The sequence below is a fragment of the Zingiber officinale genome, chromosome 1B (genome assembly GCF_018446385.1).
Source record: "Zingiber officinale cultivar Zhangliang chromosome 1B, Zo_v1.1, whole genome shotgun sequence".
Classification (NCBI taxonomy): Eukaryota; Viridiplantae; Streptophyta; class Magnoliopsida; order Zingiberales; family Zingiberaceae; genus Zingiber; species Zingiber officinale.
Genome location: NC_055986.1, coordinates 145,315,012 through 145,387,100, shown reverse-complemented (window position 1 = coordinate 145,387,100; position 72,089 = coordinate 145,315,012). Strand labels below are relative to the sequence as shown.

Sequence of the window (72,089 nt, the reverse complement as noted above, 5' to 3'; positions counted from 1 at the left end):
AGCTCGCAAGACGGGATCTACTTCGCAACCAATTCACCAACCTGCGACTTAGAGAAGACGAAACAACTGCGCATATGCACTCGAGAGTCAAAGAGCTTATCACCAAACTTTTGAATCTCGGAGAAAAGGTAAGTAACCGAGATTCGCTCAGGTACGCACTAAATTCTTTTCCTAGAAATACGAAATGGACATCATTAGTAGATGTCTTTTATATTTCTAAAGATTTAGAAAAAATTACTTTAGAAGAATTATTCTCGACATTTGAAGTGCATGAATCAAGATGTGCAGGTACGAAGGAGCCCAAGCACAACGTCGCCTTCAAAACATCGAGAGACGAACCTGAGTCAGAGTCCTCTCTCGACGACGAGGAAATGATTATGATGGTAAGACATTTCAAGAAACTTTGTAAATCTAAAAATACTAACCATCCGCAGGGTAGAAAGAAAAGGACGATATGCTGCTACCACTGCAATGAAGAAGGGCACGTCAAGGACAACTGCCCCAAGCTGAGCAATAAGGACAAGGACAAAGGTAAGAAGCCTGTCCAAAAACGCAACGTCTTAAAGGCGACGTGGGACGATACGTCGTCCGAATCGGAAGTCGAGGCCTTCTCTGGACTTGCACTAATGGCAAGTCATCAAGACGACGACTGCGAGTCAAGCTCTTCCGAAATGAGCAGCGAGAGCATCAATGAAGGGGGAGCTACGTCGAAAGATAGCAGCAGTTCAAGGGGAGAGACGGACAACGAGATCGACAAGGTAAGTCAGGTACGATCTCTTTCTCCCGATAAACTATTTAAGTTTATTAAACTGTTAACTAAGGATTGCTGTAAGTTAGAAAAAGAAATAAAAAATTTAAAGGTAATACTAGCTAAATCTTGCCCTTTAGAAGAGTTTGACAAATTAAAATTAGAAAACGATAATTTAAAAATACAAATAAATAACTTGAAAAATCGTGCATGTTCATCTAATACAAATGTTAGAAAATTTAATAATCTAGATTGGTAGTTTAGATACCACAAGGGACGAATTAGGAATATTTCAAAAAGGTATATTCCTAAGAAATTTTTAATTAATCTAGTAGGCTGGAACCTATATTAGGTTCTAAAATCCTGTTTAACTTGAACTATTAATTAGATTTAGAGTTTTCAGCGAGAAAATTAGTCATTAAATTTGTTTATGATGCTTTGTCTAAGAAAGTGGTTGTTGCTCCAATAACCAAGAAAGCCTAGTGCCTCACCACTGGCTGGAAGTCGAAATATTGAAAGAAAATGTTTAATTAACTTTCTGATAAAGCATTAAGATTGAAATTTAATAATGCCTTAAAAAGTTTTTCAAACATATTTTTCTTTCAAATTTTTTTTTATACTTAGAAAAAAAATTTTACGTAAAATTTTCACTTAGAAAAATTCTCAAAAATTATTGCCTAAGTTAAAATTTCTTTTGAAATTGTTGCTTAAATTTTTTTTACCTAAAGTTTTTACTTAGAAAATTCTCAAAGATTTAAGTTTTTTTTTTTCAAAAATATTTCTTTTGCAAATTATCTAACTTAGAATTTTGTTTAACTTAGAATTTTTTTAAGAAACTTAGAAACTTTGTTGAAAATTATTACAAATTTTTAAAATCTTTGAAATAATTTTTCAAAATTTTCTAAGTCTTAACCCTTAGATTATATATTGAAACCTCATTTTTTATGTGATCAAAAGGGGAGAAGAAAACGTATAAGTCTAGGGGGAGGTTGACCAAAATTTCTCTAATTTTCTTTATCATTTTGCACTTTATTGCAATAGTAGTTATTTCTTTTTATGTCTATTTACCCTAGCTTAACTTGGGTTGTTCACATCAAAAAGGGGGAGATTGTTGGAACCCCCAAGGTTGTTTTGATGTGATCAACAAGTTAAGTTAGGTCCTGTCGTGTTTTTAACCTTGTGTCTAAGTGTGCAGGAGCTTAGGAGCAGAGGAAGTCGAGCAAAAGATGCAGCTAGCGAGAAGGACGACATGGGAGGGAGCCGACGGACTTGGTGCGTCTAAGGTACGAGGCGCTGCGGAAGAGTACGCGGGCGGACGAGAAGGAGGCACGCGGTGTTTCCGAGGGACGAGAAGTCGGAGGGGAAGGTTGCTCGAGAAGGCCGAAATTGGGTTCGAGTGAGCCTTATTTCGGTTGGCTGAAATCACCCAAGCGAGCGGAGCCGGAGCGGAAGACCCGGTCCGAGGCGAGCAACATCGGAGTTGAGTGACCGGACCAAAAGTCAACTTGGTTGACTTAGTGGTTCGGGCGCCTGGAACCATTCCAGGCGCCCGGAGTTGGATTTTGACCAGGATGGCGTCAAACGCGATCCGTTGCGAAGGTGATAAAATTTTATCCCCTCCCAGGTGCCTGGACCCTTTCCAGGCTCCCCGACCAAGGCTATAAATACAACATTGATCCAGAAGCTTCAGATCATCTCAAGCAATTAGTATTCCAACACTTGTACGCTTTCATTTGTAGTTGAGCTTCTATTTTTCTGTGCGTCATTGTTGTAAGAGATTTCTTCGTCTGAAGGAGATATTCTAGTACGTGTTTCATTTCATGGATTAATAACCTCCTTGGTTGTAACGAAGTTAAGTTTGTGAGCCTCCTTCTATTTATTTTTATACAAGTGATCTAAGTTTGAAAAAGATTTTTCTTTATTTTTACAAGACTATTTACCCTCCTTCTAACGTGCCGCTATTTCCCAACACTATATTCATCCTCTCCTTTATTTGTTAGTGATGGTAAATCATACGTGTTATCGATAGGTATCTTATCTTTGTCAAAAACTTCTTAATTAATGGTGAGAATCAGTACACTTCACATGCCAACTCCATAGGCTTCGATTTAGACTAACCATACACGTGACATTAGACTAATCAATGGAAGTCAAATAAATTTATCTACAGGTGTCATGGCTTCGATTTAGACTAAATATACATAAATTAAAACATAAGCTACCGATTTAGACTAAATATACATAAATTAAAACATAACCTACCCATGCGGCAATATTCACAGATTATAAGTTCTTGGATGAGATTATTGGGTATAGTTGAGTTGATTAATATGGGGAAGATATTATTATAATGGATAAAGAGTTGAATCTCGGTAAAGTTGAGAAAAATATCTTTCTCGTAGTGGCCAACTATAGTTTTTTGATTTACCTCCTTATATATGATCGTGTGGGAAGTCGATTCCATCTTTTTGCTACAATTGGATCATGTTATTGTATTTTTTGTTGTAATCCATGTGGAGGTAACCGATCTTATCTTATGAAAATTTTTCATTGATTATCACTAATTTTATGAATTGACTAATCTTGAAAATGATCATCTTAATCCCATAAAAATTTTCTATCAACTATCAGATAAATTAAAAAAATATTAATAAAGTCCTATCCAACTAGTCAATATTTTTGAGCTGACTACTTCTAACCTATAGGAAAAATAAAAAATCACTGTTATTGCATCTCTTACCTTTACTTTACAGATATTATCTCATTAAATTGCATATATATATATATATATATATATATATATATATATATAGTCATAAAAATATTTTAATTTTAATAATATATGCATATATATTAGACTTTTATATATAATTGAAATACTAATAAATGATTAAATTCGGTAGTTAAGTGTTATGAAAATATTAAATATACTTAACAAGTTAACAATAAAATTTGATAAGAAATTTCGAAAACGAAGGTTTGCACTGGGATTTTGAACTCTTCTACAATCTACCTGGCACTTTTTTTCTCCTTAATAAATCGGGCTCCACCGGTCACCCCAATAGTATCTCCTTTCCGAGTCCAACCAGAATATTCTTGACGAGTTTGACCTTTCCCTCAACTGCTCGCCACGCAAGAGTTTCCAGGAGCTCATCAAATTACCCAGAAGAAACTTCTCGTACAATACCCTCTGATACCTTTCGACCTTAATGTAGGTCTCAATTGAAATAGAGTTTTCTCCTAAAACAGGTACACTTATGAGGTGATTGGATATAAGGATTTACATCCGCGCAAGTCTTTCGTCTTCGTCACAACTGCACAACAAAGAAATCAAACCACCGTCGCCGCCTCCTCCTCCTCCTCCAAGTTGTCTAGGGTTCGTCTTCACTTTTCCTCTTCATCGTCTGTTTTTGTTTGCGGACGCCTCTGATGGTTGCTGCAAGCAAGCTTTGGAATGGTAGTAAGGAAATCGAGTCTCCCGTTGTAGGTGGCGATCAACGTTGGGTCCTTGCTGCAAATCGTAGTCGCATGATTGTTGAGATTTCTTCTTTTTTTTTCAACTACTTTAACCCCTTTATACCACTGCAAGGGTTGAGTAAAAGTTTGATTAAACCAAACAACTTTATCAAACTAACCGAATTTAATATTTTAATTCAATTTATTTGAATTATTTTCTTGAAAAATTAGTTAATTTAGTTAAGTTTGTTTTTAAAATTTCTTATTCAGTTAAACTGAATGGATCGAATATATCGAATTTTTGAACCGGATCAAATTTTTAGACCTTAAATTTTAGACCGAACAAATTTTTTATTAAACTAAATTAAATTTTTAGAAAAAAAATTAGTTTGTTCGGTTCAATTTGTTTAGTTTTATTGAAAATTTGGTTTGGTTTATTCAGTTTTATTGAAAATCGATTCAATTCGGTTTGTTAAAAAAAAAATCGATTCGGTTAATTCAGTTTTAACCGAAGACCCCTAATCTATCTAATGCCACTTCGATCCAAATAATTTCGATGTCTAAATGATTTGAATAATTACGATGAGTACCGAATAACTAGAAAGTTTTCTTTTTTCCTAATATTTGCCCATTTGAGAGTTTTTATCCAAACATCACTATGTGAAAATGTATAATAGACATCGGATATTATTCGAAGTAATAGATATATAATTACAGAAGTAAACGTACGTGAAATACAAAAAGTTAATTTATTACTTCGCCACAAAAGTATCCAAATCTTTCACAGGTTCAAAACTAGTTTGAAATTGAACCGATGTCGAAATAAAAAGACCTTATTACTTCATCGCTTTTGTAATAGTACCAAAGTAGTTGATCGTATATGATTTTATAGGTTACATTAATTAACAAAGTAAAATATCTATATGACTTCACAATTTTTATATTTTAGTGCAGTAAATGTTTAATTTTACTTATGCATAATTTGACTTGGTCAAAGTATTTTTTTAATTTAACATGGTTCGAAATTGAAGCTTGCATACTTTATTTTTGTCAACAGATATGAAACCTTCGGGCTATATCATATACACGTCCTCCAGCAGATTTCCATTACGGAAAGTTACTTTCACATTCATTTGTCATATTTCATAATCATGATGAGCTGATATAGCCAGGAGTATCTGAATGGATTAAACATGACTGCACGTGAGAAAGTTTCGTCATAGTCAATATCTTGCCTTTGACGATAGTCTTTCGCTTCCAACCTTGCCTTGTAGGTAATTACATTACCATCCATGTCAGTTATTTTCTTGAAAATCCACTTGTACTCTATAGGCATAATGCCCTCAGGTGGATCTACCAAATTCTAAACTTGGTGTTCAAACATGGAATCCATTTCCGACTTCATGGCTATAAGCCACTTGTCCTTTTCTGAACTATTCAGAGCCTGTTTGTAATCAGCAGATTCCTCATCCTCAATGAATAACAGGTCATTCGATTCTCTTACAAGAGATCCATATCTCTCAGGAATATTGTGTGTCCTACCTAATCTATGAGGAGGTTATGTCATAATTGGTTGTGATTTTTAACTAGGCATCTCGTTAGTGTTTATTAGAATCTCTTGAACTTTATCAAGTTCAATCATACTCTCACTTGCTTCCTGTAAGAGAAATTCTTTCTCTAGGAAGGTAGCATGGCTTGAAATAAATACCTTTTGTTCCAAGGGGTAATAGAATTGGTAACCCTTATTTTCCTTAGGGTATCCAATAAATAAACACTTATCAGACTTAGCGTCCAACTTATCTGATATATCCCTCTTCACATAAGCAGGACATCCCCATATCTTCAAATAAGATATGAGTAGTTAAGATTGCCTTCGTTGGGACTCTGTTTACCAAGTAAATAGCGGTCATGAGTGCATAACTCCAAAAGGTTTTGGAAAGATTTGCATGATCCATCAATAACCTAACCATGTCTAACAACGTTCGATTACGCCTTTCCGATACACCATTATGTTGTGGCATATATGACGGAGTCTATTGAGACAATATACTATTGTCCCTTAGATAATCTTGAAACTCTTGGCTTAAATACTCACCACCTCGATCGGATTGAAGTATCTTGATATTTTTACTAAGTTATTTCTCTACTTTATTTCTAAATTCTCTAAATTTGTCAAATGCTTCAGACTTGTGTTTCATTAGATACACATGCTCATAACGAGAGTGATCATCAATGAAAGTAATGAAGTAGCTATAACCTCCCAGTGCATGAGTTGACATTGGTCCACATATATCGGTATGTAAGTGTTGGGACCTTAGATGGCTAGAGGGGGGTGAATAGCCTCTTTGAAAAACACTAAACAACACTTTCTTCAAGAACTTGTTAGCACAGCGGAATTAGAAAACTAAAACAAGAAAACACAGCACACTAACTCAGAGATTTACGAGGTTCGGGGATAACTTGCCCCTACTCCTCGGCGTGTCCGTAAGGTGGACGAATCCTCTTGATCTTTCGGTAGATCACACCCCGGAAGCTATCCGGCTAAAGGATTCTCCTTCTCGGTGGAGTAACCTCTCCACAAAGTCTTTAACAGCAGTAAGAAATTTAAGCACAAGACTTACAGTAGTGGCTCAAGTGAAAATGATCAAGGGAAGCTCACAGCCACAATCAGCGAAGAACAATCAGCGAAGAACAAGCACACTGCTTCAATCTTCAGAGTTTTTTTTTCCACAGTTTTTCACAGCAAGAGCACAAAAAGCATTGTCCCGAGAGCCTCTCCTCTCCACCTTCATATGCCTCTCTGCTCTGTAACGGATCTCTGCTAAACCTGCAGCAAATCCCTGCAAATCCCTGCAACCGTCCACGACGTCGCCAATCACGCTTCTTCCTTGTCTGATTGTCTCAGCTCCCACCAATGGCATCCTCGTTTCCACTGGTACCTCTGAGCTTGAACCTATCAGCACAAGTCAAGCTGATTTCGACCAAACGGCTGCCAGCAGATCGCAAACGAGACGTTGCTACCAAAACTGGTTTGTCCGCAGCGAGACACAGCAAAAGCTTTTTCGTCGCCTTCTACTAATGATCCTTAATTTGAATTCACCCAACATCAAGTAATCTGTAACCTGTAACTTCGAGAAAGCTTACAGCAGATGGTTAGAAACGAAATAGGTAAAAGCAATTGCGAATCAGAAACAATAAGAGAAAGCGCATGCAAAACAAGCCATACTGTGGATCGGTCTGCAGACCGATCCATGTTTTCTGGATCATCTCTGATCGGTCTGCGGACCGATCAGGAACTAATCTGATCGGTCCCCAGACCGATCAGGCTTCGCTCTTTCCGAAAGTGCGCAGATTCTGATCGGTCTGCGGACCGATCAGGAACTAATCTGATCGGTCCCCAGACCGATCAGATGTCGCTCGTCCCGGTGCTTAAAGCCTCCTGATCGGTCTCCAGACCGATCAGTGAAATCTCAGTAGACTACTGATTGATTTCTGATCGGTCCGCAGACCGATCAGTAAAAACACAGTGGGCTACTGATCGATTTCTGATCGGTCTGCAGACCGATCAGTAAACGTTCAGTAGCCACTGATTAATTCCTGATCGGTCGGCAGACCGATCAGGTACAAAGGTTTCACTGGATCGGTCTGCAGACCGATCCAGGTGTCCAAGGTTTCACTGGATCGGTCTGCCGACCGATCCAGCTTCTTGACTCAGTCCGGGTCGAGCCCTCTCTGACCTAGTCCGGAGGAACGAGCTCCCTAGCTCTCTCCGACTTCGCATGCCAAGCTTCCTTCTTGGACTTTTCAACACCAGATGTCCGATCACCCTTGATCCATCTGGATTTTCCCTTGCCTGACTTCACTCACCAGGACTTGCACCTAGCTTCACTCACTAGGGTTTTTACCTGGCTTCACTCACCAGGATTTCCAATCTGCCTGGCTTCACTCACCAGGACTTTCCAACTGCCTAACATCCCAGTTAGGACTTTCTCAATCAGGTCAACCTAGTCAACCTAGATTAGTAATTAATCTGAGTTAAATATCTGATACAAACTTAAATCAGTGTCAACAGCATAACAACATCCAGGTCAGACTGTATCAACAATCGGTATGTAAGATCCCAAGTAACTCATCAACTCGTTCACCCTTTCCAGAAAAAGGTAACTTTGTCATCTTGCCTTTTAAACATGAATCACATGTATCAAATATATCTAATTCAAATGATTCGAGAACTACAATCTTTTACAATTCAGACATGTATTTCTTGCTTATAAGGCCAAGGCGATAATGTCATGAGTAAGAGGCTAATTGATTATCCAATCAGACGTGTTTATTGCTATTATCGATATTGAATGCATCACTAGATGTATCTAATGCGTAGATACTATTGCATAAATTTCTAGTGACATAAAGAACAACATTCAATGTTATATAACAATAATTGTTACTAAAAGTCAAATGGAAACCTTTTTTATTTAAGCAAGAAATAGAAACAATGTTCTTAATGCGGGAACAAAATAACAATTATCTAGTTCTAAGACAAGTCCACTAGGAAGTTGTAACAAGTATGTTCCGATAGCGACTGTAGTAACCTTTGCTTTATTCTCAATTCGCAGACTTGTTTCTCCCTTGACAAGTTTTCTGCTATTCCTTAACCCCTGTATGTCATTACATATATATGAGTCACACCAGTATCCAATATTCAAGTGTCTGAGAAAATAGCATTACAATTAATAACGAAAATACCTGAAGAAGATGGGGCATTGGACGCCTTATTCTTCTTCACGGACTCAACATAGATCTTGCAGTTTCTTTACCAATGTCCTATCTTGCCACAATGATGACATGAGCCTTTTGTGTCGATTCTACTGTCTTGGCTTTTTTTACTTCTCCGCTTAGCCTAATATTTTAGTTTCCTCTTAGAACCTTCCTTGGAGAAGTCTACTAACATCATAATTTTTTGTTCACCTTTAACAGAAGGTTCTATAGTCTTGAGCATATTAATCATCTTGGAAATAGTCAATTCCAAATTATTTACCCAATAGTTCATCACAAACTATGTAGAATTAAGTCAAAACTTAACTCATGATCCATTGTAAACCGAGTGATGCTAAACACTCTATGTAGTCGTTCATCTTTAGTACATATTGTACTGCGGATGAATCCTCCTGCATCATTGAGAAAAAGAGAAGCTTAGAGACCTCGAACATTTCGGATCTAGCTTGCTCATCAAATAGCTCACAAAGATGATAGACAATATCATAAGCATCCAAATGCTTATGTTGTTTCTATAGTTCAGGAGTCATAGCAGCTAGCATGATACAACTTGCAAGTACATAATTATTCTTATGTTTCTAAAGGGCCAACAATTGGTCCACAGTTGCATCATCACCAAGACTTGTGAGAAGAGGCTGATCAAGGACATAAGCTAATTTCTGACCTTTGAAAATAATTCTTAAATTTTGAAATCAGTCTAAGAAGTTCAGCCCAGTTAGTTTGTTCAAGTCTAAAATCGAACGCGGATTAACAAAAATTATAATTAAATGATTAAACTAGAAATATAAAAATGAAAATGTATGAGAGCATGATATTATTTATGTAAACAATTTACATAAAAGTTTGCTTATTTATTAAATTCAAATACCCTTATTTTTGAATTCAGGAGATGGTAGGTTTTCTCCAAGTGAATTGATATCTACTACAGATAAGAATAACATTGACTTTGACCAACAAGTCATTCATAGCTATAGCGGTAGGTAACAAGTTTACCAATTGCATATCACTTATATACAACTATCACATTATGTTAGCAACTGATTGATCTTCGCATAAATATCGGGTTGTTAACACATTAATAGAAGATGTAGGTTTTAATATTATGTAAGGGATTTTATCTCATCTACATCATGCAAATATTATATCTACATGACATTATACGCATGACATAAATTATGACATGACACATCGCATGCATGACATAAATAATGACATGACACATCGCACGCATGACACATTACATATGGTAAGATCTAATCACATCGCACGCATGACAAAATCTAATCATGTCATAATTAATGCATCTACATGATATATAATATAATATGATATTAACATGACATAAATTTATATATATTATAATTCTATTTTGGAAATACAAATATGCTATAAATCTGATTTTAATAAATCAAGTCTAATCAAATTAGGAAATCAATTTTTAAATTTAATTAACATTTCTCATCTAAAATATTTCCATCGATAAAGAATCTTTAATTATTTTAGAAATAAATTTTCAAATTAATTTCCTAACAATTTAAGAAATAAATAATTAATATTATTTAATTTATTATAGAATAATTTAAATTCGGATTTTTTTTATGATTTTTCAAATCTTTCTAAATTTGATATTTTCAAATAATTTATGAAACCGTCTAAAAATAGAATATTTTAATAAATCTAAAAAATTTCAGAAAAGATTAATTTTATAATTTAATTTAGAATATCTCAAATCTGAATTTTTTATTATTTTTGAAAATTTTCCAAATTTGATATTTCTTAATAATTTAGGAAACTTTCCAAAAAAATATTTTAATAAATCTAAAAATTCTAGAAAAATTAATTCTATAATTTAATTTAAAATATTTCAGATCTAGATTTTTTAAAATTTCAGAATATTTTCATATTTGGTATCACCTAACAAATTAGAAAATTTTATAAAAATAGAATATTTCTTAAAATTTTAAAAAATTCAGAAATGATAATTGATAAATTAACAGAATATTTCTAAATTTATTTTTCCAGAATTATATCAGAAACTTTCTAAAAATAGAATTTTCTAATAATTTAAGAAACTTCCAAAAATAGAAAAATCTTAATAATTTCAGAAAAAATTTAAAATTAATTATAACACTAATTACGAATGGTAAAATAAATTTACGATCATGTTGAAACATGATCAGACTTTGATACCAATATTGGGATATGCTCGATGCGGGTGCGTGCCAGAACACATTTCATAAACATGCGCAACGAAAAATAAAATAATAATAATTCTTAATTATTACATCACGCACACCACATGCATACAAGCCTCTTCTTTGGAAGTTACTAGCCACGAGCGAAGAAGAGGGATCAAGAGGAAGAAGAAGCAAACAAGGAAGATGTCTCTTCCTTGCTTGGTGGTCATAGCAACAAGGAGAAGGATTTCTCCTTGTTGTGGGTGGCAGCAATGAGAGGTGAGAGGGAGAGGAGGATTAGGTTTCTAAAAATTCAATCAACCAAATAATGAAACTTGTTACTAATTATCTTCCAATTACATCTATATATAATCCTCTTTAATGAGTTGGATTAGAAAGTCCAAATCCAACCCATTATCCCTTAACCAAAAATTAGCCCATTAACCCCTTGGTTTGGTTCACAACTAAACCAAGTTGGTTCATGACTAATTCATGATTAAACCAAATATGGTTCAACTCGACCATAAGCGATATAGCCCATCCGTGCTTCCATCATGACAAATATTTCCATATTTGTCTTATATATGGTCCAACCAAACATTTATCTCTTGATCTAAGAATCATATTCTTTAACTTATTTTACGTCTTTTAGAGACTCGTTAGTGCGTGCGACCCAATAGGTTCTCAATTTATTTTGGTCGTTCATAATTAACTACTTAATTATAGAATGATTATGAGTGACATTTAGTAGTACATCATGATCCCCAATTAGTCGAAAAATTATAGTTGATTTTAAAACTAATTCTAAACTCTTCAGTAGCTACAGTGAGTCGTGCCTTGTTTCTTTCACTCATTTTATACCCACTTGGTTCAGGATATGGTCTATGTATCTATCCCCACTAGACTGACTACGTCACACCTAGCCTAAGTAATACTTCCTCGTTCTATTGATTCAAATTACTCGTACATGTGTACAAGAGTCTCGTATTCGTAACATGTGATGCTTTGGCTAAAGACTTTGAGTAATAATCCTAATGAGTGGCCATAGGGTATACGTCTCCTCGTAAGGAGCGGTGAATCCTCTGTGGGTTATCCAAACATCTTTGGGTATTTCGACATATACCTAATCATTCCGGGTCCACACCTCAATGAAGTGCTTGCTTAAGATGTTAAAGTATAAGTCTATATGACCAAGATGACCTGCATACCTCAAGTCGAAGGAAACTTACACTCGAGCTGCAATAAGAGCTTCACAGACATATCCATATATATAGATAACTATATGAAGTCTTAAAGCGAGTCACTCCAATGAACTAGTTTCCATAACTAGCATCTATGTTTAACTTTCGACATCCCAATATCTCCAGCCAGTGAGAAAATAGCTGCTTGGCGAACTAACTAGTTTAACCCATGCTAGTCTTACATAATTAATGATGTCCGAATGTATCAATTCGACGACTAAGAAAATTCTAATACGTTCATAATTACACATGTAGAGATAATCACTAGTTGTAATCCAATCATAATTTCTCTTATGCTATGAATTATATTACGGGCAATCAATAAATAAGTTTAAGATAATTAAACATATAATATGCACTCAAATAGTAAATCTATATTTAGTAAAATTCTTAAGACGGTTACCTTATGACATCTCTCAAAATCTAACATGGGCCATATAAAGTAATCCAAAAGCTCAGCTTGAGATCTTATTATTGACAAGATGAAAATAGGAGAAATCTAGAGCGGCCCTGGAGCGTGAACCATCTACAGTCCTATTGGGTTGGGTAGTAAGTTCGTGACTAAATTTATATAACCTGTAAAAATATTCGTTCTATGAATGCATGATGTTTTGAATGAAAAATTATTAAGTGTTAGAGAGTCACGTGCCGATCGATCGTGTTATAAGCGAGCGAAGCCCTCGCGCTAAGTGCTAAAGACTCACATGTCGTTCGACCGTGTTATAAGAGAGTGAAGCCCTCGTGCTAAGTATCAAAGACTCACGTGCCCTTTGGCTGTGTTATAAGCGAGTGAAGCCCTCGTGCTAAGTGTCAAAGACTCACATGTCGTTCGGCTATGTTATAAGTGAGCGAAGTCCTCGCACTAAGTGTTAAAGACTCACGTGTTGTTCTGCCGTGTTATAAGCTAGCAAAGCCCTCACGCTAAGTGTCAAAGACTCACATGTCATTTAACCGTGTTATAAGCGAACGAAACCCTTGGGCTAAGTATCAAAGACTCACATGTCGATCGGCCGTGTTATAAGCAAGTGAAGCCCTTATGCTAAGTGGCAAAGACTTACGTGTTGTTTGGCCGTGTTATAGGCGAGCGAAGCCCTCGCGCTAAGTGTCAAAGACTCACATGTCATTCGGCCATATTATAAGCGAGTGAAGCCCTCGCGCTAAGTGTCAAATACTCACGTGTCGTTCGACTGTGTTATAAGTGAGCAAAGTTCTCACACTAAGTGTCAAAGACTCACGTGTCAGTCGGTCGTGTTATAAGCAAGCGAAGCCCTCACGCCAAGTGTCAAAGACTCACGTACCGAATGACCATGTTATAAGCAAGCGAAGCTTTCGCACCTATGTGTTAAAGACTCGCGCGTTGTTCAGCCGTGTTAGGAGCAAGTTCAACCTTTGTTCCATGTATCAGCAAATATAAAAAACCAAGTCCCCTACGCTAAGGATAAGTTAAAAGATCACAAGACTCTTAAACAGAGAACTCTAAAGCACTGAAAGGGAGCGCGTGGATTCATACATAGAAAATTTTTTACAAAGTGGTTGGGATGGGTACAAGGAGCTGCTAACAAACTTATAGAAAAGACTACGCAAGGTAGTCGAGCACGTCGTCCATAATTGGGTCGGAGATCTTCTCCCTTTTTATAATTTTGCTTGACAATTCGGGGGAGAGTTAGCTGCCGCCCTTCAGTTGTTGGAGGGCCCCATCGATACCGTAGTAAAAGAGGCAGAGAGTCTGGTTGATGAACATTTTGTTGAATTCCCGAGAGCGAAGGTACTTCACCCTAAAAGATTCCAGTCAATTTGGCTCCTCCTCTTTGAACTTGTTGAGTGCAACCTTGCACTCCTCCATCTTAGCCTTCAGCGTAGTCAGCTCGGTATCTTTCTCATCAATCACTCGTTTGTGCTCCCCGAGCTGGAGTTCACTCATAGCCTGCTCAGCAGTTCAGCTAACCTGCTTGTCTGCCAGCGTATCTTCTGCTTCTTTAAGCTTCTTTGCCAAAATCCGAGCCTCCTTATTTTTGATATCTAGATCTTCAATGGCTCGAAGCTTCCTGGCATTGGCAGAATTAATCTTAGACTCAAAGTGATGATCTTGCTTGGTTAGCCGATCAAGCTAGAGAGCCTAATCATGATTCTTGTTCTTCTCCACTGTGAGGGCCTGTAACGACCACCCTTCTTACTACTACTACACTCTAAGGATGACCGTTACTTAACTACTAACTCTACTTAACCGGTATGATTAAAAATCACATGAAAACCCTACCGAAAAATTTCGACAGAGTCTCCCTTGTACCGGTGACCATAAACCAAGATACAAGCATAGTATACATCAGCCACAGGCGGCTGGAACATTTATCAAACACCCATGCAGTTAAATAAATATCAAACACACAAATATCTACTTACTAAACTGAACTCATCCTACATGCAATCTAAACAGAATAATCTCAAATGACATGAACTTAAAATACAACTCAAATGTTTACAATAATTAAAATGCGGAAACTAAAATTAAAACTTCTTTCCTAGTCCCAAGGCTTCCATAGTCCTGACATCACACATCCTTCGAACACCTCCTTGTCGTCTTCCTTTCTATATCTTTTCCTTTCCTGTGTCTGCAGTAAGAGGAAGTGTAGTCTATAAGCAAAATTTGCTTAGTAAGCGCTATCTAACTCACAAAATCATGAATGTGTATGTATACGAAAAGAACTAGAAACTATATGCTCTAAAAAGAAATAAAGCATAAACATAACTGCTCATGTCAAACTAATAGCAAAGAAAAGCTAAGGAATCTACTCATGTAATTCTAATAGCTAATCATGCTACTCATCTAATAGGTAAACATGAAAACTACTCATCCACTAGATAAACATGGTAGAATAAAGAACTAAACTTACTGATTTTTAGAACTATATGAAACTTATTTCATTTGTTCTAACTTAATCTTTAATACTTTATGTTTATGTAAAACTCGTTTTACTTGTTCAAAAACTTATACTTATAATACTTCAAAATAATAATCAACTTCTCTTGGGCCCGGCAACTGTGCTTTTACTTTTGTAACGACCCGACCCATTTGGCGGCCCATTTGGCGACCCTCGGGTCGTCGACCGTCGACCGTCGGCCGTGTCGTTACTACTAAATTATCTAAACCTAGGGACGACTATGAGAGCCCAACCCAAGGACAGAGAGTCCAGTACAGTGCCACTGATAAAAGTAAAATACTTGTTATCTTTTAATACTTCTATATAATGCCTCGACATTTTCTTTAGCACCTTGTGTGCCAAAATCCCTAAAGTCTTGACTTTAGGATCTACTTAAGGCCTTGGCCTTTTCTTTCTTTTCTTAATCTTTCTTATACTTTTCTTATAAAAGAATGCTTCTTACAAAACTAAAATGTTTAAACAAATTCTAACACTGCAATGCTTAAACAAAATCTGCATACAAGTTTAAACAGAAATCTGCGTATTAAGCTTAACTAAAATCTGCATATTAAGCTTATCTAAAATCTGCATACTAACATGCTGCATATTAAGCTGACACAATTCTGCATATTAAGCTCTAAAGATACTAGAAACTGATTGTTTTAGAAGGAAGGCTACTCATGCACATCTAATAACATAAGAAACTAGAAATCTGCTCATGTTATTCCAATAGCAAAGGAACTAGATGCTAAAAGGGGACTAAAATTCTGTTAGTCAAATTCTCGCATGAACAAGAAGAGAAATGCATAATCGTTACCAATAAAACATGCATTGAGTTTGTAGCATGCAAAAGCATAGAACCAAAACTAACATAACCTACTAATTTATCTCTTAAACATGGTTAGGTTTGCCATTCCTAAACATTATTATATGAACTGAATATTATATAAATTAGTTTAGAACATGCACAATTTATATAGAACCAAAACATGATATCATGATAAGAAATCAATCTAACCTTACAAGCTGTAGAATTACCAAATTCACAAAATTATAGAAACTAATTAAGATCATTAATATAATTGCTCTACTGAAAATATAGCAGCCCTAAAGGACCACTGTTAATGCACGGCAGAAACAAAGGGAATTTGCTACTGGAATCCCAAAATCTGAACCATCTAAAGAGGTAAAGCCATCTAAAGAGAAAGGAATCCACACAGAAGCCAACTTGAACCCGAATTACTCTATTGCAAACCACAAGCAACCAAAGCAAATACTGATTACATATATATCAGTAACATTGAAATGCTACAACTGGGATGCTAAAATCGACATCAAAAGAAAGAAATCAAGCAAGCATGCTACTCTTAACCTCCAACAAATCTTAATTCTGAACATAAATGAATTGATCCACTCAATACCACAGGGAAGCTTATGAAGAACATCAGATCTTTCCAAACCAAAAACCCTAGCTAAATTCTGAAACTTGTAGGGCTCGTGTGTAAACCGAACATACCAATTAGGGTAACAAACAGGAAACCCAAATCAAACGCTGAATTGCTAACATCAAAGCTTGAAGAAAACTAAATCCGAAACCTTAATTCACAGCGACAAGGCAGAAAATCCCGGAACTACTCTTACCGCAGGTGAGTGAGCAACTTACCTCTTCTTAAACCTACAACCGGAACAACTTCTAAGGCTTGCGAAAATTGCAAGCTTCGACTCCTTCGTGCTTACGGTTCCTCCTCGAAGCAAGAATCACGACGGTGAAGAACCACCCCGAGTTAGCCACCCGCCGGCCGCCGAAATCGTGCCCTAGCCGCGGCTTGTTTCCGCCCGAGCTGCCTTTGTCGCGCGAGAGAGGAAGGGATCGGGAGGGAAAAGGATTAGGTTTAGGTCACGGGAAAATTAAGCCTTAAGTTTCTCTTTTAAATTCCCGGATTCCATTAACTTCATTAAATAAAATTTCCTACCTCTACTAAACAGAACCGGTAGCTGAATCACTTGGTCAGCCGGGTTTTGACCGAGCCAAAGGCCGCAGGTTCAAATCCCCAGCCGAGCCTTTTATTCTCCTTTTATTTTGCTATTAACTATTTATTACTTAAATACAATTCGACCCTTATTTGATCAAGTAATAACTGCTAGCCCAGTTGGTTAGTTAGGTTTTGCTCGGGTCAGGAGTTGCCGGTTCAAGCCTCAGCTTGGACATTTTTTTGTCGAAACTTCTTTCGTTTAGTAAAAATACCAAACGACCTCCAAATATTGCATAAAAATATTCTATAAATTCCTAAAAATCTCTAGAATTTTTTTAAAGCATTTCTAGATTTTAATAAGGTCTTTTAGGACTCCAAATTATGAAATTTGGGGTGTTACAGGGCCCGCTTGGACCCCAGCAACTGCTCAGAGCTCGTGTCTAAGTGTTTCTTCAATTGGGCCACCTCGCAGTTAATTGCTCAACCTGAGCCCGTGAGGTGTTTGCTTGCACGACCGAGGCTCGTAGCTGCTGGATCTCGTGCTCCAAAAATGTCAGCCTCTGCACATTGCCAGACTCTCCATCCAAAATTGCAATCGAAAGAAGCTGGTTACTGTCGATCGGGAGAAACAAAGAAAAGATTCTGCTAAACATACCCCAATTGATTTCTGAGTGAAACCATCAGCAAACGCTCCAAGCGGGATGGAAACCGCTCGGGCCCTATAGTCTTCCCAGGTTTACACTAGGGGTCCTTGAATTTTGATGTGGTGCTCTGGGGAGCGCGACTCGGTGTTGTCCGAGTGGTGCCACTCATCAGTGGACAAGCAAATAATGACCTTGATACTTCTGCAGCCGCTCGGATCTGAGAGCTCTGAAACAGTCGAGCCCTTGAACTTGGACATGGGGGAGGAACGGATGATGAAAGTAGTGGCTTCCGCGCTGACCGGAGGGGGCAGCGGATAGGAGATCAGTGAAGCAAAAATTGTTGGGGATCGGTGGCCAGCTTGAAGGGGGGTTGGATAGACGGCGCCCCCAAATCGATCGCTTTCTACGTATTTGTTAGTTGCACAGCGGAATACAAATAATACAAACACAAATACGAAAGCTAAATAAAAATACAAAGAACAAGAAAGAGCAAGCAAACCAACACACGCCGATTTACGTGGTTCGGAGATAAAGCTCCTACTCCACGGCTCTCCGTAAGGTGGACGATCCCTATCCGTCGGTGGATTACTCCTTGGAAGACCTCCGGCTAGCTCAAACCTCCTTGTAGGTGGAGAAACTTCACCACAAACTCACCAAGACCTCTTGGAAACAAGGAAAACTCTTGAGCACTTGTAGACTACTAATTAGACCTTAACCAAGTCTAATTTCGTTAGAGATAACCAAGCTTCCAAGCCTTGGTTATATAGGCCGCGGGTTGAAAACCTCGCCTACCAGTCGACTGTCAAAACATGCAGTCGACTGTCCTCTGTGGAAATTCGACCGTTACATCCCAATGGCTCGATTCCACACTAACCGAGCGAACAGAGCCATTCTGTTCGCTGCCAGTCGACTGTCGACTGCACCAGTCGACTGTCGACTGCACCAGTCGACTGTCGACTGCACCAGTCGACTGCTAAAACATGCAGTCGACTGCTACAGTAACGCTACAGTACTGCTACAGTAAAACCCTAAAACTAGGATTTTACTCCGAGTGCAATCTCTCATGCACTCGTACCCTCACCCTTATGACTCATTTGACGCTTCATTTGCAGCTTTGACCTCTTGCCTTCAAGCCTACTTCCTTTGGCTATCGTCCCTCGGATGCATTCAAGCCCGCGGCTCGTCCCCAATGTCATCCTTCGTGTATGCCTCGAAGTCGCTTCCCTCGACCCTTGTCCTCGCTGCCTTGTCCACGGTCCCTCGGATGCTCCATCCTTCACCGGACCCGAAGCCATCAACTTGAGTCACATGTGTATCCTATAAACCTGCACAACTCAAATATACATATCAAATACAAGGGTGAACCTAACTTAAACCCTTTGCCCAAACACCAAAACACATGGTCTCGCGGACCATCGGGATTGCTCCAACAATCTCCCCCTTTTTGGTGTTTGGCAATATGTTTAAGTTAGGGAAAATATATAGCAAATAAACATACTAAAACAAATGGACTTACGTTGCCAAGGCTACACACTTGGACTTATACCGCCGAATGGACTTACGATGCCAAAGCTACACACTTGGACTTACTCCGCCGAATGGACTTACGATGCCAAGGCTACACACTTGGACTTACAACGCCGAATCAATGCATCATGCATTTGAACCTATCCCAAGGCTCCCCCTACACCTACGCTCCCCAATGAGCTAGGATTTTTACAACGGGTTTTTTAAGAACCTATCCCAAGGCTCCCCCTACGCAAAGGCACTTTCAGGTTTTCCCAACTAGACCTTACTTCTCCCCCTTTTGCCTAACATCCAAAAAGTTCTCCAACAATATCCCAATTGTTGAAAACTTGTCATCCAAATTGACCCTAAACTCATGTATTAATCCCCCATGGATTTCATACACATATAAGAGCTGACCCGGTCAAAATCCAGTGCTGAAAACACTTTCAGACTAGTATCAGTCGACTGCCAGAAGTACCAGTCGACTGCCCCCATGAAAATGAGCTTACAGAGACATTCTGTGCTCGTGAACAGTGTTACCAGTCGATTGGTAACTGTACCAGTCGACTGGTAGACTATTCATGAAAAAATCAGTCTTTTCTGGCCAACTTCAGAAATGCACCAGAAATTCCACAGACCTCCAAAAATTCCCAAATTTTGTGGAGAGGTCTATTATATCAATATCTACTTGGGAAAAATATATATAAAAATATATCTATCACCAATCCCAAGATTGACACAAAACACAAAACTAGCTAAAAAGTTCAATTGAACCTTGACCTAAAGTCCTAGTTTTGGCTTCCTCTTGATGTATTTGCTCATACTAACCCACAATGCATCCCTAGCATTGGTTTATATGACATCTATATATCCAAAACCAATTATTATGCTATATGACCCCAATGTCATATTTTCAAACATGAAACACAACCCATGTGTGTCAATTCCCTAAGTTTGAGACTCAAGTCCGTCTCCAAACCACTTGGCACACTCCATGGCTCCTCTAGACTCCCAAGTAGTACCCATCTGAGATCCATTTGTCATGGGTCCCAATTTGACTCTTTGAGCTCCCCCTAGAACTCTTAACCTTAGCCACCTCCTTAGGTGACTCATCTATTGTGGCTAAATCACAATGATGTCTCTTAGAAGATTTCCTTATCTTCTTGACCTTGGACATATCATCCTTGCTATAGTCATATGCAACCCTAGCATAAGACTTTCCCTTAGCCTTGGATGATCCTCCCTTGCCATGATCATTTGCCACCCTAGCATATGATCTCTCTTTGGCCTTTGAGGTGCTAGATCGGTATCCCAAACCCAATCTATCATTATTGGGTCTTTGACTACCCAACACCATATTTAATCTCTTAGATCCAATAGTGAACCTCTTAAGGAATTTCTCCAAATTATCAAGCTTTGACTTCAAAGCTTGATTTTCCCTTTCTAGGTTCCTAACCCTAGAGTCAACATGTCCACCTTGGACATTCCTAGACCTACCCTTTCTAGGCATGTGCCTCCCCTTCTTGGGATTAATGCCTTGGTTCTCTATTACATTCTTCTCCTTAGGTAATGAGAATTTAACTTGCCTAGGTCTATCATGCATAGGTCTCCTAGGGTTTTGATCGACATTTACGCTACTCCTATCATGATATTTGAAACCAAAATTTCGCATGGGCATATAATGATTAACATTATTTTTCCTAACATGCATGGGAATATAAGAATTTGAATTTGAATTACAAATCAAATTAGGGTATACCTCCCTTACCCTTGAAGCTCCCCCTTTACTCGAGCTCCTCTTCTTCTCCCATTTCTTTAGATATGCTAGCTTCTTAATTTCCATCTTCTTAGGACATTTGGTGTGGTAGTGACCCTTCTCCCCACACGTGAAGCACACAATGCGCAATCTCCTCCTTTGGGCTTCTTCTTTCCTACAACCCTTGTTAGTGTTTAAATTAACTTGAATGGGTTTAGGATTTACCTTCTTCTTACCCAATGGACATCTACTCTTGTAGTGTCCCTTCTCATTGCACCCGAAACAAATGATGTAATCTCTTGATTTTGTTTCGGTGGAGGTGCTCACTAGGTTGACCACTTCCAAGACCTCCTTTTTATTCTCTTCACTTGTCTTGGATTTTTCTTCAACCTTTGCGGATGTCTCCTCATCCACACTAGTGGATGACATTTCTTCATCCTTCTCCTCTTTCTCCTCGGAAGTTGAGTGCTCTTCACCTTCCAGTTGCTCCTCCTATACTTGAGCTTCTTCATTCGTTTCTTTGGATTTTTCTTCTTCTTGTGTAAGCATAGGTTCTTCCCATTGAGTCTTCTTTATCTTGCTCCACAAATCATGAGCATTCTTGTATTTTCCTACAAGACTCATTACATCATTAGGCAAAATATCAATTAATATAGATATTACCTTGTCGTTTGCCTTTGATCGTGTGGTTTGCTCCTCCGTCCAATGTCGTGGTTGGAGCTTCTTTCCCTTCTTGTCCTTCGGGACCTCAAGCGGTTCCTTTACCACCATCATGGTGTCCCAATCCGTATTAAAGAACACCTCCATCTTCATCATCCAATATGTGATGTCCCATAAGCCTCTACCTTCAAGCTTTGGCGGTTCTATCAAGCCGATCATCTTGTGCTTCCTTGGCGGTTAGTCCAACGGAGAGCGTCCTCGCTCTGATACCACTTGTTGGGGATCGGTGGCCGGCTTGAAGGGGGGTTGGATAGACGGCGCCCCCAAATCGATCGCTTTCTACGTATTTGTTAGTTGCGCAGCGGAATACAAATAATACAAACACAAATACGAAAGCTAAATACAAATACAAAGAACAAGAAAGAGCAAGCAAACCAACACACGTCGATTTACGTGGTTCGGAGATAAAGCTCCTACTCCACGGCTGTCCGTAAGGTGGACGATCCCTATCCGTCGGTGGATTACTCCCCGGAAGACCTCCAGCTACCTCAAATCTCCTTGTAGGTGGAGAAACCTCACCACAAACTCACCAAGACCTCTTGGAAACAAGGGAAACTCTTGAGCACTTGTAGACTGCTATATAGACCTTAACCAAGTCTAATTTCGTCAGAGATAACCAAACTTTCAAGCCTTGGTTATATAGGCCGCGGGTTGAAAACCCCGCCTACCAGTCGACTGCCAAAACATGCAGTCGACTGCCCTCTGTGGAAATTCAACCGTTACATCCCAACGGCTTGATTCCACACTAACCGAGCGAACAGAGACATTCTGTTCGCTGCCAGTCGACTGCCCCAGTCGACTGCTACAGTACTGCTACAGTAACGCTACAGTACTGCTACAGTAAAACCCTAAAACTAGGATTTTACTCCGAGTGCAATCTCTCATGCACTCGTACCCTCACCCTTATGACTCATTTGACGCTTCATTTGCAGCTTTGACCTCTTGCCTTCAAGCTTACTTCCTTTGGCTCTCGTCCCTCGGATGCATTCAAGCCCGGGGCTCGTCCCCAATGTCATCCTTTGCGTATGCCTCGAAGTCGCTTCCCTCAACCCTTGTCCTTGCTGCCTTGTCCACGGTCCCTCAGATGCTCCATCCTTCACCGGACCCGAAGCCATCAACCTGAGTCACATATGTATCATGCAAACCTGCACAACTCAAATACACATATCAAATACAAGGGTGAATCTAACTTAAACCCTTTGCCCAAACACCAAAACACATGGTCCCGCGGACCATCGGGATTGCTCCAACAAAAATCACCCCGGCCGACAGCGCAGATAGAGATGGAGTTCGATTAGAAGAGGGGGGGTCAGTAAGATAGCCTCCCCCTCGAGAAGCTCGGAGGAAGAAGTCTCACCGAGCTCGGACGGGGGTCAAAGAGTTGTTGCAAGAGGGGAGGCCTACAAAGCCGAAGTTGCCAAGCGAGAGGACGACTCCGTTCGGTGTCGCTTAGCGCTGGATCAACGTCTCGCCAGAGGTAGCCGACTTGGACGGGACCGCAATCGACACCATGGATGGGCGCTCGGGCGGCAAGTCGCCAGTGTGAGTGGCTGTCTCACAAGCTATCGCCCGACTTCCCCCTACTTCGCCGGTTGGCTCTTCAGAGTGCTCGACAGGCAACAGGCCGCGACTCTCCAACTCGACCACCCCCTTGGTGTTGATGTTCGCATCGGAGAGCTTTCACTTGCCTCTCAGCAATGCTTGGTTCATGATTTGATTTGCAAGAAAGAGAGAGAAACAATTAGATTCAAAGATGATAAGAATAAAAATGGCGTACCTAGAGGGATGGGCTACCATGTGTGGATCGGGCTTAGCCCGAACACATACAAAACTCCCTCTAGAAGCAGCTTGTCTATATGAGACTTCTGATCGGCTAGACTTGTGGCTGCTTGGAGGTAAGCTGATTGGCCTCAATACCTCCTAAGTGGAGGAGGTTTGGACAACTTTATCTACTAGCCGGTAGGAAAGGCGGGCCGACCGAGCAAACGAACGAAGAAGTAATGACCTTCCAGTGCTTATTCGAGAAGGGCATTTTGTCAAAATATACAGCATCCACTCGGGCTTGGAAAAGGAAGGTGTCCGTCTCAGAAAGCTTTAGGTAATAGAAATAGTAGAAAATGGTAGGCACAAGGGGAATCACGTATAGACGAAATAAAATAACCACCCCGCACAATAGTCTAAAGGAATTGGATACTAACTAATGCAAGGGAATGTGGAAATTTTGACAAATTTCATAGAAGAAGGGGTGAATGGGAAAGCAGATACCGATGTAAAATTGATTCGTGAAGAAAGAGAGAAAGTCGTCTGGAGGCATATGAGGACGGACATAAGCAGAAGGAAAGGTGATGGAGGTAATCGTCGGGAAAATGGTAGGTTAGTTTCATTTAGTTGACCTCATCGCTGTTAAAATTGAACTCAGTGGTGGTGTACTATAGCCCAGGGACAGCCTAGGTAGGTTGTGCCATAAGATAAAAGAGGGAAATCAAGAAATCAAAGGGGGGGGGGGGGGGGGGGGAGCTTACTACTGAAAGATTGTCAGTGATGAAGTAGGTGCAAAGAACAGAGGAAGCAGATGATAGGCGATGAAGAGAGGAAGTTACGGTCTTAAAACCCTGTTTGCAGCAGTCCTAGGCCGTCCGATCCAGGGTTTTGGAAAATGAGATTTGATCTGCGTTGTTGAACTCAAAGAGGCATTGTCGCATCAAAGCCAAATAGTCGCCTGCCACATTATATATGCGGCGGTGAGGAGAAAGTGACACGTGACATTCGGTTACAAGCTGCATTAATGAGAAAAGAGAAGACATGATTAAAGGCCATGGTTAAGCGTGCTTTGTATTAATGGTTAAGGGTTTGAACAGTTTTCGAGAAATTATGGTGACGTCAGCGGTAATTAAAAGGCACTACATGGAGTGAGTAATCGGAGCAGAGATCAAAAGGAAGTTAAAAAATGTCTAAGTGTTGGCCATGATAGAGTCGAGCAGCGACTATAAACTCTTGTGCCAATGAACATTATAGTCGAGCGGCGGCTCTAAATCCCAACACGGCCGATCAATGGCAGGTTAACTTCTCAACAAAATAGTTCAGTGACATAGCCGAGCGACGACTTTAAACTCAGGGACGCCAAAGCGAGTAGAAAGAACAGCAATGACAATAGCCGAGCGGTGGCTCTAAACCGCAGGGCGCCCAGTTGGGAAGAAAGAGTTCCAGAACACACTAACTGTCTAGTCAGTCGGACTTGCAATCTCTTTCAACTAGACTTGAAGGGAAGACTTGTGATATGATGAAGAGGGGCTCCACCAAAGATAGGTCAAAGCAAGGAAAATCAGTTGATGTGGAGGTCAAAGCAAGGAAGACCGGCTGACTCGAAGGTCAAAATCAAGGAAGGCATCAAAGTTTGCCGAACGGGCAGGTTATGGTCAGACGGACGACATGTTCGAACAGACGAGCAAGGCCAAGCGAATAGCATAAGACTAAGAGACGAGCGGGCGACATGTTCGTTCGGGTAAAAAGCAGCCCTCCATAGAGAAGTCGAGTGAAGGGAGATTGTTCTGTCCAACACGAGCGAGCGGGAGCATCCCGTGCCGAGCTGACATCGATTGACCTACAGCGTGACCCGCACCCGTATCTCCTCGTACCCTTTTGGAAGTTTGTGTCACTAACAACAAAGCATGTTCCTCAGACAAATCATACTTTAGAAGTTTCCGGTCTATCACATCAAGGATTTGCATGCTCGTTTAAGAAAAGGTGTCTAAGACACTTTTTGACTTATCTTTTCCTAGGATGCTTTGGAAAATGTGCACACACTTGGAGATGCATGCATAGACACTATAGTGGCACTATAAAAGGGGCTTCCCATCTATAGGCGGAGGTATGTACAACTTTGTTATTCTACACGCTCTTGGTTATAGCATTTTTACTATTCTCCACATCACCGGAAACTGACTTGAGGGTTGGAGGACCAACGCTGGGAATCCCTTCCCGGCCCGACACTAACGCTTTTGTATTGCAGGACCGCGTCGAGTCTTCGCCTCGTCAACTTCCAAGCCTTATCTCAGTTTATCATCTTTTCCATTTTCAGACAGGATAAGATGCCTTCGTGCTTCTGTTCACCTTTGATCTCTAGTTAAGGTTCTGAGTTGTATGTTCATGAAAAATTTAGTATTAGTTGAGGTATTCATTCTTATGCCTTGGTTACTAAATCTATCATCAACTTTTTGAGATATTAACAAATCTACCACCAAATTTGCATTTTTTTTTTATAACAATAAATAGTTTTAGCTTTATACAAATTAGAACATTCTGTAGGAAGACATTGAATGATACTTTATTTATGTGAATTACATCAAGTCATATATTGATTCAACAAATTAAACACATTGAATGATACTTGCCAAGTCATGGTGGTGCTCGAGCAAAAGAGTATGTAAAACAAAATCTTTTCACCAATTTGATTCAACACCCGAAGTTTTTCTATAGGTTTGTCATTTTTTTTCAACAATGTTAAAATCACAATCATTTTATATACTATATTATATTATCTGCTATTGGGATTGACTTTGTTATTTTGTAGCCGATACATACACATACAGACTCAGAATTTCTCAAATTATCCGAGAATAATCAGAGTCATGATGCTTTGCTCAACTGCCTCAACAACTATCCTTGTTGGTGACCGCTTGGTGGTTGCTAATGTTGGGGACTCTATGGCTGTTATATGTAGGGGAAAGAAAGGTTAAAGTCCATATTTATAAGATCGTTCTGACTTCTTTTGAGATTATAAATTGAATTCCTCAATCGGAGACTTCAAACTATTATCTAATAAGGAACACGAACTGGAAATGCTCTGCAATATTGTGTTATTGCATGTTGGATTAATTGAAATTTGTTCATGAGGTTCTTTTTTTCTTTAACATGAACACATGGTACTGCTTTTAAGTCTGTTGAATCACAATGGATAATAAACATTTTCTTAAAACACCATACATAAAAGAAAACCTTCCATGTTTATGTTCAGATATTAGTGATAGCCATGATTCAAGAAAGTTTTGCCTGTTAACACAACCTCATAGTTTTGTCAATGAATGCTGTTATTTGTTATCTATTCTTCTCAACGATCATTTATCTAGAGAAGCTCTATTTGAGAAAGAAATTCTTCCTTCAAACGGTGGTTTTAGGTAAGCAGTAATGAGTCAATATGAAGAAGTGACAGAATTTGTTATTGCTTGAAAGCATCAAATAGGTAAAATGATGTTACCAAAGATTACAAAGCCAGCTTCTTTGTTCATAGCTTTTTTCAGATATTGATATTGTACTTTATGGCTGCTATCGCCATCTCAGGAGACCACAAGCCTGGCCAAACAGATGACAGACGACGAATTGAAGAAGCTGGTGGCTTCGTGATGTGGGCTGGTACCAAGAATGCAATTATATCTACATCACACATTGATCTTTCAAGCTATCAAGTGGTCAACTGCAGCCAGGGACAGACTCTTGAAGCAGGTTGTTGTTGCCGATCCAGAAATACAGGTTTGGTATTCAAATAGCATATTCTGATCACCAGATTTCTACTCTTAAACCTGTTCAACCATCTAGGTGGAGACAGTCGATGGCTCTTTCGAATTTCTTATACTTGCAAGTGATGGACTTTGGGATGTCACAAATGAGGTACTCTCCAAGGTCATATCGTTCCGCCAAAGCAAAAGCCTATCGTCTTTTGTAACACAACTCTTCTTTGGAAATAACTTAGGATGCTGTTGCCATGGTCCAATCCATAGAGCCAGAACAAGCAGTAAAAAATAATAATAATAATAATTTTAATTTTAATTAATTTCATCAACTATCCATGGATGATCGATCCGGTCCTACGAAATTTTTTTATCAACCATCAAGATAAATCAAGAAAATACGCATAGCGGACAGTCCAAGAGCCCAACATCCTTTGATTACGACTCTCATTAGAAAGAAAAATTTCTACAAATACACTATAACTAAGGATCAAACCATAAATACCTAAATAACAATCTAAATATCTTATCACAGCATCATAAACCCGGGGACAAACTGATGCAGGAGGCTTATCAAAGGAGTTACAGGCAGACGTTGGTAACTCTGCAAGAGAGTTACTGGCAGATGTCTAACTCCGCAACTACTAACCGTCACTGAGAAACTCTTTTGCTGCTGCTATGGATAGCTGCAAGGGTTTGATGTCCACAAACTTGAGTATAAATCATTTTTTTTATAATTGAATAATAAATTTACTTATTATATATTATTTAAACTTCAGTATAAATCAATTTTGTATATATATTAAATTTATTTATTATATATTAAACTTGTAATGTATCGCTATTAATCCTAATCAAAACTATATTCATAGTCGATCAGAGGAAATAGCATTCAAAAGCTTCAATAGTGACCTTGTGAGAACTCTTTAGGGTTTTAAGTTCTATCAACTTTGAAAGCTCTCATTTTTCTCTTTTTGGGCAGCTTTTGGAACATAACTTTTCGTGTATAGTAGTATACTGCGAGGCATCACGGCTACCTTGTACTTGTCGTTTGAGTCTCGTTTAGGAGATTGTTAAAGGAAGATACCATCATGGTTAAGTCTGGATCATTCTTGTGCTTGTCCCAGGTTTTTTGAAACTGCAATCCTTTGCACCTAACAAGGCACACAGAAATCAGATGGCCAATAATAAATGGAATGTAACACAAGACGGCTAAACACAGCAGTTTCTTACTGTTGTAGCAACACCAACAGTCGAAGAATTTGGTGGCGAATAACTTCTCGGTTCTTTCTTACAGCCGTCTCCTTGTATAAAAGAGTCAATTCATCCACCAACCTGAGGAGACAAACAGTAGCAACTGTCATAAGTTCACTAGGAAGGAATAGGGAACTGGTTTGGAAGAAGAGGAAAGAACAACCCGCAGTTAAATAGCAAAGTCTGTGTTAAAAAAAAAATACATCAAGCAAAGTCAGCGGGTATTTCTGGTAAACATGAAGGGAACTTATAAAAATAAACGGGCAAAAATTAAAAGAGGATCTTTTTTTTTTCTTCAAATCATCAAAAAGGTATCCCATTTTATTTTTTTATCAAAAGTATGTCCACATGATCCGTTCTCATTATTATCCTACTTATATCTCCCGCCTAAATCCTGAACTCATCGGTCTCTTGTAGCAACTCAGAAATCGTAGTTGCTATAAAATTATAGCAACTGTGAAATCTTAGCTGTTACAATATTTTTAAAAAAAAAACTAAAATTGTTCGAAACCTTCTAAAAGGATTCAAACGCCGTTTTTTTGAGTCTAAAATAAATTGTTATGGTTTCATCCCATAACCAGTTGTAGATGTCTGAATAAGCTTCAATTTGATATATTATACGTCCCGTGATTAAATTCAAATCAAAAGTTATAATTTCTCAAAATTTAGGATGACATTCACGTTATAGCAACTATGAATCGTAGCTGCTACAACTGTCTAGCAACTCAGTTATAACATCTATGAAATTGTAGCTACTACATAGTTGATGAATATATTAAACTATTGAAAGGTCATAACTTTTGATTCGGATTGAAACACGCAACACATAATATATCAAATCAAAACTCATTTAGAGATCTACAACTGGGCCACTATATAGTTTCGTAGCTGGCACGTCGTGTCCAACCAATTCAGGATTTAAGTGGAAGATGAACAGTACTGGAAGACAATTGTGTTAGGGAGTGAGACGCCTTTTTGATAAAAAATCAACATAGGATGTCCCCTTGATGATATGGTAAAATGGGACGCTCTTTTCTTTTTGCACAAAATAAGTTAAAGTTTGAATAAAGCAAGGATAAAGACTAAAAGGACGACAATTTGATCCGGGACCGACATTGCTGCTCTGACCAGCTCCATAACAAAGACGAGGTAAGGCAGAGATGCGTAAGTCGGATCGGGTGGATAGGCAAAAAGGATATTATGCAGTGCTAGTGATAAAACTCTATATATATATATATATATAGAGAGAGAGAGAGAGAGAGAGAGAGAGGGAGAAGCTGAGTATGGGAGAACCGGTGACAATGGCAAGAATGTTGACGAAGAGAGGTCAGGGAGGCTGGAAACCGAAGATACGCCGCAAGCTTTTGGCCCTTGAACGGAACAAGGGGAGCCGGTGTCCATGAACCTACACACACCACAAACAGTTCACACGGGGGCGTTAGAGGGAGAACCAGGGAAGAGGTCCCTGGCGTAGACACTCCGATGCTCAAGTCAAAAAGAGACCAAACAAAAAGTGTACGAAAATGTAGAACTATATGAGATGCGTGTGTGCGCGTGTACTGGCCAACGAAGAGAACCTCTCTTTTTATACCACCCCTCATAACCTCCGCAATAATGAAGCGATCAGAGAAAGTCTGGTATCAGATCATGTCGAGTGATGGAGGATGTACGATCGACTTCCATTGAGTAAGAGAAGGTTTTGCAGTACGCATGTGGCAAAGTATCGAAATATTTTTTGACACATAACCATTATTTTCTAACAAGTAGTTATGATTCCCTGACAATGTTGTCTCCTGACGAGAGTCCAGCCAATGTTGAGGCCGATCGGGAGTAGGTTGAGAGTCATGTCCATCAGATATGAGAACTGGGGAGCTGAACCCTGAGTGTCCGACTGACGCTAGGACCGACCGAAAATAGACTGGGAGTCATGCCCATGAGAAGTAAGAACTGGGGAGCTACGCCCTAAGTGTCCCACTGATGCTAGGACGGACCAGGAGTAGACTGGGAGTCATACCCATAAGAAGTGTACTGGGGATCTGACCGATGCTGGAGCTGACCAAGAATACACCGGGGGTGGTGACCCTAAGAATTAAGCAACCGTGTTTTGTGATTCCAACCGTCATTGTGATTCCGACCGTCATTGAAACTAGCCGGGAATAAACTGAGGGGTTGTGCCCATGAGATGCGAAATTGAGTCCTAGGAATCCGGCCGGTATTGTAGCCAACCGAGAATAGACTAAGGGTATGGCTGACTATTGGGCCAACCAAAAGTATACTAGGATCCATGCCTAGGAGAAGTGAAGGGTGAAGCCCTGGGAGCCCAGCTGGCTATTGGGTCGACTAGGAATGCTCTGTTGGGGCATGTACTTCTCGACTTTGAGAAGTCATCTAATCTTGACTCTTAACCGTCACATCACCTTGACCATCGACCTCATGTCCTTGAGGCCACCCACTATGCGGCGTGTGTGTATGTGTATAAAATAAATGCATGATTTCTTTCTCTAACCTTTCAAAGTGTGGTGATTTCCGTATCCACGTTAACTTAATAATAGTATGGAGCCGTCCCAGAACCTGCAAAGGCATAAATGGATAAAATTAAAATAGCTAGCTGCCCTTAGTAAAAGATAACATGCTGCGTAATCAATATTTCATTTCCTGACACAAGCATTATATTGAAACAAATATCATGACAGATTAAAAAAAAAACAATCCTATCCCAATTCCCAAGATGAATTTATATTTAGTTTCACAAGCATTTATGATGATCTAAGTAGTGTTTTTACAAATATTCATTGATGAAAAGAGCATATAATCATCGGCCAGATTCTAGCGTAGCTGATATGTATCAGATAAATATAATTTATATGTAAAATGTTGAATAAAGCAAAACCTATCATTGAATTACCGAAAACTAAGTACAAGCAATATCCACTAAACTAGTATTGCAGTAAATTGAATAGATGCAGTTAAAATCATACCAGGAGAATGGTGTCCTCATCATCAGCATGCATCCACTGGAAGAAGAGAGGAAAAATCCTGCTGAAGTGTGCCAGTATGAAAAGACCCATTACACTAAAAACTGGCTCAATTTGAGTAAGCCATGAAACACGACGTTCCTTATTAAAAGGTTGGCGCTCCAAATGGCTTAGCATTTCATTCAGCATCCTCTCAAACCTGACAATAAAATAGAAGGGAAATTTGCAATTTTATAGCATAGATTATGAAGTTCAACAGATGCTGCATCACAAGACGCCAAGATTTTTCAAAGCTTATATATAATTGAGATAGATACATGATAAATGAATAAATGTGTAACGACCCAGCCCATTTGACGACTCTCGGGTCGTCGACCGTCGGCCGTGTCGTTACTCACTAGGACTTTCCAGCCCTGGCTAGTGGATTTTTGTCTCCCCAGGATTCGAACTCTAGACCTCCAGGCTTAAGTACTAGAGTTTATGAATCCTAGGATTTCAAAGCTTAAGTACTAGCGGCGCTCACTTGGCTACTAGGATTCATAAACTCTAGTACTTAAGCCTGGAGGTCTAGAGTTCAAATCCTGGGGAGGCAAAAATCCACTAGCCAGGACTGGAAAGTCCTAGTGAGTAACGGCACGGCCGAGGGTCGTCGGTCGACGACAGTTGGGCCGCCTAAGGGGCCGGGTCATTACAATAAAAAGGTGCCTTTTTATTGTAACGACCCGGCCCCTCGTCCCCTTGGGCGGCCCAACTGGCGGCCCATTTGGCGACTCCTTGGCGGTCCCTTGGGCGGCCCAATTGGCGACCCCTTATATCGTCGACCGACGACCCTCGGCCGTGCCGTTACTCACTAGATCTTCCCACCCCTGGCCAGTGGATTTTTGTCTTCCCCAGGATTCGAACTCTAGACCTCCAGACTAAGTACTCGAGTTTATGAATTCTGGTAGCCAAGTGAACTCAAGTACTTAGCCTGGAGGTCTAGAGTTCGAATCCTAGGGAAGGCAAAAATCCACTGGCCAGGGGTGGGAAGACCTAGTGAGTAACGGCGCGGCCGAGGGTCGTCGGTCGACGACATAAGGGGTCGCCAGTTGGGCCGCCCAAGGGACCGCCAAATGGGCCGCCCAAGGGGCCAGGTCGTTACAATAAAAAGGCGCCTTTTTATTGTAACGACCCAGCCCTTTGGCCGCCTGGGCGGCCCTTATGTTGTCGGCCCATTTGGCGACCTCTCATGTCGTCGGCCGACGACCCTTTGGCCGTGCCGTTACTTACTAGGACTTTCCACCCCTGGCAGTGATTTTTGTCTTCCCCAGGATTCGAACTCTAGACCTCCAGGCTAAGTAGTAGAGTTTATGAATCCTAGTAGCCAAGTGAGCGGCCTACCAGGATTCATAAACTCTAGTACTTAAGCCTGGAGGTCTAGAGTTCGAATCCTGGGGGAGGCAAAAATCCACTGGCCAAGGGTGGAAAGTCCTAGTGAGTAACGGCACGGCCGACGGTTGACGGTCGACAACCTGAGGGTCGCCAAATGGGCCGGGTCGTTACAAAATGTGTTGAAAATATTCTACTACAAGATAGTGTCCAGTTTTGCTGTTTTTGATACATGATTCAATGATCCTTTTTTCCTCGCTCCTGAAGTAAACAACTTATATTCAACTTACAGTTTATTATTAGTATAATTATGTAAACTCTCAAACTTCAGTTAAGAGCAGCATCATTCTTAGATTGCATTTTCCAACTCAATGGACCAAAATATAGCATATACAAGACCTGATTAACTTGAAGCATCATGCTGTGCTGTTAGTAAATTTTTATAGGGTGGCATAAGGATTTTTTTATTTATTTACTATTTCATTGTCAGTGGCAGGTTCCTAGACGTGCTAACGAAGAGAATCCTATCTGTTTATTAAGCCCATAATTAAGCCAATCCAATATGTAATTATGCAAGATGATTTTGTAGACTTGGATGAGACTAGATACCACCATTCATAAGTAGTGGAAAGAAGACTGTAAGAATGCAACATTACAAATCAGACAATCCTTCTTATCCAAGTAAAAGAATTTAAATTTTATTCTTTTATTTGAGACTTTTATAAGGATCCATTATACATATGTCAAGCTTCAAGAAAATCATAAGCAACTCAGAGAAACATTCGGAGACAAACTTATGGTCATGGAACTCTTAATACCATGCTAATGTTCACAATATTAAAGATTGAAAGAAACTCTTTTTGCTATAATTTAAGAGGAAACATGGACAAAAGAATTTCTTACTTTAGTAAATGCAATATTTTCTAGTATCACTCAGGGGTCGGATGTATGGAGACTAATTCTTCTTGAGTCCACAATGACTAGCTATACAGACACATAATGTTGAATTTTGCTCATGTTTGGCACCTTAATCTTTCAAGTAATAAAATGCAATTTACACATAATGAATGTTGAAGCACTAAGATAATATCACGAAAACTGTAGGTGTGGAATAGATGTAAGAACTAGCACAACTATACAACATACCAAGGGCTGCGAGGATTTGCTTTCTGTGTAGATGTCAACAAAAGCACAGATATTTCAATAACACGATGCCATAGTTCATCAGCTGCAGGAATGTTGCTGCAGCATACGTCGAGTATTGCTTCCTCATACCAACTTAATTCAGCTGCATTGACATTCTTCACTATGTGTATAAAGCTGGCAATACCTTGTTCCTGTGTTTTTATTTAAGAAAATTGTTGTTTTTTTACTTCATTGTAAATCCGGATATTATGCTCTGAATGAGACTACCATAAGAATTCTTATCAATATCAAGTTTGCCATATGGCAACATAAATAAGCATATAAACACTAAGTGAATACTTGTGGTGGATATGAGATTCCCAAGTTAACAACAATCAATGAATTCAAGTGAGTGCATTAAGCTATCAGTAATCACATGTAAGTTGCAATAAGAAAAAACAAAAGACCTACAAAACATGCTAGCCAACAAAAATGTTAAACCCTAAAAAGTTAGCCCTTTTTTTAAAAAAAAATTCTGTTCAACTATCAAAAGTCTAACACTCCCCTTGAGTACACTAGGTGTCCCATTTTATATTACCAGAAAAACATGAAAAATATGCTACTCCAACATCAGAAAGCACCTTCCTATGAATTGTAGCTAAAGATTCAATAACAGACACCGGAAAGGAGGATATACTATTATATACTTATGCAAATTAATTCTTGAAAATTCAAACAATCAAGAAAAATAAGCAATTGTTTAACCTTCACTGCCGCTGACCAGTGATCCAAAGATGTCAGAGCACACGGAGTTACCAACCACAACAACTTGCCCAAATCAGGGTAGGCAACCTGAAACAATCATCAAGATACTAGTAAAAGAGGAGTCTGCATTCCCGCAATACAAGATGAAGGTAGACAAAACGTAATATAAGGAAAGAAACCTGCGAAACGAGCCATCTGAACTGGTGGGCCGCGACAATAGCATAATCCACCGGTGTCTTGGCGGAGCTAGCGAAGATATCCTCCGACTTCGTATCCACACTGCTCTCTTTTATCACCCCCTTCACCACTGACAACACGTCTGGCATGAGCTCGACAAGCATCTCCCTCTCTGACTCAAATGAAGCAGCTCTCGATAACTCCCGCAAAGACAATTTCGCCGCTAAGATGAGATCTTTGGTAACCCAGAAAAGTGTCGGGGAGTCATCGCCCTCCGCCGCAGCTAGGGCTGCACAGCAGAGAACGAAATCCATTACCTCCTTCGGGAATCCCTCCGCCGGAGGCTCGCCCTCGCAAGGGAGGAGGGACTCGAGGATCAATTTTATGGAGACGTCGGATCCCACCGGAGGGGCGTATAGGGTTCGCGATAGGCTTTCTCGAATCGGCTTGGATAACCTGCACGAGATTGCGAATGAGGGGATGGAGTGAGGAGGCTTGGCAAAGCGAGGAGCGGGGAGGTAGAAGGAGCATACCGGAGAAGAAGGGAGCGGGAGATATAGTAGCATTTGGGCTCTCCGGCAGCGGGCGGCGCCATGAACGACGGGGCTCTTCGCCGCCTTTCTTAGGACACTAGAAGCGGCGCATTGACATTAGTGTCCATGGACAAGGATTAGACATAAGACAATAGAAGAGGAATTTTTTATTTACCCCCTAATTGTTTCTTTCGTTTCCAACATGCCCGTTGAAAATTATCATATTTTCCTTTATTAATTCACTATGAAAAATACATATCCGCTACATTAATGATCCTTAGTACCGACTCCAATTAATTCACTGTCAATCTTTCAAAGGGCATGGACGTTAATATATAAGACATGGGATTATGGTGTAACGGTAAAATGTTCAATTGTTTTTCGGATATTTATGATTTAATTTTTAACTATGACATTTATATGGAACTAGACCGATCACACGGTACGTAATTAGTTTATATAAAGGTATTCTTATCAATAGGTCTGAACTAATTATCAGTGATATGAAATATCCATCTCTCCTCACATACATTATTATTATCGGCCAAAACCCTTGATAGTTTATCTCTCTTTTAAAATGGAGACTATCAAGATGGGATAAATATAACCTCAGGAAAAAAAACATAAAAAAATTATAGAATGCGCATATCCCATGCTCAATTATCTTTATTCTAATTGACACTAATTGTAATATTATTTATGTGTTTTAATACTCACACATTAATACTAATACTAATGTGGGTGCTCTAAGTTATTGTACCATTTATAACCTTGATTTTCATTCTATAAAAATACAAATCATTTGACAAGTTGTAGAATTATTTCATTAATGCAATATAAAACTTTTACATGCCCTGATTATTTCTCAATTTTTTCTATCTTCCAGGTACTAAGTTTTTCATTATTATCATTATACATTTTGCATTGAAACTTTCAGTATTTATAAATCATTGGACAATAATTTTAAATAAAGATATCATTAATTTAGGGACAGACAGGTTAAAATGAAAAGTAATTTGTATTATCTATTTTTGAACATCAATAATTAAGCGCCTGTGGCCTAATGGATAAGGCGTTTGACTTCTAATCAAACGATTGTGGGTTCGAATCCCACCAGGCGTGGTACTTTTTTGCGCATTATTTTATTATTTGGATCAATATGTTTGTAGTAATTGTTTCAGGTAATACATAAATCCCTGAATTGAATAACTAAGCTATATGTGTTAATCTCATAATTTCATCCAGTGCTATTTTAAGATATCCATTAGTTAGTGAATTAAATTGTTAAGTATCATCAAACCTCTCTTATCTTAGTCAAACCACAATTAAGAAATTTATTTGTGTAAATGGCCAAACATATTGATTTCATAATATACAAATTGATCTCAAATCCATTCTTATCATTTTGTCATGGTAGCATGGGACTTGATGCACCAATTACAAGAATTTAAAATTTTGAAAAATAGTTTGACATATTTAAAATTTAAAAGAGTTTCTGTTGTTATGTACACATGTTAAGCTGATAATATGCATATGATGACAAGCCAACCAATGCCCTCTTTTATTAAGTTCATTGCGAGAATGAAGATTCTCAATTAAATACATAAAACTGTCACCAGAATACAAGCAACATCATCCGTCACACACAACATTCTTTATTTTTCATATATACATATATTTATTTTTTCTTTTTCTTCGAAGTGGCATCGCCAGTTGCTTCATTTCCGATTATGAAGCTTGGTCGAAATGGAAGCTTCTCTATCGTCATCTCAGTTATTCTTTCTTCTGTAAGTTTCACTTTACCTGATTCTCCATCGACTTGGATAAAAGTTTCATTCCCCATGAAACAAGCATTGCTTCGGAATTCCACTTTAATTGCAGCAGCCTGCGAGTAGAAGTTGTTTTGGATTTAGATGATCAAAGAAAATTGAAGCAACTCAGTGGCTACAGAATGTAGATTTTACCGAACAAGGACTCATCGTTATCTAGCCAAATAAGCAGCGGTTGACACTGACGGAAACTAAAGGAGTTAATCAACAACTAAGCACAAGCTCCCTTTCACGGGATTCTCTAATTCGTGAAGGGGTGACAGTGATATTGAAAAGGGGCATCCGGTATTTATTTAGGAGCTCGCTTAACTTGCATACTGAGCACTATAAATCCTACTTCGACTCATATTTATGTTTTTCCTGTAGACAACCTTTTCACATTAATTTTATGAATCTCAAGCTTGTATATAGAAAATACAAATAAAATTTTAATAGAAGTGATTCTAGGTTTGGCGCATAAGTATGGAAAAGGTCAGTTCTCTCTCATTGTGGTTGTGGGTAGCTCTTAAGAAAAAGGATGCACTTGATAATAAAGAATGAGTACAGATGGTATAGAAGACCGAATGCACAATTTGGCTTTACAGATCTCCATGCTGAGGTAGTGTTAAATGGCCTACCGAACTAGAAGATAAAGACTAACAACAAACAGATCAAAATTCAAACATGAATGTTTTAAGCCCAAAACATGCATAAACGATAGACCTGCTTAAACAATTTCCAGATAGTTTAAACTTTAAAGATCTAGGATAACTTTATTACCTGAGCAATGTGCTTGGCATATGTAAGTTGTTTCATGACACAGTAAGCATGCCATCCTTGCTTCAAGCCAAATATTTCCAGCAGCCCATCATCAGGATGTGCTTCATAATATTTTTTCTGTTAAAGGAGAAGTATGTTATTCCATTGAAATTGGAACTTAAATGTCTTTCGTACAGTTATTTTATGCATCTCTAATAGCAAGTTTTACTGGAGTTGGAATGAAACAGTTGATCCACCTGCATCCATTGGAAAATGCATATATCAACTCAACTATATAATGGATAAGATATGCTTACACTACATGATTGATTATTTGAATAATGAACGATAGAGATGTATGCACCATTAACAAGTATTTAACTAATGAAATCATAATATAGTTCAACATTGGTGAATCATATTAGAATATGGAAGCAAGTAATCTGATAACTATGTGTCTGTCGTGTGTGGAGCCTTTCACTATTGTAACTAGCACAGTTTGAATAACATATTGTCTCGCTTGTATCAGGTAAGGCATTGCATTCCATTCCTGCATTGAGCAAGGGCACGTGCCTAGGAACATCCAATAGAGTTTTTTCAACAATCAACAATGATTTCAATGTGATTCGACAGCAACAGATCTGGTGAACTTCCAATTAGATTTCTCTTCCTCTCTTGTCCCCCTCACGAGCCACCTGATCAATACAACTCCATCATCTCCAACTTCTGCAAGCTAAGAGTAGTTTCTTCTTCCTAGTTCCTCCCCTGTTTCTTCATCCTTCGATTTTTCCTACTATTAAACCAAAATCCCAGTTGGCTGTCAGCACTAGTGGCACATCTTATTCCAATCTGAGGATCAAAACTCTAGCTTCGAATGAACCTTGGGACCTTGATAACCAGTTCTCCTCCATAACTTCACCCTCTTTCACTAATGTTATCTTTCAGATTATAACACATAATACTTGAATTAATAACAAACCTCTTCCAGATATTCAGGCTTAAGGTGGCCCCATGGATATGCCCCGCCTCCGTAATTGTGAATATTTAGAAAAGTAATGGCCCTAATGCTGCATCGGAAAAAGTAAGAAATCATCACAAATTATTCACTATTCCCAGGAAGGCAAACAGTTTAGCAATAAAACTATACAAAAAATTTAGAAATTATATACATAGAGAGAGAGAGAGAGAGAGAGAGAGTGGGGGCATTCTATATACCCCTGATGGTAAAATTGTCACTGCAGTTGTCAATTTAAAAAAGAGGACAGAATAATTAAATTAGTAAATACAGAAAAATAATGCAAACATGAATTTTTGGAACATCTTTCATTTCTTTCAAATGTGTTCAAAATAGTAATTGATGTGGATGTTGTATATCCATTTGGTGTTATTTGGATTTAGAAGAATTTAGTTTGGACTGAAATTTTTCATATTATCTTATTAATCCTTGTAGAGATTATTTTTATTATAAACATTTTATTTCTGAAAATCCGTAGGGACAAAGTTTCTGACTCTATCTTGTAGTATAAGTAATATTTTAATTTATTAATTACTAGTCACAGGGTAAATCACATTGCCCCATTTCTGAGCGACTAATTTGTAATAAGGTATATAAGGTTAAATCTTCTCAGAAAGTTCTAAAATTTTCATATCAGTATCACTTTTGATATCAATCAAAAATAATATGGTGTCGGTGTTGATCCATGCAAACTCATTATGAGATGTATATATATAAGGGTGGTGAAAAGCCTTCTCAAAAAGGGCCTCAAATTTCAATTTCGGAATTGGTTTTGGTATTAACACGAAATGTGTGGTTTTGGTTCAGACCATTCCAAACTTATTCTGGGTACTAATTAAGTGATTAACAGTTAAATTTTTGACCTAATTGACTTTACCTAAGGTCTAATTAGAAGGTGCAGTTAGGATTATGAGGTGGGTAAGCTCAATCTTGGTTCAGTTTGTGTCAAACTAGAGCCAACAACAAGTTGAACCAGATTATTATAAGTATACACAAGCTGAATGAATAATATAGGTATGCAATATACCTATTAGTTAAATAATTGTTGTATGGTTTTGATAAATGTGATTTCATTATCACTCTAAAGAAGGGACGTGGCAAGTAGTTGTTGTATTCTGTGCATTGTATGGAAATCAACAATTGCAGCTCTCTTGGAATGGATCACAACTATTGAAGCTCAAAAATTGAGCTGGCGTTGTATTCTTTTTCCTCTTTTCTTTTGTTGCGTGTTATCCCATTTTCAAGTTAACTGTCATATCTAGATTATTTCACTTGAGGAATACAGAAACAATTTTGGAATTGACAGGGTACTCAGAAAACCTAAAAAAAGCCCCGTGCTCTAGTCATGATAAGTTATCCTTCCATCATAGATCTGTTATTTTATCAAAAAGTTGAACCGGAATAATAGTCATTATTGCTAGTGTGTGCACTTATGTGCTCGGACACTCTTATGAATTTGTAGATAATTATTTCATAAAGGCAAGTATTTATCATAAATCATTTACTTATACATACATATATGATTAATGATAAAATTTCATGAATTAATGGGTATATTTATCTGAAAACAGTCATTGATCAGATAGATATCTAGAGGGGACATGGATGAGTATGACTAGGTCGAGATAGACTAAGGGATGGATATCCAAGTTGTACTTAGGGGTGGCTTGAGTTTAGAGGTACACTAGACACAATCCGTTTGAGAGGAGACCACATATTAATCATCATTGGTCATTCCTCTTATAAACGAGTATAACTAATCTTTTAACTTGAGACCTTCATTTATTCTATGCGTGGAGTTATGTACTTTGACGTCATTAAAAGCAGCCTTTAATCAAATTGTGATTAATACGATAGTTGGGTGTATGGCAAAGTGTAGAGAGAATAGTATTAAGTCATAAGAGGATTCATCGCTCTCTTGGATTAAGAGTTAACATCCTGGCCGCTTGATAAAGATATTAGTGACTCAAAATCCATGATCATAGGAGAAATGTTTTATCATTAAAAAGGAGTCTATTATATCTTAGAAATCAAGTAAAATAATTAATTTAGTCATGATGTATAGTGCACCGAATTAATTGAGATGTAGGCTAGATGAAGAGATTGAATTACACAGTAATCGATTCATGGTGGTTTATAGTTTCTGACTAATATTTTATCATGATAGATGACTAAAAATTATTGCTAGACGGTTACCTTAGTCTATGTATAGATTTACACTACCTTCGTGTATAAAACCTAGAGGGTCGTACACATAGCACGTAAAAGAACAATATCTATAATTAATTATATTAATGGATACTAAAATTAATCAATTTATTATTTCTGAATTAGAATTAATTAGATTATTAATTAATTCTGAAATATCGGAAGCTAGAACAGATCAAGATCAAATATGGATTTATTTGATTTAAAGAAGAGAAAGTGAGTTAGTGGTAGCCACAATCATAATGATTAATGGAGAATTTGAATAGTCAAAATCATGATGATTAATGAAGAATTTGAATATTCACAATCATGGTGATTAATGGAGAATTTGAAAAGTCATACAAATTCCTTGGAGGATATAAGTAGGCATCCTTGGAAAATTCTTTAGGAACTCTCTCTCCACTTCTCCTTTGAAGCTTTTGGCAACCCTCACAGACACATCTTCAGATCCATAGTGCTTCTAAAGGTTTTGTCGATCCAAGAGGTTAACACTTAACGGATCGTGTCAAGTTCGTGATCTAGTGTGCGTAAATACCGCTAGAGGAGTCACACGTGGACTCTCATTTATTTGTGATATCGTTCACATCTATCGAGGACTACGAGGTATGTTTCATTTCATGTTATTTTGTCTAAAAGTATATATACCATAAAGAGATCTATTATTTAAGGGAAAAAATTGATTTTAATATATGTATTTTGCTGCACTTCGATTCCAATAGTGGTATCAAAGCAAATTTGTGGTTGGATCATATAATACGAAATCTCTTCTTCAAAATTTTTTAGAATCAGTGTTTCGAGAGATTTCAAAGAAATTTTTTATTTCTTTATTTTAAGTCATATGCCTTAACATTAAGATAAAAATGAATTTTGTCTATCAACCCTATAGAGAAATACATGTTGTAGTTTAGATACAAATTTCTTATGGCATAATTATATTAACATGTTAAAATATCTAAGGCCTATTTTGTCTTAAAATGCAATCGAGGATTATTTTGAATAATAAACCAAGAATCAAGACACAATGGAAAGTTATGGCTGAAAAACATGATTACTTCAGGATAAATGGAGATAAATCTCCTAATAAGATTGTGCGAATGCATAAGAAGTTAATTAATGGTGAGATATTTTTTAATAATTATAAAATCTCTTAAATATATTAAAGTCAAGATTTGTTAAAAGTCCTCCATTAATAACTATGATAATAGTTAGAGTTTTACATAAGTCGATACAGCTTAGCAGTAGGCTTTTGTTAAAATATCTATAATTTATCATAATTATTAGTGTGTCAACTTAACTCGAATTCGTTGACTTGTTTAGCTCAGCTAAGGTCAATTGATTTAACGGGCAAGTGTTAAGAATATAAGACTCAACAAGAATACACTGAAATTCACATAGATTTGTGATTGGCAAGTTAAGGTCTACTTGATGAATATAGCATGTAGGTACAACTCAATTATTTGCATACTATATGATTCAGGGTTTCAGCTCTACTAAGAATTGTTACCAACCAATTCCCGATTCTAACAGTAGGGGATGTTGGACTTGAATAAAATAATAGGAGTTATCAAAATTCTTTATTAAATATATTCCACAAATACTAAAACTCTGCTTTAAATTATTATATTTTAGATGGCAAATACAAGTACCTTTTCGCTGCAAAGCATTCTTGAGAAAAAGAATACCCTCCTTTGTTCTAACTACCTAGATTGGTATAGGAAATTGAAAATCATCCTGAGACACGAGAGAAAATTTACGTACTCGAAAAGGAACAACTGAAAGAGCTTGTGCCCGACACTTCGAAGGAAGATCGGTCATATTATTCTCAGTATATGGAAGATGCACTGGATGTGCAATGCATCATGCTATCTTCTATGTCTCTCGAGTTGCAGAGGTAGCATGAGAACATAAGTGCTAGGGAGATTAATCAGCACTTACGTGAGCTCTTCCAATAGCGTGTGAAAGTAGAGAGGTATGAAACCTCCATAGCACTATTCCGTACCATGTTGGTGGAAGTAAACGAAGTTGGTTCTCATGTACTCAAGATGATCGGGTACATAGAGAGGCTTGAGAGCTTAGGTTCCAAATTAAACCAGGACTTGGCTATTGACCTGGTCTTGTCGTCACTGCCCTCCATCATTTTCCCAATTCGTGTTGAACTTCAACATGAATAGCATGTAAAAAAAGTTTGGCTTATCTGATGGCAATGATGAAAACTGCTGAGAAGGATATGAAGGTAAATCCTTCACTGCATACAATGATGGTTAGAAAGACCAACAAACGCCCTAGCACCGGGAAATTTAATCGCAAGGCTAATGCAATGAAGAATCCTAGATATCAAGCTCAGAAAAAGCTTAAGAAAGGGATGCAGGTGCTCCAATCTGATGAGGAGGTCATGTACTTCCATTGTAGCAAGAAAGGTCACTGGAAAAAAAAACTGCTACATTTTCATAAAGAAGAATGCTAGTGGAGTGGATGCTTCAGGTATCTTTATGACAGAACGCAATCTTTCTATTTCTTCATCAAAAGTCATAAATTCTGAAAGTAATTCTCACATTTGTGTGAACATGCAGGGTCAAAGTGCCTGCAGACGGTTGTCCAAAGGCGATATGGACCTACGAGTAGCTCATGGAGCAAGAGTTGCTGCATTAGCTGTACAAACTTATTCAATAAATTTGCCGACTTATTTCAAATTTAGAAACCTGTTATTTTATTCCTAATTTCTCAAAGAATATAATTTCGGTGTCGAGTTTGGACGCCAAGGGATTTGTATTTCAATTCAAAGACAAGTTATATTCCTTTTATTTGAACAATGTGTTCTATGGGAATAGTTCATTGAATAATAGTCTTTATGTTCTTAACTTATGCTCTTAACTTAGATGAACAGATTTATTGTATTGAAAGCAAGAAACAGAAAATGCATGACTTAATCTTAACATATCTCTAGCACGGTAGACTTGGTCATGTAACCAAAAAACACATCACTAGATTACTCAATAATGGGTATTTGGACTCTTTTGAATTAGAGCCCATAGATATATGCGAAACATGTTTATAAGGCAAAACGACCAAGAAGTCTTTCACCAAGATAGGTGAACGGGCAAAGGAACTACTAGAACTCATACATAGTAATGTATGTGGGACATTGCAAGTTCAAACTAGAGGAGTATATACGTACTTTGCAACTTTTACCGACGATTTAAGTAGATATGGTGTTAACGGGTGGCTCATATTTGGATGAAGGTCAATATGATGGATGCTATAGAAGAAAAATCTGTTAAGATTTTTCGTAATAAAATTCTGTTACGGTTTTTCATAACAGAATTCTGTTGCGATTTTTCATAACAAAATTCTGTTATGATTTTACCAAGTAGGGTTTATGCATTATTTATAGAGATCATTGTAAACCTATTGTACAATAACAATCATAAAAATCATGTAATGTGATTATCATATATAGAGAGAATTCTAATAAAGTTTCGGCCATTTTTGTGGCATAGGCACGCCACCGAATCACGGTAACTTTTCTTCTTTCTCTTCTTCTCCTTCCTCGTGTTTGCTCTACTTTTGTGCGTCTTTGTCTTGTTGCTCCACGCTATCTTTTCTCTCTTCCTCTTCTTCCGCACGTTAGAGGTTGAGAGGTGTTGCCCCTTCTTTGCACAACAATATGAATATATCTACTTAATGAGGCATAAATCTGAAACTCTAGACAAGTTTAAGGAGTTCAAGAACGAGGTATAAAATCATCGCGGCAAGAAGATTAAGGCCCTTCAGAGTGATCGAGGTGGCATGTATCTAAGCCAAAAGTTCATTAATTACCAAAAAAGAGTGTGGGATAGTTTCCCAACTTACACCTCCTAAAACGCCAGAGTGGAACGGTGTTTCGGAAAGGAGAAATCACACACTCATGGATATGGCTAGATCAATGATGAGTCATACAAGTCTTCCAATGTCATTTTGGGACTATGCCTTAGAAACAACAGCATACACACTTAACCGAGTTCCAACCAAGATAGTAGATAAGACTTCTTATAAATTATGGTTTGGAAAGAAACTAAATATGTCTTACCTTAAGATATAGGATTGTGAGGCTTATGTAAAGAATGAAAATTATGATAAGCTTGCAGCAAGATCCATAAAATATACATTTGTAAATTATCCTAAAGTTACAATGAGATACTATTTTTTTCTCCCAAGTGAGCACAAAATTATTGTTGCTCAATATGCTACTTTCTTGGAAAGAGTTTATTTCTAAATAAAGTAGTGGAAGTAAAGTAAGTCTTAAAGAAATTCCAAACTCTACAAATAGGTTGGAAGATGAACAGTTGGACAATGAGACGGTGCCACAAGTACATGTGTCTCCTTCATCCAAGACTCTCAAGAAATGTGAGATCAACATAAGTCATAAGAATACACCAAGAGTAAAACAAATATGGTTGGTGGGTAACCCAAGATGAGGAAGCACTACTCATCGAGGATGATGAATCGTCGACTTACAAGAAAGCAATTACTTCAAATGATATCGAGAAATGGCTAGAAGCCATGAAATCTGAAATGAAATCCATGTATACCAACCAAGTATGAGAGTTGGTTGATGTGCCAGTTGGAGTAAAATCCATAGGGTGCAAGAGGATTTTCAAAAAAAAAGATTAACATAGATGGGAGCATAAGTACCTATAAAGCAAGGCTTGTGGCAAAGGGTTTTGATCAACGTCAAGAAATTGACTATGATGAAACATTTTCGCCCGTTGCAATGCTCAAGTCCATTAGGATTTTGTTACCTATAGCAGCTTACAAGGATTACGAGATTTGGCAAATGAATGTTAAAAGTTTTTCCTAAATAGAAGGTTAAAGGAGGAAGTATATATGGTACAACTTCCTGATTTTGTAACATCCAAGAATGCCGATAAATTATGTAAGCTCAAGAGGTCATTTATGGACTAAAGCAAGTATCTCAGAGTTAGAATCTGCAATTTGACGAAGCCATTAAAGATTTTTCCTTTGTCAAGAATCCAGAAGAACCATGCGTTTACAAGAAGGTTAGTGGAAGTAATATTACGTTCCTAGTGTTGTATGTTGATGATATACTTCTTATAGGCAATGACATCCCTAGCCTAGAATCTACCAAGACTTGGCTAGGAGAGTGTTTCTCAATGAAAGATCTTGATAATGCAACCTATGTCTTAGGTATTAGAATATACCGAGATAGACAAAGCAGGTTACTAGGGTTCAGTCAAGGTACATACATTAACAAAATGTTGAATAGATTTAATATGCAGGACTCCAATAGAGGATATTTACCAGTGTCACATGGTGTATATCTCTCCAAGACTATGTGTCCAAAGACACAAGAGGAGAGAAATAGAATGTGCAAGATACCTTATACTTTGGCTATAAGGTCCATAATATATGTTATGATATACACTTGACCAAATGTCTCATATGCTTTAAGTATGACGAGGTCATTGGACCGCGGTAAAGACTATCCTTAAGTATCTTAGAAGAACAAAGAACTTGTTCTTAGTTTTCAAAGAAGACGAGGCATTGGTCGTTAGAGGATATAGTGATGCCGATTTTCAAACAAATCGGGATAATCTAAAATCGTAGCAAGGTTATATGTTTTGTTTGAATAGTGCAGTTGTTTGTTGAAAAGTTTTGAGCAAGACACAGTTACAGATTCAACGACTGAGTCCGAGTACATAGCAGCTTCAAAGGCAGCAAAGGAAGCTGTATAGATCAAGAACTTCATAGTAGAGCTTGAAGTGGTTCCTAGCATTGTTGATCTAGTTGTGCTATACTGTGATAATAATACGGCCATACCACAAGCAAAGGAACCAAGGTCTTATCAATGACCAAGCATGTACTGAGAATGTATCGCCTCCTCAGAGAGATTGTTCAAAGGGGTGATGTGTTGGTTAGCAGAGGAGATACTAGCGAGAACATTGCAGACCCACTCATAAAGACTTTACCTCTACAAAAATATGAGACTCATGTGAGGAGACTAGGACTGAGAGTCTATAGTGTTTGACAATAGTGTAAGTGGGAAATTGTTAGTGTGTGCACTTATGTGCCAAGACACTCTTATGAATTTATGGATAATTATTTCATAAAGATAAGTATTTATCGTTAATCATTTACTTTTATGTAGGTATATGATTAATGATAAAGTTTTATGGATTAATGGATATATTAATTTGAAAACATTCCTTGATCAGATAAATATCTAGAGGGGGCATAGATATCTAGATTAACGCTGAGTATGACTAGGTTGAGATAGACCGAGGGATGGATTTCTAAGTTATAGTTGAGGGTACCTTGAATTTAGAGGTACGCTGGACACGATCCGCTTGAGAGAAGACCACATATTAAGCATTATTGGTCATTCCTCTTATGAACGAGTGTAACTGATTTTTTGACTTGAGACCTTCATTTATTCTATGCGTGGAGTTATGTACCTTGACGCCATTAAAAGCGGTCTTTAATCATATTGTAATTAATATTGTAGTTGGGTGTATGGCAAAGTGTAGAGAGAATAGTGTTGAGTCAATAGACGATTCATCGCTCTCTTGGATTAGGAGTTAACATCTTGGTCACTTGATAGAGATATTAGTGAGTCGAAATTCATGGTCATTAGGAGGAATGTTTTATCATTCAAGAGAAGTCTATTATATCGAGGAAATTAAGTAAAACAAATAAACAATTAATTTAGTGATCATGCATAGTGCACCAAATTAATTGGGATATAGGCTAGATGAAGAGATTAAATTACATAGTAATCAGTTCATAGTGATTTATAATTTGATTAATATTTTATTACATTGGGTGACTAAAAACTATTGTTAGACGGTTACCTTAGTCTGTATATGGATTTACAAGGCCTTTGTGTACAAAACCTAGAGAGTCGCACGCATTGCATGCAGACATGAACATTATTTATAATTAATTATTTTAGTGGATATTAAAATTAATCAATTTATTATTTCTAAATTAGAATTAATTGGTTTATTAATTAATTCTGAAATATCGAAAACTAAAACATATCAAGATTAAATATAAATTTATTTGATCTGAAGAAGAGAGAGTAGAGTTATTGGTAGCCACAATCGTGATGATTAATAGAGAATTCGAACCACAACAATCATAATGATTAATGGAGAATTTCGAACAACCACAATCATGTTGATTAATGAAGAATTTGAAGAGTCATACCTCTTTAAATTTCTTGGAGGCTATAAGTAGGCATCCTTGGAAAATTCTTTAGGAAACCACTTCTCCTTTGAAGCTTTTGGCAACCTACTCCTTCTCGGAGACATCTTCAGATTCATAGTACTTCCAAAGGTTTTGTCGATCCAAGAGGCTAGTATCTAACGAATCGTGTCAAGTTTGTGATTTAGTGTGCGTGGATACCGCTAGAGAAGTTACACGTGGGACTCTTATTTGTTTGTGATATTGTTCGCATCTATCGAAGACTACAAGGTATGTTTCATTTCATGTTATTTTATTTAAAACTATATGTACTACGAAGAGATCCATAATTTAAGGGAAAAAACTGATTTTAATATATGTATTCCATTGCGCTCTGATTCCAACAATTATGACCAAGGACACTAGCATCGAAGTCAAACGGATCAAGCTGACACGACATGAGAGGCTCCAATACAACCCATTCATGAACAGAGTGATGGTTTTGGAATTGAAAGGGCATGTGTCATATGATAATCTGCCCTTTTATCATAAATTACCATTTTATCAAAATAGTGAATTGGACATAATGGTAATTGTGTCCATGGATACTATTAGATGTGATAAATTCATTAGGTAACCCGTAGATCAACTTAGCACTGCAAGAGATAGGCATCCACCAAAGTTCGAATGACCCATCCGCAAATGAATTGTGTCATGTCCTGCCCAATAAGGCAATAAGGCGATAAGGCATGTGGATCATGCTCGGCATAACTTTCTTGTCCCTACTAGAAATTAAGTTAGATCAAGTATGTTACGGAGTTAGACCGAGCCAAGCAAAGTCAACAAACCTAACAAAAACCAAGAATTATAAATTTTAAATATGAGCCTTTTATCCTAAATTAATCTTTATAAAAAAGATTAAAACCTTATTAAATTAATTTTATTTTTAAAGCATTTAATAATTAATAATTTTAATATTTTATTACTTTTTATTTTTAAATATTTTTAACATATAATATTTTTATTAAGATCACGATCCAACAAGTTGACCAAGGCTCGATATGGGTCGATCATGCCCAAGCATGGCATGGACCTAGGAAAGTTTTGCCATGAGTCATGCTTAGTATGGCAACGTTAGACCTCATCAAGTCCTGCATGTTGCATTTTCAATCAGACTGGCCTGGACTTGAGGCTCGGCAAGTGCCCAGCCTACGTGCAGTGCAGCCGATTGATGATTGTAATAGTGGGTCGGCTCAAGTCACGACAATTTACTAAGCAAATGTAAGTCTGCCTTCTCTCCTACAGAGTTGACGAGCATGCATCATCAAGAATATTATATTTGAGTTGATTGTCACTGAAATAGAAAAAGGAAAGTAGGAAAAACCAACACTATAAACATGAAGAAAATGTGAGGACATAAAGGATGTGAATCTAATAAAGCATCTAGCTACATATAAGGATGGTAAAGTAAGCATGCACAGGAAGAACAGTAATTTCATCTTCTAAAATGTCTAGCAACTATTGTTAGGTAAAGTATACTTGCCTTGAAGGAATGATAACTTCCTCCCAATTATCTCGGTGCACTTTTTTAACATGAAGAGTCAAAATGTTTTCAAGTTCCCTGCATTTGAATTCAAGGTTTAGTATAGATTCATTTTCCTCTACAAGTCATGAATCCCAACTATTTGCAACTGATTGCATGGATTCATTTGTCTCTGCATACAATAATTATTAATACATAAAAGGACAGCTTGGAAAAGTATTTGCAAGTGAGAATGTAAGATATTAGTGTATGTAATCAAATGCCAGTCTTCCAAAAGAAATGATCAAGAAGGTAAAAAGAATCATCCAAACAGTCAGAAAAGCATTCTCTTCCTTGGCAACAAAAAGAGCGAGAGAGATAAAAAGGCTATTCAAATCTGTTAAATTGACAAACCTCAAGAAGCATTACAGGCAGGCTTCATATGTCAAATTAACACACATGGCAACCAATCCTCCATAGGGGATCAATAGGCTAAAGGATTGGCAAAACAGGCTAGGCCACCCAACTCCTGCAAACTAGCAGATGAACAATAGTGTTGTATAGTTTCTGCATGAAGATGACAGAATGTGCACAAGGAATCATTTAGTATGCTTCTTTTGAATAAGAACTGCTATACAATAGTTTATTGGGGTCTATATAATTGCAGTTTAGAGTTAATTAGCTTTTTAGAGGGATTAATAGAGGTTCTACGGCTGAACCTGGATGTGCAGGTGATGATTTAGCTGTTGGATTCAATTTGGGGTTAGATTCCCTGATTAAAAGTGGGCTCACATGTGCATCAAATAAATTTTTACTTTGGGATCGAATCGGTGACACAACTAGCATGTCACGAACTGCATTGCCACCCCTAGGGGAGCAGTAGCAGCCTCCAACTTTCTCTTCATCCGCTCTTCATCCAAATAAAATATCAGCCCACTCTTCCCTTTTCGTGTTGTGAGTAACCCTTGTCATAGCCATCCATTGGTGGCATGTCCTAGTCTCCCTTGACAGTTGGAGTTTTGGTGTTGTGTTGGTTGTGTAGTAATTGAGGATTGTTCAATAGGTTAGTTCTTGGAGCAACCAATCAGTGACTGCTGAGTTGATATGCATTTTTACATGAGCTAACCAACGGAAGAGGTAAACCAATATAGGATGTAGACTCTTACCCAGTTACCCCTATTTTTGTGGTGAGGCGACCTCCACAATAGTTAGAAGTCATGGTTTGTGATGTTGATTTTGATCTTTGTATTTCAACAATTGGAGTTAAAGTGATCAAAGTATAAGGTTTGCTTCAAGCTACGGGTGAAGTTAGAAATTGACAATTGTTTATGTGTTGATTGGATTAACTTTGGTGTTTGAGTGTCCAAATGAGGTCGATGATGTAGACAAGGGGCAATTTGATCATGACGACATTATGTTGGGATTTGATGATATACTTGAAAGAGATGACTTGAGGGCACTTGAAAGAGATGACTTGAGGGCATAATGATCTCTCCTATTGAGATTGTATTTATAATAATTTACAACATAATTACAGCTCAATAATTTACAGCAATTAAGAATAATTAAAGCTAATTAAAGCTAATTAAAGCTTGCTAAGAATAATCAAGACAGCTAGCTAGCATAATTTACACCTCAGAGCTTTCCTAAATAATCTATATTCTCGACACTCCCCCTCAAGCCGGTTTAAAGATATCTTCCATACCCAGCTTGCTTACTAAACATTCAAACAGTCTCTTGTGTAGCCCTTTTGTAAGTAGATCAGCAACCTGTTCAATGGTGGGAATATAGTCCACACTAATCACATGATTGTCTATTTTTTCTTTGATGAAGTGTTTGTCGACTTCCACATGCTTTGTGCGATCATGAAGTACTGGATTGTGTGCAATTGAAATTGCTGCTCTGTTGTCACAGTGCATCTTTATTGGCGCCAACTCTGATATTTTCAATTCCAATAATAGTCTCTTGATCCACAAAACTTCACATATTCCATGAGCTAAGGCTCTAAACTCAGCCTCTGCGCTGCTTCGAGCTACCACATTTTGTTTCTTGCTACGCCAAGTGACCAAATTACCACCCACAAACGAGCAATATCCCGAAGTAGACCTTCTATCAGTAGACTTCCTGCCCAGTCAGCGTCAGTGTAAGCTTCAACTTGTAGATGTCCCCGGGTTTTAAACAGAAGTCCTTTACCGGGTGTTCTCTTTAGATACCTTAGGATCCGATACACATCATCGAAGTGTTCAGACCCAGGCGAGTGCATGAATTGGCTAACTACACTTACTGGAAATCAGTCTCCCGACAAGTCTTTGATAGCGCTCCCTTTCCTTTACTGATTCTGCCGCTGCTGGTTGTAGTTTGACGTAAGGCTCCATAGGCGTCTCAGCTGGCTTACATCCCAGCATACCAGTTTCGGTCAGCAAGTCAAGGACATATTTTCATTGGTTGACAAATATACCTTCTTTGGACCTTGCAAACTCCATGCCAAGAAAGTATTTTAACACTCCCAAGTCCTTGATTTCAAACTCTTTTGCAAGCTTTCCTTTAAGTTCTTCAAGTTCCTTGTAGTCACTCCCTGTTAGGATAATATCATCAACATATATAATAAGCACAGCTGTTTTACCTTCCTTTGAGTGTTTGTAAAACATGGTGTGATCAGCTTGACTTTGAACATAACCAAGTCGCTTCACAGCTTTGCCAAAGCGTTCAAACCATGCCCTTGGGGATTGCTTTAGACTATACAAGGCCTTCTTCAGTTTACACACCTTTCTGACTCCGAACTTTCTTTCAAAACCTGGAGGGAGGCTCATAAGTACTTCTTCATCTAGATCTCCATTTAGGAAGGCATTTTTAACATCTAGCTGATATAAGGGCCATTTGAGATTGACCGCAAGTGACAGAAGAACTCGAATTGAGTTAATTTTTGCGACAGGAGCAAATGTTTCCTGGTAATCTATTCCATATGTCTGCGTAAAGCCTTTTGCTACAAGCCTTGCCTTATATCTCTCTACACTCCCATCTGGTTTACTCTTTATAGTGAAGAGCCATCTGCACCCTACTATCTTTTGATCCTTAGGTGCTTCAACAATTTCCCAAGTATCATTTTTCTGTAAGGCATTCATTTCTTCAAACACTGCTAATCTTCAATCCTTGTCCTCCAGTGCTTCCTGAATGTTTCTAGGTACAACAAGTTTTGAAATATTAATAGTAAATGCCTTATGTGATTCGGATAAATGGTCATGGGTTATGTATCTGGCAATGGGATGTTTGGTACAGGTTTGGGTACCTTTTCGAAAAGCAATGGGGAGGTCAAGGTTGTCAGGGTCATTTTCTTGCGGAACAATTGAGGTTGGACTAGTAGACTCAAGAATAATAGGTAAAGTGGAGTTTTCATGTGAGTTAGGGGAAAAAGAGGTACCTGGAGTATTCAGTGTTCCTTCGCCCGGGGCTTCCAATGAGGCTTGTGCTGGAATGATTAATTCATCTCTACTTCTTCCAAGGACATTTCTCCTATAATAAACCAAAGGTTCAAGGATATTTTGGTTTTCTTCCATTCGAAGTATTTCCTTTTCTGATAGACCAATTTCATGGTTGACAATTATGGGTTCAGACTCCCCATTATTTTCATTTTGAGATTTTTGAGGTTGGTCAATAACCAAATTTGGAAGAGTTCTAGTTATCTCCCAAAAATTTGGTTCCCTTAGATTCTCCCCCTGAATCAAATTTTTGGTAAAATATGGTTTGGTTTCCATGAAAGTGGCATCCATTGTTACAAAGAACCGTTTTTTTAGAGGAAAAAAAAATTTGTAGCCTTTGCGATTTGCAGCATAGCCTATAAAAACACATTTTTCTGCCCTAGGATTTAATTTTGACCGTGATCTCTTAGGTATGTGTATATAAGCGGTGCAACCAAATACTTTAAGGGGTAAATCAGAATTGATGCGAGATTCAGGGAAGTTTTTTTTCAGACATTGCAACGGCGTGATGTAGTTTAAAACTCTAGTAGGCATCCTATTAATTAAATAAGTTGTTGTTAGAATTGCATCTCCCCACAAGTACTTTGGAATATTCATGTAAAACATTATGGCCCTAGCAACTTCAAGTAAGTGCCTATTTTTTCTTTCAAAGACTCCATTTTGTTCTGGAGTATCAGGATAGGTTGATTGATGTAAGATGCCTTTTGTCCTCAAAAAAATTTCTACAGATTGATTGAAATATTCTGTACCATTATCTGTTCTCAAAATACTTATTTTTGTTTGAAATTGGTTTTCAATCAAATTGTAGAATTCTTTAAAAATTTTCTCAACCTCATTCTTGTTTCTCATCAAAAATACCTAACAGAGTCGAGTATGGTCATCGGTAAAGCTTACAAATCATTTTTATCCTGATGATGTAGTTACCTTTGAGGGTCCCCACACATCACTGTGGAATAAGTAAAAAGGTTTTGATTCAAGGTAAGGTCTAGAGACATATGTTTTACGAGGACTTTTTGCAAGAATACAACTTTCACATTGAAAATCTAAGGGGTTCATATTTTTAAACAAATCAGGGAATAAATGTTTCATATATGAAAAACTAGGGTGACCTAAACGGCAATGCCAAACCATTATTTGATCATAAATAGAAAGAGAACTAATACTACTAAGTCCTTGCACAATTTCCTTACTAGGTAAAATGTCCTCAAAGTAGTAAAGATCATTCACCATTTTAGCACTGCCAATCATCTTCCCCGAGCTCCGGTCCTGAAAGGTACAATGAGAGTCACAAAAAACTACACGACAGTTAGAGTCTTTGGATAATTTACAGACTGAAAGAAGATTGCATGTAAGTTTAGGTATAGAGAACAGACTTAAGATCTATATTCTCAGAAATTTCAAATTTGGATTGAACCTTTTCCGGCAATAGGTGAAAAACTTCCATCTGCAATCTTAACCTTTTTATTTTCAGGACAGGGTGAGTATAATTTTAACAATTTCAAGGAATTGGTCATATGATCAGATGCTCCAGAATCAATTATCCATGGAGCAGAAATTCCGAAACCACATGGAAAGGCAATTATTTCGTTACCTGTATGCGCCACAGAAACATTAGGAGTACTGGATGATGGGTTTGAAGTTAACAGTGCTAGAAGTTGCTCCAGATGCTCTTTTGTGATGGTGCTGGCAGTAGTCATTGCCTCATTCGCAGTGGGAAAGATACGTCCATTTTTCTCACCTGATTTGCTTTTAAAGTTGGCAAGTTTGCCATGAATTTTCCAGCAGATTTCTCGGGTGTGACGTGGCTTGTTGCAAAAGTCGCACCACAGAACTGACTTTTCTTCTGGTTTACGTAGATTGGCAGTGCCTCTGCGTATGTTTGAGCCTGTAGAGGTAAGGGCTGAACCTTCAATGATAGTCGTAGGTCCTTTTTTGCCAAGCATAACATTCCTCCGGCTCTCCTCCCTTCTAACTTCGGAGAAGACTTCACCGAGGGATGGTAGTGGTCTCCTACCAATGATTCTTCCTCTTACCTCATCGAACTCAACATTGAGGCCAGCCAAAAATTTGAAGATACGACTGTCTTCCACTGTTTTCTTGTGGTACTGTCCATCTTCAACATTCTTCCACTCATATGCATCAAAAAGATCAAGGTCCTGCCAGATCCTCTTCAAGGAGTTGAAATACTTGGTGACCGGTTCTTCTCCTTGCCGTAATTCACCAAGTTTGAGAGTCAACTCAAAGATTTGGGACTGATTCCCCAAATCAGAGTACATCTGATTTATGTTTTCACATAATTTATATGCCGTAGGGAAACACATATAATTTGCGCCAATCTCCTCTTCCATGGAATTTACGAGCCATGTCATTACCATGGAATTTTCGGCATCCCATGTAGCATACATTGAGTCTTTTTCCGATGGAGTTTTCTTTTCACCCGTTAAATAGCCCATCATTCCTCGGCCCCGAATATACATCTTCACTGATTGCGACCATCGTAAGAAGTTGTCGCCGTTCAACTTGATGGTGGTTATCTGGGCGGGATGTGAGGAGGACTGAGGAATGGTGGTGGATTCGCTGGAGTGTTCAGACATGACTTTGGCTTAAGAAATTTCTGGACAGGGAATGATGGCTCTGATACCAACTTGAAAGAGATGACTTGAGGGCACTTGAAAGAGATGACTTGAGGGCACAATGATCTCTCCTATTGAGATTGTATTTATAATAATTTACAACATAATTACAGCTCAATGATTTACAGCAATTAAGAATAATTAAAGCTAATTAATGCTAATTAAAGCTAATTAAAGCTTGCTAAGAATAATCAAGACAGCTAGCTAGCATAATTTACACCTCAGAGCTTTCCTAAATAATCTATATTCTCGACAGATATCATTAGTTATATTAGTTACTATCCCATTATAAGAGGTGACTACGGTTGTAGAAGAAATCATAGGTAATATTGGGTTGAATTATTGGGTCGAGATACATGACTTCTTATAGAATGTTATCTAAACTTGCAGAATCCTGACAGTGTACATATACTAAATTTTGAGGATAATTCCTTTAATTTTGTTAAATGATTGATTACAATGAAGTTATAATGTGCAGAGAAGCAAGAACTGCAGAGTTAACTGCGAGGTGTGACTGATTAGTCAAGGTTATGTTTGCGCATGAATGGATCCAATTAGCAATTGGAACATGGATTGGGGTTTTCATTGTTTTAAGTAGGAATATGTATAAAATGGTAACTTCAAGGTGACTTATGAAGGTTTGACTTATGATATCATTGATTATCATATAACCATGGTGTCTTAGGGTTGACACAATGTGCCAAATGATACTGAGAACTCAATTCACTCTTTCACTATGTTGTTTTCGATGCTTGTAATTCTTATATCTTCTTTGTTCATATTATTGTTGATTTTCAATGATTTGCATACATGTAAAATCTTATAGATAATGTATCTTCATGCAACTATATAATAGAAAGATGTTATATGTTCATGCAAGGTCATTTCTTGTGTAATTATTTTCACAAGTTGTTGTGCAATGCGTATATGATATTTTATATGATAGGATTTACATGATATTATTTCATATGGTTTAATTCTTATTTTTGCTACCTTAATTTTTTGTATGTGTTGCTTCCTAATAGCCAACACTCTGATACATAAAATATGATGTGTCTTACGATATTCTTATATTTTTTTTTCCTTTAAGTCTAAGAGATACATGATGATCACATAAAACTCCATAGACTTCTTTTCATTTCATTCATTCATTCTTTATCTTATTTTCTCTTCATAAATATCTTCTCCTTGTTCAGAAATAAATCTAAGATATCTTAAGCTCTTACAAGAAGTTATAATTGTTCCCATCAATCTTATTAGTGAAGCTTCATCTCACATATTAATCTATAATTTTACTTCAACCCCTTATTTTGGGAAATTCTTTCTTCAATCTTCATTATTGAATTTTATGTTTAATCCAAGATTTAAAATCTAGACTCGTGCCAAGATTTCAGTCCTAAACTGGAACGATATAGTTTCGATTTCATATCGTGTCGGTATGGTTTCAATATTTTTTAAATATAAAATATATTAATTAAGAATAAAAATTAATCTACATATTTAATATAAATATATATATATATATAGTTAAGCATATTTAAAATATGTTAGGAATTGATTTAAATTATTAGTATCTGTTTATTTAATTTTACTGTTCGTTGAACAGTTGCGCTTGTTGTGCGACGAGTCCGCCACGCGGAGCTCGCACAATGAGTCTGCCGCAGTCGCGGGGCTCTTGCTACGAGTCTGTCGCCGCTGTCGCACGACGAGTCCGTCGCCGCCGCACGACGAGTCCGTCGCCGCCGCGCAACGAGTCCGCCGCCACCGCAAGGCTCGCGCAACGAGTCTACCACCGCCGCGGGGCTCGCATAACAAGTTCGCCGCCTCCATAGGCCTCGCACGACGAGTCTGCCGCTGCGGGGCTTGTGCGACGAGTTTGCCCCCGCCTCCGCCATGGGGCTTGCACGATGCCTCTGAGGCTGGTCATGGACCTCGGAACCTCTGGAGTGCCAATGCCAATTTTGGTCCACGGGTGGAACGGTAAGTTTCGCCCGTTTCGCCTGTTTCTCCCGTTTCACCCGACATGGAACGGTATTTTAAACCCTAGTTTAATCTATTTATATTCTCATCAATCAACATTGTATAATCAGTAAAAGAAAAATACAAAGAGACTTCATGAATGCGATTGGTAGTTTTTCTACTACTAAAGTAAAAAATGATAGGGCCTTAGAGTTCACCCATGTGCACACATGCAGTTAGAGAAAAATCATTTTTCACACTTCAATAGACCTAATAATAGTAATAGCATTATATTATATATATATATATATGTCACATTGATATAGTTACTAGATATCCCATTCTGTTTAAAACACCATAATAGTTGCTTAGAAACACCATTAGTCTGCAGCATAGCGTTCCTGTATATATATATATTATTTTTTTTCTAAACCAACTATGATCATCTGCACATCCTTCTTCCATTCTCTATATTTTATCATTAGTTGCCTTGTTAAATAAATACATATATACTTGATCTTCCAGTTTCAAATAAGTATTTTTGGAAATGTTTGTCTCATCTCTTATTCTTCTCTTAATGACTCTTTCCTACAATTTCAAAAATATGACTTATAAACTTGATCCCTATATAATAAAATCAGAGTATTTGTATCACCTTTATTCTTGTAAAAAGTTAACTAAAATTTTTTCCTCCATTTCCTCGAGCATCTTTTTATGTCTCAAAAAGTTTATTGATACAACTTCGTTAACCAAATTATATGTTGATTCTTTGATCTCTTCCAAATTTCAATAAAAAAGAGAGATGAGACAAGGTCTATCTTTTGATTGGTATCACTGTACTGATTTGTTTACTAACTTGTGTTGTCTCATAAAACCAACATGTATCACTAATACCAAACAATCCAAATTGAGATTTAAGTCATGCTTTATTTAGCTTGGTACACAAGATTTCCAAATATAGCTATAGATCAATAATTCAATTCAAGATCACATTTCGACTTTGTTCCACTAATATAAATACAAATCTAGATTCTGTTCTAGTTACTAGGAGTTATTAACTTGGCAAACTGTCAATTACAATACTGAAGTCATATATATTGATTTACCCTGACACAAACACAGAAATTCAGTGAACCAGAACAATCTTAAGCAATTGTAGCAGGCTAACCTTGATCCTTTAGTTTCAATGCATGGTGTAAAGAGCCATCCCTGGGTGCGGGTGCAGCTGTATCCAGCATAACTCAACTGTAATCCAACAAAGCAAAATGATACAGTGCACATCTAACAAATTTTTATGAAATAAATTTGAAAATAGCTCTCGTAAGCTAGGACTGCTGGGATACATAGCAAAAGGTAGAACTGTAGCTGCCAGCATCCAAATAATTTTAGTAGAAATATAGATTTATGAGTATACTAAAAGCACCTTCTTTTGTGCTAACTACTCATGGATTTTTTCAGAAATAAGAATAATACTTTATTTGGTATTGGACCCTGTGCAAGGGATGGCTTGCTTTTTTCCCGATTGTGGAAGTCATATTCAACTTGAGCATCCATTCCTATAATCGAAGAATTAGAAAGAATAGGGTTCTCCAATAAGAAATGGTGCGAAACAAAATTGCAGGAAAATGTTAACAATGGAAGCATATGAACACATTATATTAGATTCTACAGTTGCAAGAGAGTTCTCTATTCTTGTTTCTAATCTGACAGTTTCTAGCTAACTACTGCAGCTTGCAAGGACTAATGAAATGATGATGTTTCTGTTTTCGATGTTAGGGCTAAGGTGTAAAAAGACGAAGAAAGACCAAATCACAATCTAAGAATCAAGAAATATTTGAGAAGAAGGACCAAATCACCATTGACAGAGGAAGCTGTAAAGAGAGGAAGATCACAGGAGAAGTAGGAGCCTTTTAAACAGGTTACTTAGACATTAAAGCTCATAGGGATCAGGATATGAAGCAAGTTATTGCAACACCTCCCATTCTGTCTGACAACTCCAAAAGAAAGTCGATCATGGTAAAACAAACTATTTTTGTAACCTACTCCTCTACTGTCCTTGTTATTTATTTCCGCTTAGTATGTCTGAATGTCTAGAGCCATTCTTAAGTGGACAATTCCAACAACAACCAAAATTTTATCCCACTAAGTGGAGTAGCTATATGGATCCTCTGGATCTATACATAATGTTTGTTTATGTTTTACGTTGGCTAACAATTTAATGCAACTCTTCTCCTTTGTCCGGGCTTAGGGTCGACCATGACAAAGTTTATTCTTAAATGGATATTAACATTGTTATTTTGGGACACTTGAATAACCAGAGCTTGTGGGTTCATCTCTAATGAAATGATGAAGAACCATTACAAGAATGTCAAAGTTATTCAATACATAGCCTAACATGTTTCTTAAGAGGTTTAGATTGGTTTTAAGCTGTTACCAGATTACTCCACTGTTAATGAATCAATAAGCTAAATATAGGAAACATCTTCATATACCAATGCTGAAGTATTTGTAGAAAACTCCTCCATCTTTAGATAAATTAGCAGGCAATTCTGTTTGCAGGTCCACACTCTGCAACAACATTGTCGTATTATTAATAGCTTAATTGAGTAAATTAAGTAAAATTTTGCAATAGTTTTTCAGCATGTAGAAATTGCATATTGAAACAAGTAGTACTCAAAGCAGTGCAGATAAGATATAAACATAAACTAGGATAAGCAAAGCAAACATCAAAGAAGAAGAGAACAGTAAGTTTTGTGTAGAATGACTCGTGTGAACATGACTTCAGACAGATACCAAAAATATCTTTAGCATAAGAAATGCTTGCTAGCAATTTAATTTGATTGAATATTTTCAAAATTATTTCTAGTCAGAGAGTGTTTATAATAAATACAATAGGGTAGCCCGGTGTACGAAGCTCCCGCCAATGTAAAGTCTCAGGAAAAAGTCAAACCACGTTGGGTCTATTATATACAACCTTTCCTTGCATTGCAAGAGGTTGTTTCCGCAACTTGAATCCATTGCAAGGCCACACTTGGGAGAGATTGCATACAAGTTGGTTTCATTGTTTGTCAAAAAGATGATGTTTATTATGTATTAAATTATAGTGTAACATTCACTTTATGTTTATATTTGTCAATGGCTTTAAGGATGCACGAAGTTCATTTAATTAAATATTCTCATTATTTTATTTAAATTAATATCACAATCCACTTAGTTCTTACATAGTGCATATGAAGGTTTAAAATTTCAAACCAAAGTTTCAGTCTTGGGCCAAAATGATATGGTTCCAATATAGTATCATGTCATGCCGATACAATTTTGATTATAAAAATAATAACATAATTTTAATATACACTGATAATTTATTCAACTTTTGCATGTGAGAAGCTAGAACAAGTGAACCCTTCTCTAATCCTATGTAAACTTAGCATGTTTTACTTTAAATTCTGCAAAATTAAGGTATTTTCAAATTTGAAAACCCAAGCCAGAGAAGCTTTTATTGTTGATGGTGCAAATTTGTTTGAAGTGAATTGGTATAATTATTAATTTATGTAATTGTGTTTAAAATTTATTTATGAGCATTTTAATAGAGCATTAAATATCACATTTTTATACTTTGTTTGATAAGAACCTAAACAAAAACGTTGAATGAAATGAAATAATTTAAAATTCTATTATTTAATTTTAATTTGGTAATGTTTTTCCACATAACTGTAATTATTAGGTGGGAGAAAAATAAAAAGATACAAAATTTGTAAAATTTTAGGATGTAAAATATTACATTTAAAATTTTAAAGATAAATAAATAAAACTGGAATTGAACTCGATTAAATTAAATTTGGAAATTTTGGGTTCAAGATTTTTTAATAAAATCATATTCAAATTTGAAAATAGAGTGTTTTTTTAAAAATATAATTTTACCTGAATTAAAAATTATGGAAAAAATTAATTTTAAAATTTAATTAAATAATTTTTCATTTAATCAAAGTGAGAGAAAACATAAAGGAGGACAAAAAGACCTTGACATTTAATCGAAGTGACATATCGAATCCTATATTCATCTATGTTAGATACTAAATTTTATCCCATTTTGAATTTAAATTTTTGTATTTTAAACTATTTTTTAAATAAAATAAATAATTAAGTTAAATGAAATTAATATTTTAAGTTTTATTGTTGAGTGGAAGTTAGTTTAAGGTTAAATAGAGCTCATCAGGTAGATATGATGATTAGGATTAAGGGAGTTTAGATCGAACTCAATTTGGATTTATTTTGATCAATTTAAATTTAGTTAAAATTTATATACAAGTCATATTTAATTAGGTTAGTTGTATTTTTATAAGGCTAGAAATGTATATAATTATTTAATTAGCTTATATTTTTCTTTCCTATGACTTCTACACTAGTCGTTCGCCTTCTATACTGGTCGTCCGCCTTCTATAGCAATCTTTGCACTCACCACCAGCAACGAACATTATGCTCACCACTAGCAATGTCCCTTGGGCCCACACATACTGTAGCTTTATCTCCGTTGTGCATCTCACTAATAAGGTATTTCCTCTCCTAGTTCTCTACTTCTCTCTAGTCTTTCTTTTATATTTCTCTCCCTTGTATTTTCAAATCTTTCAGTGTTGAAGCTTCCCGTGATGAGCATTCTGCGTGCAAGTTAGCAGGCAGAAACAAGAAATTAACCTTTGTTGATCGGCATGGCTCGATACTTGAAATCTTGGTACATATCAACAAAATCACATATCACGCGATTATTTACACTAATCTGGTTATGAACTAATTTTATCAAATCCATTAATAACTTATTTGCAACTTGCAAAACTTTTTCACGCCTATCTTTTTTTCACAACTTTGAAAGGTACTCTAAGGTACATCTTACTACTTGGAGAACTAGGCTAATCTTGGATTATGGATGATAGCATGGTTTCAGCTTTCAAGAGTTTACTAGTATCAATTGGCATGGTCAAAATATATCATTTCAATCATCAAACAATGCTTCTATCGTGCCATGTTACCACCTATAGTGACACTAGAGTTCGTTGGTACCATTGTACCAACCAAGACAGGTCCATCTCAACCTATCTTGGTCCATTTTGGATAAAACTAGATGTGTAGATTTTCTTCCCATAACTCATATTTTATCTACACATTATGATGATGAGATGAAACACTATAGAGGAGAGGTAACACTTATTGGAGAGGAGGGGTGACCCAAAGCTGGAGAAACAGATATGCATCTATATCTTGTACTTGTATCATATTCAATTCGAGTTGTGGTAATACAAATCCAACTCCAAGCTATTAAGTTAGATATCCATATATGGACACATAAAGAAACTTATTCCAATATTGAATTCTAAGGGAGCATAATTTAAGTTGGGTCTTGGAAAATTATAGAGTTAAATTTCATATATGGACTCATGGATAAATTAATTACAATATTAAATTCCAGGGAGCATATATGCACTCTGAATATTTGTTGCTCCAAAATTTAATTCAATTGATTTTCTAATTACTACATGCATGTTTTAGATGTAAGCGGAAGAGATTCATAAAATTAAAATTCATCCAAGTTATCTTGGCAAAGCACACCAAACCATTGTTGACACAATAAAATATTAAAATCATATCATTCTGGTTGGAGACAAAAATTATAACATGGAACAATATTTTAAAAATTAAACCTTACGTGATAGTATAAAGAGTTTAGATGCACCCATGATTTAAAATTTCAACCTATGTCGAAGTTTTAATCTCAAACTGAAACGATACAGTTTCGGTACCGTATCATGTCATACTGATACAATTTCAATACTTTTTAATTTTTAAATTCAAATGTATATTAATTTTATTAGTATTTGATTATTAAATATGTTTATTAATGTTATATTTTGAGGTGTTGAGTTCATATTTCAATATTTTTTCATAAAATAATGTCTATTAAATTTTTATAAAATTATTTAAAAAATAAGTTATTTGAAAAATTCAAAAATAATTATAAAATTATTTGAAGGTTTAAAATTATTTTTAAAGGTCTCCATTTCGAGTCCAGGCGATGCCACCAAACTTTGGCCATGATGAACCATTCATGTAGTCCCAAGTCCGGATAAAGGAGGAGGGTTGTGTTAGGTTGTCAGCCAACGTTAAAAATATAACAAATGTTCAATGAATTGATCCATTAAACTATTATGCTAATACTAGGTTGTTCCGAAGAAACGCGTTGTATGGTCCAACTGTAAAGTCTAAGCAAGAACAACTACATCTCCAAAACTCAGTGTAGTGCTAAATATGTAAGAATTCGCGTTGCAGGGCCCGACTGTAACGTATTGGCAAGGACCGCTACATCTCCATGAGAACTTTAATATAGTGTTAAATGGGCAAGAGTTCTTGCACCATAGGTTGAATAAGAACAAATATGATAGAAAAACTAATAGTCTAATATTTGGAATATGGAACATAGGAACCTCACGAGTAAATCAATGGAGGTAGTAGATACGATGATTAGAAGAAGAATTAGTATTTTGTGTATACAAGAAACAAAAATAGGTAGGCGAGAAGGTAAAGATGATAGAGAACTCGGATTTTAAGTTATAGTACATAGGAAAGAGTAAAGAAAAAATAGAGTGGGTATTGTTGTAGATAGCAAATTAAAGGATGAAGTTGTAGGAGTAGTTAGAAAAGGAGATAGAATTATAGCTCTTAAGATAATAGTGACGAAAGAAACTATGAATGTAATTAGCTTATATGCACCGCAAGTAGAGTTAGATAAAACTACCAAATCAAGGTTTTGGGATGACTTAAATGAAGTATTACAAAATATTTCGCCAAATGAAATGATTTTATCTAAATAGACATGTCAGAGTAAAAAATGAGAAATATGAGAAAGTACATGGAGATATAAGTTTGGAACGAGAAATGAATAAGGGAAAATTATACTAGATTTTGCGATAGCATATGACCTTATATTAGCTAATACATTTTTTAAGAAAAGAGAAGAACACTCAGTCACATTCAAAAGTGGGAATAATAAATCGCAAATTGACTTTCTTATGGTTAGGAAGAAAGATAGGAAGAAGGATAGAAAGATTTGTAAAAATTGCAAGGTCAACCCTAGAGAAAGTTTAACTACCCAACATAAGTTAGTAGTGTTAGATATACGCGTCAAACATAATATCAATAGAAAGAAAATATATATGACTCCTAGAATTAAGTGGTGGAAATTAAAGGATAGAAAGCAAAATATATTTAAGGAGAAGGTAAGAATACAAGTATTAGGTAAAATACATTGTGACTCTAATACGACATGAGATAAGATTGTATCAAAGTTGCAAATAGTAACTGAGAGTGTACTCGGTGAGTCAAAGGGATATGCACCACTAAATAAGAAATCTTAGTGGTGGAATGAGGTCCTCTCAGGACGGTCTAGTGGCTAGCGCATGAGATGTTGCCACCATAAGGTCTGGGGTTCAAATCTCGACAAAGCCGAGGTAAATGTCTCCCTTATGTACTAGTCATTATTCCAAAAGCTAGTAGTCGTCCGTGATTTACCTCCTCCATGTTGGCCCTGGAACGGGTTAGCGGGAGCACTGAGGGCGAGCGTATTCGCCTTTTACCACCTTGGTGGTGGAATGAGAACATACAAGAGAAAGTGAAAGAAAAATGAACAGTTTATAAGGAATTATATATTTATAAGAACGAGGAAAACTTTAAAAAAATATACAAGAAAGAGCCTAAAAAAGTAGTGAATGAAGCAAAGAATGAGAGGCTAAAAAAGTAGTGAATGAAGCAAAGAATGAGAGGCTAAAAAAGTAGTGAATGAAGCAAAGAATGAAATTTTTGAACGATTATATCAAAATTGGATACAAAAGAAAGGGAAAGAGGTATTTATAGAATAGCTAAAATGAGAAAAAGGAAGAAAGAAATCTTATCCCAATAAAATATATTAAATATGAATGTAATAGGGTACTAGTAAATGATGAAGAAATAAAAGAGCAATGGAAGAGGTTTTTTCATCAACTTTTTAATGAAGGTTTAGTGATCAACTTAACTTAGGTAATTTAAGTAGGTCAAATGAGTATAGAAATTAAAATTTTATCCTAGAATTCAAATTTTAGAAATAGAATAAGCTTTAAATGGGATGCACAATGGAAAAGTTGTTGGACGAAATGATATTCCGACAAAGATATGGAAGTGCCTAGGAAAATAAAGTATTGAATAACTTATAAAATTATTTAACATGATATTGAAAACAAAAAAAATATTTGATGAATGGAAGGTAAGCACTCTAGTTCCCTTATATAAGAATAAGGGAGACGTATAAAATTGTACAAACTATAAGGATATTAAACTAATGAGTCATACCATGAAACTTTAGGAAAAAGTAATAGAGAAAAGATTAAGGAAGGAGAACACGGTGACCGAAAATCAATTCGAGTTCATATTTGACAATAGAAGCGATACATCTTCTTAGACAACTTATTGAAAAATATCAGGAGCAAAAGCAAGATCTACACATAATATTCATTGACTTAAAAAAGTTTATGATAGAGTTCCAAAAGAAATTATATGGAGAATTTATAAAACAAAGGTGTTAGCATAACATATATTGAACTAATTAAGGATAAGTACAAGGATGTAACGACCAGAGTAAACTGAAGTATTTCCAATAAAAATAGGGTTACATCAAGGATTAACTCTAAGTCTCTATCTTTTACACTAATTATGGACAAACTCACAGCACCATGGTGTATGTTGTTTGCAGATAATATTGTTTTGGTAGATGAAACACATAAAGGAATAAATGTTAAACTAGAATCTTAGCAGAAAATACTAGAAGGGAAAGGTTTTAGTCTTAGTAGAATAAAGACACAATATATGGAATTTAAGTTTAGCAATATTAGACGTAATGAGACAATTGTTAAGATAGAAGATGACGAGTTGCTCGGAACCGAGGGCTTTAAATATTTAGGATCATTTTTACAAAATGATCGAGGGATTGAGAGAGATGTCTTACATAGAATACAAGCAAGATGGTTAAAATGGAGGAGAGCGTCGAGTATTTTATATGACCATAAAGTACCTCAAAAACTTAAAGGAAAATTCTATAAAATCGCGGTTAGACCTGCTATGTTATATGAACCTGAATGTTGATGGGTTATGACTTGAGCATATGAGCAGAAATGAGGATATTAAGGTGGATGTGTTGACATACAAGGATGGACAGAATAATAAATAAGAGTATAGAGAAAAAATCAGAGTTGCGTCTATTGAGGGAAAACTCTGAGAGACACGTTTAAGATAGTACAGACATGTACTTAAATGACCAATAAATGCTCTAATTAGGCAATGTGAAACAAACACACATATCAAACGAGGAAAAGGAAGACAAAAAAAAAGACTTGGTTAGTAACAATAAAACAAGATAAAATTTATTTAAGTATAGAAGATGATATCAGTGTTCTAAATGGTGGTCGAGGCAGCCGCCTAGGCGGGAGGCAGGTATCAACCGCAATGCCTTATGCTGAGGCAATGCTTTAGGTGGTAACTCACCTTCTTCTGCCACCGCCGTGCCTGGAGTCGCCGCTACTGCCATTTTGCCACGGTGACACGCCCGAATACATGGCTTGGGTCAGACGACGAATTCAGATGCGTTGCGCGAGCTCGATCACGGCGTCCGGGCCCTGCGACTCGTTCAGGCGCATCGCGCAAGCCTGGACACGTCGCCCAAGCTCGACGACGCACCCGGAGGCGTCGCTCGAACCCGACGATAGGCCTCGACACGTTGCTCAGGCCCAATGAAGTGTCTGAACTCGTCACGTGGTCCCGGGAATGTGTCAAACTTGTCACTCAACTGAAATAGAATACACGGATAAGTTGTAAGTTAGGGTTTATTAAATTACTTTATGTTAATAATTTTAATCAACTCCTAACTATGATTGGGATAATTTAAATAAACTTAATTAAAACCTAATAAAATTATCATATTAATTAGAGATATATATACATATATATATATATATATATATATATATATATATATATATATATATATATATTCTTTATTTTTAAATATTTAGATTAAATATTTAAATTTTAATTAATATATTTGATTAAAAGTAAATATTATAAAGAATAATGATTATTTATAATATTATGTATGAAAAAAGTAAAAAATATTCAACCGCCTAGGCACTACTCAGGCACCACTTAGGCCGCCGAGGCGGTAGAAGGTCACTAACCGCCCCGCCACCGCCTACCACCATTTACAACACGGGATGATATAGTAGAAGATAGATATCAATGGCATAAAAGGTTTCAAATAGCTGACCCGGCCTAGTGAGATAAGGCTTGGTTGTGTTGGAACCCTAAGGTTGTTTTGATGTGATCAACAAGTTAAATTAGGTCCTGTCGTGTTTTTAACCTTGTGTCTAAGTGTGCAGGAGCTTAAGAGCACAGGAAGTCGAGCAAAAGACATAGCTAGCGAGAAGGACGGCACGGGAGGGAGCCGACGGGGTCGGTGGGTCTGAGGTACGAGGCGCTGCGGAAGAGTACGCGGGCGGACGAGAAGGAGGCACGCGGCGTTTCCGAGGGACGAGAAGCCGGAGCGGAAGGTTGCTCGAGAAGGCCGAAATTAGGTTCGGGTGAGCCTTATTTCGGTTGGCTGAAATCACCCAAGCGAGTGGAGCCGGAGCGAAAGATCCGGACCGAGGCGAGCAGCACCGGAGCAGAGGACCCGGACCAAAAGTCAACCGGAGCCATTCCGGGCGCCCGGAGCCATTACGAACGCCCGGAGTTGGATTTTGACCAAGATCGCGTCAAACGCGATCCGTTACGAAGGGGATAAAAGTTTATCCCCTCCCAGGCGCCTAGACCCCTTTCAGGCGCCCCGACCAAGGCTATAAATACAGCCTTGGTCCAGAAGCTTCAAATCAACTCAAGAATTCTGTATTCCAACACTTGTGCGCTTCCTTGTTAGTTTAGCTTTTGTTTTTTTGCGCTTTCACTACTGTAAGAGGCTTCTCCGCCTGAAGGAGATACTAGTGCGACATTTTCCTTGGATTAACAACCTCCCCGGTTGTAACCAAGTAAAAACTCTTTGCCTCTTCTTTTACTTTCTGTTTAGTTAATTTATTTATGCAAGTGTTCTGTTGAAAGTTCGAGAAGAGTTATTTTTATTTTCGCAGGGTTATTCAACCCCCATTCTAGCTGGCCAACGCGATCCAACAAGTGGTATCAGAGCCAGGACGCTTCAGGAGGACTAACCGCCAATCAAAGTAAAAACGATGGCCGGACTGAGCATATACCCGCCGAAGTTCGAAGGGGAATTCGCTACCTAGAAAAAGCGAATGCAGACATTTTTTAAAACGGATTTTGAGTTATTGTTAATTATGGAATTCGGTTTTACAGCACCAGAAGGTAAAGAGAAATATCAGTGGACAAAAAAGGAGCAGGCCGACTACGTGGCAAACGATAAAGCAGAGTACCATCTACTGAGCGTTCTTCTGCCACAAGAAGTCAACCGAATCGAAAACTACGACTCCGCGAAAGAACTTTGGGAGAAGTTCCTTGAGCTACATGAAGGGGCGTCCGAAGCCAAACTCGCAAGACGGGATCTACTTTGCAACCATCTCACCAACCTGCGACTTGGAGAAGACGAAACAACTGCGCATCTGCACTCGAGAGTTAAAGAGTTCATCACCGAACTTTCGAATCTCAGAGAAAAGGTAAGTAACCGAGATTCGCTAAGGTACGCACTAAATTCTTTTCCTAGAAATACGAAATGGGCATCACTAGTAGATGTCTTTTATATTTCTAAAGACTTAGAAAAAATTACTTTGGAAGAATTATTCTCGACATTTGAAGTGCATGAATAAAGATGTGCAGGTACGAAGGAGTCCAAGCACAACGTCGCCCTCAAAGCATCGAGAGACGAACCGGAGTCAGAGTCTTCTCTCGACGACGAGGAAATGGTTATGATGGTAAAACGTTTTAAGAAAATATGTAAGTCTAGGAGTACTAACCATCCGCAGGGTAGAAAGAAAAGGACGATCCGCTGCTACCACTGCAACGAAGAAGGGCATGTCAAGGACAACTGCCCCAAGCTAAGGAATAAGGACAAAGACAAAGGTAAGAAGCCTGTCCAAAAGCGCAAGATCTTAAAGGCAACATGGAACGATACGTCGTCCGAATCGGAAGTCGAGGCCTTCTCGGCAAGTCATCAAGACGACGACTGTGATTCAAGCTCTTCCGAAATGAGCATCGAGAGCATCGATGAAGGGGGAGCTACGTCGGAAGAAAGCAGCAGTTCAGGGGAGACTCGGATAACGAGATCGACAAGGTAAGTCAGGTACGATCTCTTCCTTCCGACAAATTATTTAAGTTCATTAAATTGTTATCAAAAGATTGCTGTAAATTAGAAAAAGAAAATAAAAACTTAAAAGTAATTCTAGCTAAATCTTGCCCATTAGAAGAATTAGATAAAGTAAAATTAGAAAATGAAAACTTGAAAATACAAGTAAATAACCTGAAAAATCATACTTGTTTATCGAATACAAATCTTAGAAAATACAATAATTTAAATTGGTATTTTAAATGTCACCAAGGACAAATCAGAAAAATTTCAAAAAGGTATGTCCCTAAGAAATTTTTAATTAATCCAGTAGACTGAAACCTATATTGGGTTCCAAAGTTTTGCTTAACTTGAACTATTAATTAGATTTAGCGCTTTCAGCGAGAAAATTAAACAGTTAATTTCTTTATGAGATTTTGTCTAAGAAAGTGGTTGTTGCTCCAATAACCAAGAAGGTCTGGTGCCTCGCCACTACCTGAAGCCAAAATATTGAAATGAAATGTTTAATTAACTTTCTGATAAAGCATTAAAATTAAAATTAAATAATGCTTTAGAAAGTCTTTCAAATATTTTTTTTAAAAATTTAAAAAAACATTTTGCTTAGAAAAATTTTCTTGCTTAAGTTTTCTGCTTAGAAAATTCTCAAAAATAATTTTGATTGCAAAAAGTTAGAAATTTTTCAAAATATTTTTACATGCAAAATTGTCTAACTTAGATTTTGTTTTCAACTTAGAAATTTTCTTTGAGATCTTCTTTCACTTAGAAATATTTTCTGAATATCTTTGAAATAATTTTCAAAACTTTCTAAGTTTTAACCCTTAGATTTTTCTTGAAACCCCATTTTTTATGTGATCAAAGGGGGAGAAGGAAAAGTATAAGTCTAGGGAGAAGTAGACCACAATTCTTAGACCACATTTTTTCTATCTTTTTGCACTTTATTGCAATATTAGTTATTTCATTTTTATGTCTATTTACCCTAGCTTAACTTGGGTTGCTCACATCAAAAAAAGAAGAGATTGTTGGAACCCAAGGTTGTTTTGATGTGATCAACAAGTTAAGTTAGGTCCTGTCGTGTTTTTAACCTTGTGTCTAAGTGTGCAGGAGCTTAGGAGCATAGGGAGTCGAGCAAAAGACGCAGCTAGCGAGAAGGACGACACGGGAGAGAGTCAATGGGCTCGGTGCGTCTGAGGTACAAGGCGCTGTGGAAAAGTACGCGGGCGGACAAGAAGGAGGCATGCGGCATTTCTGAGGGACGAGAAGCCGGAGCGGAAGGTTGCTCGAGAAGGCCGAAATTGGGTTCGGGTGAGCCTTATTTCGGTTGGCTGAAATCACCCAAGCGAGTGGAGCCGAAACGGAAGACCTGGACCGAGGCGAGCAACACCGGAGCAGAGGACCCGAACCAAAAGTCAACCTTGTTGACTTTACTGGTCCGGGCACCCGGAGTTGGATTTTGACCAGGATCGCGTCAAACGCGATCCGTTGCGAAGGGGATAAAAGTTTATCTCCTCCCAGGCACCCCAACCAAGGCTATAAATACAACCTTGGTCCAG

At 37.3% G+C, this 72,089-nt stretch overlaps 1 protein-coding gene, 1 non-coding gene and 1 pseudogene across 2 annotated transcripts; 2 read left to right on the top strand and 1 right to left on the bottom strand.

The window, feature by feature from the left end:
• Positions 1 to 23,918: 23,918 nt before the first annotated feature.
• Positions 23,919 to 28,080, top strand: LOC122043178 (annotated as a pseudogene).
• A 207-nt stretch (positions 28,081 to 28,287) lies between these two features.
• LOC121983707 (uncharacterized protein At2g39910-like) lies at positions 28,288 to 35,751 on the bottom strand. Its single transcript, XM_042536358.1, has 8 exons — positions 35,620 to 35,751; positions 35,089 to 35,542; positions 34,910 to 34,996; positions 34,166 to 34,356; positions 31,655 to 31,850; positions 31,183 to 31,247; positions 28,656 to 28,757; positions 28,288 to 28,576 (listed from the first exon to the last, which is right to left on the bottom strand). The coding sequence occupies exons 1-8, from the start codon at positions 35,679 to 35,681 to the stop codon at positions 28,456 to 28,458; spliced, it is 1,278 nt and encodes a 425-aa protein (XP_042392292.1). The 5' UTR covers positions 35,682 to 35,751; the 3' UTR covers positions 28,288 to 28,455.
• A 917-nt stretch (positions 35,752 to 36,668) lies between these two features.
• Positions 36,669 to 36,741, top strand: TRNAR-UCU. The gene has a single exon. It is a non-coding gene; the product is annotated as a tRNA-Arg (tRNA).
• Positions 36,742 to 72,089: the final 35,348 nt, after the last annotated feature.

Excerpts from the sequence above, each read along its gene's own strand:
- LOC121983707 (XM_042536358.1), bottom strand. The coding sequence starts at position 35,681 with ATGGCGCCGCCCGCTGCCGGAGAGCCCAAATGCTACTATATCTCCCGC. Across the intron at positions 35,543-35,619 it reads TCCCGCTCCCTTCTTCTCCG|GTTATCCAAGCCGATTCGAG; the intron begins GTATGCTCCTTC and ends AATCTCGTGCAG. Across the intron at positions 34,357-34,909 it reads ACTGGTCAGCGGCAGTGAAG|GAACAAGGTATTGCCAGCTT; the intron begins GTTAAACAATTG and ends ATAAAAACACAG.